General features: G+C 40.5%; 1 protein-coding gene and 2 pseudogenes across 3 annotated transcripts; 2 read left to right on the forward strand and 1 right to left on the reverse strand.

The window, feature by feature from the left end:
• The first annotated feature begins 20,287 nt into the window (after positions 1 to 20,287).
• On the forward strand, positions 20,288 to 22,798 carry LOC147440126 (uncharacterized; annotated as a pseudogene).
• Positions 22,799 to 29,197: 6,399 nt separating this feature from the next.
• LOC147440127 (uncharacterized) lies at positions 29,198 to 30,280 on the reverse strand (annotated as a pseudogene).
• A 7,634-nt stretch (positions 30,281 to 37,914) lies between these two features.
• Positions 37,915 to 46,389, forward strand: LOC147440128 (uncharacterized). 3 transcript variants are annotated; one of them, XM_086483892.1, is made up of 4 exons: positions 37,915 to 38,091; positions 45,103 to 45,571; positions 45,650 to 45,704; positions 45,808 to 46,389. In XM_086483892.1, exons 2-4 carry the CDS (start codon positions 45,154 to 45,156, stop codon positions 46,256 to 46,258), a joined length of 924 nt encoding a protein of 307 aa, XP_086340018.1. In that variant the 5' UTR covers positions 37,915 to 38,091; positions 45,103 to 45,153; the 3' UTR covers positions 46,259 to 46,389. The 3 variants fall into 3 exon arrangements, with proteins under 3 accessions (XP_086340018.1, XP_086340017.1, XP_086340016.1); XM_086483891.1 differs by having other exon boundaries at positions 45,120 to 45,571; XM_086483890.1 differs by having other exon boundaries at positions 37,917 to 38,091; positions 45,126 to 45,571.
• Positions 46,390 to 72,089: the final 25,700 nt, after the last annotated feature.

Genomic DNA, 72,089 nt, shown 5'->3' on the forward strand with positions numbered 1-72,089 from the left:
AAGCGGTAATGTATTGTTGATTTTGAGAAGTGACAGTAAAAGGGTTGTGGCAAGCTTCAGTTCAAGTCAAGACTTCTCGTCTCGCTTTAGTTCCTTAGTAGCTTGTGTAGCATTGGCTTCTAGGCTGCCTCTTAATTTGTTGAGACCTCCTAATTGAAAATTTAATTAAGGATAAAATAAAGCTTAATGAGTTGCCTTGTCGGGACCTCCAAAACGTTGTTTTATCTGATTATTTTGCTTCTAGAACCACTTTCCTTGAGGACAATTTCTTGCCTAATGAATCTACTATTTGCTGGTTTTGCTATTTCTTGGAGATCCGTTCTTCAAGACTGTACATCCATTTCTACCACAGAGGCAGAGTATGTTGCATTGAGTGAGGCATGCAAAGAAGCTATATGGCTTGCTCGCCTAGTGAAAGATCTTGGATTGGAGCAGTGTACACCAGTTCTATATTGGGACAGTCAGAGTGCTATTGGCTTGGCTAACAATCCAGTGTTTCATTCCATAATGAAACACATTGATGTGTGTTATCACTTCAATCGTGAATGTCTGGCAAACAAGAGCCTTAGTTTAGTGAAGATTCCTACATCAGAGAACACAGCGGATGCACTCATTAAAAGTCTCTCCAACCATCAGTTTCAAGACTGTCTGAGTTGATGGGCATTGGGTCAAGAGTGGTTCTCTTCTATTCTTATGGTCTCCGACATTGGCCATCGAGTGAGAGAATGTTAGGTTTAATGGCCATGTGGTGGACTGCCCATCACTAACTCCTACCAACCCTAAGTGTATAGCTGTACCCTTGTGTGAGCCACTAACAATAAGTACAATGTGTGTTGTGCCTTAGTACAGAAGATAGAGAAGAAAGAAAGGGGTCACATAGTGTGTGATAGCTCTCCCCCTCAACCTGTGTGTGTGGCTATGATGGTGTGTGTGTGTGTGCGTGTGTGTGTGTGTGTGTGTGTGTGTGTGTGTGTGTGTGTGTGTGTGTGTGTGTGTGTGTGTGTGTGTGTGTATTCTTCTTTCACTTTTGCTATGCTCCCGGCTCCTCTCCTTCAATTGGATACCAGTTGAAGCTATTGATCTTAAGTTCCACCAAGGTCAAGTTCTATAGAATTGTGTTTGTCCTTGTACCTATAGTTGTGCTAGTACTATGACTCAATGAGGATCTTTTATTTGTTTTGGTTGAGCCATTTGATGAGAAAATGTTTCTTATGTTGAGGAAAAGTATAGTTCGTACCAGTAAAGTCCTTGGGAAGACTAAGATAAGCTTGGTAATCATGGAGGAGAGATATGACCACAAACTAGTGGCATCTTGGTGTTCTCATCTAGAAAAGAGTGGAACAATGAATAAGCTTTGAGCTCATTTTAGTAGAGGCAATGAGAACACACCTTTCCATTCGTAATCACTTTTGTTAGTGTCCTTGAGACATGTACTCACTCACATCTAGTGGATGAGGACTAAATGAATCTTGAGCTTGGCCAAAGGGAGAAGATATTTATGATCTCCCATCCCCTTCTTTTATTGCTCTCATGTGGTGCCAAGAGAATGGAAGATTTGGCACTTTCCAAAATTTCACCTTTAGTCTTATGGAGGCCCACACAAAATGTAATAAATACTTTTTGTGTTGCTAACAAGTGGCAAAGCACGATGGATTTATGGGTTATGCTATCGATAGCTAGTTTATGGATGTTTGATTAGTGGAGAGCTCGTAATGAGAAATGGTCATTTTTTTGTCCACGCTAATAATTTTCATCATTTTGAGCATTGATTGAAATCTATAAGTAAATACATGCAACAAGAGGGGGAAAATCACTCTTGCACGGGAGGAGATTGTAACCAGTGCCTTGTGCACCTCTTCTTCTCCACACTCTCCTCTGCCCATGTGCATGAGTAGAACTCTAGTTTAGGAGGTGTGCATGTGCATTATCTCTATATCTCTCCTTCACTCTCTACCTTATGCTTTGCCAAGGTTGATAGGTACATGCAATTTGTATTGCATATATGTTTCATGTGTTGTTCATGACTACTATGTTCTTGATTGTTGCAATGGTTTCACTCTCAACTTTATGCTTTTCCATGGATATTATGCCAAGGTTGATTGGTAAGTGCAATTTGCATTTTGTTTATGTTTTATGTGTTTTTTTAGGGTCACTACACTCTCGACTGTTGTAGTGGTATCAGAGTGCAATTTGAAATGGGATTTGATTAGGATGCATTAATAGTTAATTATTACACATGACAGGTGGCAAAGCAATGCATTAATAGTTAGTTATTGTACTTGATAGGTGGCATTGTTGATTTATGGGCTATGCAAGTAATAGCCAGTTATAAATATTTTATCAGTGGAGAGCTCTTTATGAGCAATGGTCATTTTATGTCCACATGGACAATTGTAATCTTTTTTAGCATTGACAAAAACCTATAAATAAATATGTGTAGGAACGAAATGCTCACTCTTGCTTGGCAAAAGATTGCACCTAGTGCCTTGTGTCTTCTCTCTTCTCCTCTCTTCCCCTCTCTTTGTTTCCCTTCCTTTCTCTCTCACATGATGTGTAGCACTACAAACTTGAAGGTGTGTATATGCATGCTCTCTCTGTATCTCCTTCACTCTCTACCTTATGCCTTGCTATGGATGATATGCCAAGGTTGATGGGTGTGTGCAATTTGTTTTCCATATATGTTTTATGTGATTTTTTACAGCTGCACTATTGCATTCATACTATTAGACTCATGCTCGACATATTTGGCAGTGACTTCATTCCAAGAGACGTATCTCTGATAGGAAGCTCATCAAGAACTTTTCTTCTTTGACGGGTATTACAACTGATATACATGTCCCCATTTTTTTTCAAGCTTTCTTGCAAGAAATATTTTTATCAATTTTCTAACCATGTCAATGTCTTGCCTAATACTACCGTGCTTTCCACTTGGGCATTTCCCCAAATTACAAAATAGGTAACTTCTCTCAATAGATAAACTTTATTTTGGATGTTCTTTTTTTAAAGGCTTTATGCATATGATTGAACAAGTCCACTTCCATATACCAAATAACACAAGACTAAGTTTTTTTCCCTATATAGTTATAAAGCTTTTCCATCAATCTAATCGACTCAAGATATTGCAGGGACTAAGAAAAGTGGTATTTGCACACCCTCCTTCCGTTGTGATGGTTATGCTTAGGATTTTATTAAGTATTTACATGGATTCAAATTATATGGCTTGCTTATGAGTTTTTCTACTACCTAGATTATTATAGAACCTTAAAGTATTCAATTTATCAATGACTTTTGCTCTTCTTAGGTGCACTCTAAGAAGAGCATTTTAAACTATATTGAAGAGTTCAATTTATATATGTATACGCCCAATACGCCAAACATAATGTATCATCTTTTCCTTTATCTTACAATCATCATGAACCATCTTTAAATCATTGGCTTGTACCAAAATCTAGTAGTTTGATAATGCTCGCCTCTTCTACTTTCTTTTGAGTAATTTTCTTTGCAAATGAAGCTAATTAGATAGGCTCACATAGTTTAAGACAAGGGAGAATATCGTTGTACAATTTTAGATGGAGAAGATCCTTCAGGTAAGTGCACCTATAAAGCATTTATTTTTTCATTTTTTCCTTATTTACATCATCTCATTAGCTCTGACAAAAACCATCTTATAAGATCTTAAATGGAATTACTATTAAGGTGATTCGCCCTTAAGTTATAATGCTAATCACATGAGATAAGGTGCTCTGGAATAATTTTCAACAGTCTCATTAGTGTTTCATTTCTCAAACCTACTCCAATTTTGTGTCAAACAAGCGGTAAATGTATTATTTATACCTTCCCTAGTCCATTAGTCACATGTACACATGTTTGTTGGTTTTGGTAGTACACTTATCATCCTTGTGTAGATCCACCGGTGTAGGCAACACAAGTTCTTTTTTAGTGTAGATCTGTCGGTTTAGGTAGCATGTAGATTTTCTAGTGTAGGCAAGATGAAAACAAATGTAGATTCAATAGTTTTAAGAATTAAAAGTGCAAATCCATCGGCTTAAGTAGTACAAGTGCAAATTCGCCGATTTCGGGATCACAACCATAAATGCAAATCCACCAATTTAGATAGCATAAGTGCAAAATCATTGGTTTAAACAACACACCCAATTGGTGTTGATTCATCGGTTTAGGCAACATCGACTACAAAATCATGCTGCAATGGTCGGCCACCACTACCCCTAGTGTGATTTTGTTAACCATGGTATATGAAAAAAATGAATAGGATTATATCAATTTAGATTTGGTTTCTTATGATATGATGTTGACCTCATGTTGATAGTGTTTATAGATTTGGACTTGGAATTGATGGAACTTGGATATTACGTAATGATTGTGACCAATGGTATCCTAATACGTTAAGATATGACACATACAGCTTATTCCAATGGTTTGGGACATTAAAATATGCAGTATGTGGATGAAGGTAGGCATAAGTAGTATGTAGAAGATGGATGGCATACTCTGTTTAAGTTGTGAGCTTTTATTTGATACATTATGTTCTTGATATATAATTTAACCACTAGTTTGGATAAGTTTATGATTGGAAGGATAATATTATAGCAATTGAGGACAATTTCTTCTTAATAGAGAGGTACGATTGGCATGATAATATTATAGCAATTGAGGGCAATTTCTTTCTTAACGGAGAGGTATGTTATGATATTTGGTTATGTGCATTAATAAATGTTTTTTGTGTGGCTGATAGGTCACAAAGCACGATGGATTTATGGGCTATGAAATCAATAGCTAGTTGATGAATATTCTAGTAGTGGAGAGCTCTTTATGAGAAATGGCATTTTTTTTCAATGTCCAGGCAGATAGTTGTAATCATTTTGAGAACTGATTGAAATCTATGAATAAATACATAAAAGAGGGAAATGCTCACTCTTGCATAGGAAGGTATTGTACCTAGTGCTTTATGTATCTCTTCTTCTCCCTTCTTTCCACTTTCCACGTGCTTGCGTAGCACTCTTCTCTAAGAAGTGCACACATGTGTGTCGGGGTTAAAGGTGGATGTGCCCTTGCCTCAGGCTGGACGTCCGGTGCTCGCCATCCACTGACTACACTAGCCTACCTTATTCTTTTATATACAAAGAATAAGAAGATAGAGAGAGTTTCTCTATCATCCATCCACATAGTGTCTCTCCTCTTCCCCTTCTTGTACCATGTGCACACTCAACGTGCACTCACAAGTGGTATAAGAGCCAAAGGTTGTAGTGCTACTCCTTTCCCGATTTTTCCCTCTTCCCGATGAGCTTCATATAAGCAATGGATCAAAACTTGGAGCTTCCATGGCTATGGAGGCCTTGTGAGCTTGCCTCACATGTCAAGGTGGCAAGGGGTTGAACACCACAAGCCACAAGGGGAGAGAGATTGAGCTTTCTTTAAGCTCAAAGAGAGAGAGAAACAGATTGCTCAATTTAGGACACATTGACAGCACGTCACTATTTTGCTCATAACTTGAGCTAGAAAACTCAGATTCAAAAACCCTATTTTATCAAAACAAAAATATCTTCAAGCTCTACGACTTTGTAGAAGCAATCATTAGCTAGTTCGGACTGCATTTACGTCTACAATAAAAAACATAGAGGCTATTTTCTTTGAATAGATTGTGCATTTGAGTTGACTAAGAGAGGAGAGAGAGTGTAGAGAGAGAAACACATAGCATCATCTCAACTTTAACATTGAAGGCCTTGAGAACATACACACAATGGAGCTTTATGGTTCCCTTTGTAGTAGATTTTGTGTGCTCACGTATGGCGAGCTCTCTTTGCGTTTTGAGAGGAGATTTGCATTGCCATATGCATTTTTGTTCGTGATGTATGACATCTATGGTTTGACTTGCTCTAGCTTAGTTGGCTATTTTAGGTCTTGACAATTTACAGATTTGCACAAATAGATATTTGGCAGATTATGGCGCAACACTTCACAGGCATGAGAAGTTTATGCATATGGCATTGAGAAGTGCGGTTTGATCTCCATTGAGAGCATGTATCACCACAAGTACTATTTGCATCACATGGTGCCAATTTGAGTACATGTCTTTATATGCTTAGTAGCGAGTTTTTTTCGGGTATGTACCTTATATGCGGTTCCTACCATTGTACGCTTCTATGGAGCCATTGTTAGCATTTATGATTGTCTTGCCTATATTGAGAAAATTACAATTTTTAGTCAGCTTGTGGTGGTCAAGATCATCCCTTTGGCATCTTAGATGCAGGTTTTTATGGTTAAAATTTTTCTCATTTTGCAGGGGAGACTCTATCCAATTTTTCCTAGATTCTCGCAATACATTTTCACGTATCTGCAATCTTATATGATGGTATAGTGGTCTATTTACTCCCACTTTGATAGCGATCCAATATTTACTCTCACTTTGACAGCTCTTTTTTGTCAGCTTGGACACAGATTTAGTGTTCTTGTATCCAATCTTGTAGGAGTGATATTAATGGTATGCTCATAGTGGCTACATGTAGATTTGGTATGCACTATTTTTTATTGATGAGCATTGTGATCGTGTTGCATACAATTTATAGGTAATCAGTGGTTACAGTTTCTACATGCTTATAGGTGCAGATTTATGCGGTTGTTGGATTTGTAGCACTATTTGTGGGATGCGCCTTTGAGCACAATGTTTGCTCATGACTTGTGTGTATGGTTATGAGCTTTATGCTTAGTTGAGAGTTGTTTATCCTAGTCTTGAGTTGCTGATATTCTTTGTGCTTGCGTTATCACTTTGCACTTGATTATGTGTGGATTCTGCTTGGTTTAGAACAAACATTGGACACATTCGAGTTATGGATTGCATATGCAAGCATTGGATTATTGCAATTTCATGCTTGATTAGCGTGGTGGTCAAGTGATCTTCCACTTTGTGCATATGTGTTTTTCTTGACTGTTATGACATCCATTATGTGTTACAGATTAGAGTCAACAGTGATGATTCTTGGAGAGAGTGATCTCTATCTTGCCGATACATGCATGTTGGCATTGTGGTCACACATGGCACATTAGACGTCTTTGTTTCAGATGTATGAGGTAGCACCAGAGATGTATGCACGACGTAGAGATGGTTTTGACACAAACTAGAGAGGTGGTTTTGTATGCCAGTGATCATGATTTCATGTTTACCTCTAGTGTTCTTCTTGCTTTCATGTCTGATAAAGATGACACTTTCTCTTGATGGCTGCTAGATCAGTATGCAACATTCCACATCACATCATGTTGGGAGTGGTTTAGCACTTTTGCTATTGGGAGTCTTGGTCATGTGCATCTAGCTGATGGATCGCCATATGGCATAGAGAGTGCAGGAGATGTATGCTTGTCATTGCCTAGTGGTGAAAAATATGCCATGACATGTGCATTATGTTCTTGAGATTGCACAAAGCTTGGTCTCACTGAGATTCTTGAGAGAAATGGTTGTCAAGTACTGCTTTGAGAGCATTCTTTACAAATGCAATTGGGTTGCCTAGTCATCACACTAGGAGCTAGATTCTACATCATCTACCCATTGTAGGTTTCTCAGGTGCAAGACGGCATAGTCTTAGTGACGACACTAATGTGTGAGGAGCAAGAGACGAGGTGTGTCTCATTCACGGATGAGCTCCAGTATGCTTTAGAGACAAAGCATGTAGTTGTGCAGGACATGTCAATGGACTTTGTGAAGGCAGAGATGGGGCGAAATTGCTCCAATCAGACACAGCAAGTGTTGTCAAAGTAAGTGTAGATAGATGTAGAGTAGGTATACTCCCTAAAGACACATGCAGAGATGGCATGCATGGAGTTCTTTGATATGCTCATGCTAGAGGCTGATGAGTTGATGCCACAACACATAGGCATCGAGTCCCTATGGATGAGTAGGAGGTGGTCCTCCAAGAGTCGACACATCCATGCGTAGTCTTGATGGTGCAACATAGCAATGATAAGGCTAGCATAGTCAAGTTTGCCATATTTCATCAACATTCAAGTGTCTCATGTTTGACTTGTTAGTCTCAAGGCCCAACTTAGTAGCTGTAGTGGGAATATTTTCTGCAATGCGCATGCACGCATCGTGCAATCACAATGTGTAATCTCTCTATCTCTCCTTCACTCTTTACCTTATGCTTTGCCATGGATGCTATGAGAAGGTTGTAGGTACGTGAAATTTATATTTTGTCTATGCTTTTTTTTCCAAGACTGTTACGCTCCCACCTGTTTGCAGATAGATAATGAATTTCTTGCTCCATGGACTTATTCTCGCTTCAATGTTAATAGATCAACATAGGAATTTTTTGTTGAGGTATAGACCATTCCTAAGAATAGTAGGTGCACTATACAGATTGGAGTGTGAATCAGATTATCAAAAGATTGTGACAGATGAGGAGAAAGGAGCTATATTAAGAGAAGATCAGTGAAGAAGCATGAGGACATTTCTGTGGAGAAATTGAGAAGCATATTGCTGATTTTAAGGTTGATTTGAAAGCCTCTTTTTAAATGTCTGATTTGGGGCTTTTGCATCATTATTTTGGCATATAGTTTAAGCACATTGATGGAAGCATTACTTTGTGCCAAACAAAGTATATTGAGACACTATTGTGTAGATTCGCCTTGAGGATTCCAAGCCTATTCGTTCTCCATAAGGAGATATTTTTGAAGCTTAATCTTCATGATGCTAGATATTACTTTGATATCACACTCTATCAGTATGTTGTTGGTTGCCTCATCTATATATGCATTACAAGGCTAGATGTCCAATATGTAGCCTCACAGGTGATGATATTTATGCATAGCGCAGGGTCTACCCATTGGAAGGTAGTTACAAGGATCTTTTGCTACTTGATTTCCACTATACATCTTGGGTTGTTTTATTCCAAGGGGGGACCATTGCCTCTAGATTTACAAGCTTTTCTAAACTCGGGTTGGGTTGGTTGCTACGACACACGAGTGGCCACTAGCTCATACATATCTAGATTGAGCAAGAAGTAGCCTATAGTGGACACTTCAAATTGTGAGGCTGAGTACAAGGTAGCTTTCACAACTAGGCTTGAGTGTGTTTGGCTTAAACACCTTTTTATTGACTTGGGTGTGCCACCACGATCTACATTGATAGTTAAGAGTGCTTTGGTAGTTGTAAGGAACCCACTGTTGCATGCTTGCATGAATCACATTGAGGTACATTATCATTATGTTAGGAAGACACTCTCAATAGGAGAGTTCAGCTTGGCTTATGTGCCTATGCACCCTGCTGATCTTTTCAAAAAGGCTTTGCTTTGTGAGAAGTTCAAAGCTTTTCACAAAGCTTTGGGCTTCCTCCCTTTTGTGGACTGATCACATAGGGTCGGTCACTTCCCAATACATCAGTGCCAACTCATGTTCACCACACTCCCAGGGGGATTTTCACCATACTATGGTGGTGATGTGTGTAAACACCCTTAGGACCGCTGAAACACTTTTTTTCCTCTTTAAGAGGTTTTTCGTCCCCGGCTTGTATTCGTCATGTCTGTAGGGGAACTTTTACCTTTGTTTCGGCACACTCATACTACTACTCCTTGTGTTGTGTGCTCTTGAGCTTCTCCTTCATCTTCTCCATCTTTGCATGCTGATTACTTTTAGGACAAAGGGCATGCGCTACACACCCATTACTTCTTTTTCAGAAAAGAAAACACGTTTTCAGCTACTGTTGGTAACCTATTGGCTAGATGGACCCTATCGACTGTGCTGGCAGGAGTTCAACCCCTAATCAAGCTTGGGCACGATGTCGTGATTGTCCATATTATTGCATGTTGCCAATTTTGTGCCAAATCATCTTACGTTGGTTGGCTTCCATGTCGGCATTCCCACCAAGCTTGGGGAGGTTGTGTGAAAGAGGGCTCTGCTATAAACCCTTTAAAGGTCCTTTTATTTGGAGGGTCCTCTGTCTCTTCAAGGACCCTCCAAAATAAATGGTGGGTGCCCCATACACCCAAAGTTTCAAATTGCTATTGGATGACTCACCAAAAAGCCTCTACCTATTTTCTAAAAATGAAAAATCCAAGAAATGGCCACTTGATGACGCTCAAAATGGAACTACCTTTTAGCTATGGGGTTGTTTAGCCCCCCCCCCCCAATTTAAAAAAAGGCACTAAAAGGTAGGAGTTACCTCCACTTAAACAAGATGGGGTGCCCATGCCTCTTTTGGGACTATGGGGCTTTGCGTGAAAAAACAAGGTCGCCTACAGTAGACAAGGGCACTACCTCTGATTAAAAATTGGACTTACTGGTTAAAAATATTATTGAACTATTATTGATATTCAAAATAACTAAAAGAATATCCTAAGCTCTATCTGGGTCTTACTTCAATGTTGTGGATGGATATCTCTAAGGATTATGGTTCATAAGAGATTTGACCATCAAGGCTGTTTTTTTATGGGCACCCTTGCCCTTTAAATTTGGGGCTATATCATAGTATTCTTTATAGAGGCTCACATTTTTACCTGTAAAAAGTAGAAACTAGAAAAATTTAAAAATCAACCTTGGTGCAATGACAAAAGTTGGGTTTTGAAGTCACTTAAATAGTATGGCAATAAGTTGCCAAAACATTTGTTGAAAGAATGTAGGGCCCACTATGCTAATAGGAATTGGATGATAGTGTGAAGCAAATGGTTTTATGTTGAACCATTACTTTTCCCCCACCCTTGGCTATCAAGAGACATAGCAGACGATGGGAGTCTTGTGAATTGACCCTTCTCGTTTGCTTGCCTTTTGTCTCCTAGTGTCCACCTTATATGCACTTGAAAAAATCTTTTTTTCTTGTTTACTATAGGTGTCTACTTCATATGCACTTGAGATTTGACTGGAGTGCCTACTTTATTTGTGCTCGAGAAGTTTTTTTAAATTTAATTTGCGCTTGGGAACATTTTACCTTAAGGCCATAAAGGATTCGATCAATAAGACAAGGTTGAATTTATAAAGAATCTAAAAGATAGAAAAGAAGATTCCCATGAGCTTGCAAGCTTGTGCTAGAACTAGATTGAAGAAAAGTCATGCACCATGTGGTTTAATATAATATGGTTGCATAACCTTTTAGGCTTTTCAAGTAAATGGTGTTGTCCAATCGAGGTTGTAGCCTCCCCCAGGCCCAAAAAGTTAGCCCATATTATATTATAGCCCATGTTGCTTCACTTTTTAACATAAGCATAGAGACCCAAGTTCTATCCAAGCCCTAATCATTGTTGATTGTTTACAGTCTGACAACATGCTAAATTGAACATAAGCCTCAACTCAACATCAAAATAAATGCCAATTGTGTCATAGCCTAGCAATAGCATGTCAGTGTAGGTGCTTCAAGACACATAGACCAATCAGGGCAGGTAATTCCCATCAATATCCATTCCACCACTATGTCCTAAGAAGACATGCATTGCAAATACTTTAGATAGATACTTAAATCATATCACATACACCCACATGCAAAAAATGAAGCATCAAGCCCACCTAAATGATGCTTAGATCGCAACTATGAGGCACAAGATCCAATACCAAATCTGTTGTAGTAAAGTGCAATCTCAATGGCACTGCCTCTACATATTCATTGACCAATATATACCTATGATATATACTAACCAACTTCGAATAGCTACACTCATGTGAGCCACCAACCACTAAAAAGAGTGGCTCAGTGGGGGTGTTAGGGGTGCCATAGATATCCCAAAAAGCAGCAATAAATTTGGCTATAAGGCCTTGGCATGACCGAGGCTCTACCGTAGTTAGTGTCCCATCCCCGGACATATCAAGCCAAACCCAGATAATCCAGTTCGCACTAGTTACCTCCAAGTGATTAAGATCTAAACCCCATGTCCTTTTTCTTTGAGAAATTGCACAAAGGTGCATTCCTAAATCAATGTAGACTCATGTTTTACTCCAAGAAGCTAGTCACCCTTAAGGACCTAAAAAAGAAGCAATCCTGCTACCTCAATCAATAGCTCGAAGTGCCCGAGATATCCAGTTCAAGCCCCCCCCCCCCCCCCCCCCCCCCCCCCCCCCCCCCTCCCCTTCCTTCTTTCCAAATCTCAAAGTCTCTGGAGTTCGAGCGAGGCATGCTACCATGGGACACTGCATTCTTTCACAACTTATGTGGGCAACATGACTCGACTCTCTAAAGGAGTGGATTGTGGCTGGCACCTCAAACTTGGAGCCATCGAAAGAAGTTCATTTCTTGAGTTTAGGATTGTAATCGGCTTCCATTGCCGAATTTCATCAACCGCGCTCAGCATTACTGGGCGGTGGCATGGAGACACACACACACACACACACACACACACACACACACACACACACACACACACACAGAGCACCAACAATAGTTGAACTAGCCTTTCACAAAAAGAACACCTTTGGTTTTGGGATGCTTAGCAAAAACAATGCAGAAACCACAACACAAAAACGTACTTTCCAGTTTTCACGCCCAAAAGACACAACAATATCTGCATGCATGTCCTCCATCTAAAAAATACACCCTCCCACAAAAAATCTTCATTGGCCAAAGCCCCTATGGCCATGCTAGCAAAATTCATCCCCATTGACCTTGCCTTAAAGACAGTGCCCCCTAGTAGCACCATTATTGGGTCTAAGGGGAGCCCTCAACGCTGCAGCGGCTGGGTTCAAACGAACCTGACGGCAATCTTCCATGATTGTTGGCTCCTCCCTTGCTCTGTTCACACAAGCCGGTGAAACAAAACACTTTTAATTTAGCGAGAAGGTTGGACAGAAATCAGTGTTACTTCAGCGGTAATGTGTGCATCTCTTGAGCAAGCCAGTTGTGGTTCAAGTTGCATCGCTCGCATTTTGCGTTGAAAAGCACCCGAAAGTGCTACTCTTCCAGAGCGAGGGGGGGGGGGGGGGCTCTAGACTATGTGGCACACGCAGCCTTTTAACTGAGGCGAGGGCATCCACGGCAAGGAACTTGTTGAGGAGCGTGATTGAAATCTGGGCCATCAGATGGATGAAGGGCTTTATGTTTGTAAACGTGGCCACTTTTGTAAACTAGGTCGGGATCGGGCGTGTCTAAAGAAGGCTGTCCATCTCGTGTGAAAGGCGACAGGCAAGCGAGAGGACTTGAATGGGGATTGAGGGGATTGACTATACATTGGTTTGCATGCATGCAAATGTGCTAATGTTGTGTGCATAGAGGTTGCTTCATCTTGCTTGGTGGATGTTGGTTTGGGTTTGGGCTAGTTTGCAACACCTACACAAAGCCTCTCTCATTGAAGTGCTGCCCACACAACCTCTTATGTATGGAGTGTTGGAATTAGGGTTGCAGGAAAACGCACACAGGCTGGAGAAGACGAAGGAGGCTCAAGGAACACAACCGAGAGTCTATTACTTAGTGTGCAATGGAAAGATTGATAGCCCTAGAATGATGGACGCATATACAATGCACGGCCTTGAATACAAGTGATGAAGAGGGTTTACATATAGTAGACACCATGAGCACTCAATTGGCCTCCATAGTTTTCTAAAAGAAATTATGTCATTGTAGAAAGGGTGGGTTGTTGAATTCAAAAGCTAAGTTCACAAAGATTATCCATGAAAGCGGGGGGTGATGCTTGCCACTAGAAAAAAGATCAACTCTAATGAGTGGAATGTGTGGTAATTAGGGTTTCAAGAAAACACACACAACTTGGAGAAGACGAAGGAAGCTCAAGGCACACAACAAAAAGTGTATTACTTAGTGTGCAATGGAAAGATAGATAGCCCTAGAGTGATGGGCGTTCATACAATGCATCAGGGAAAAACCTCCTAGTGAGGTAAAAAAGGCCCTGATGGTCCTAAGTGTATTCACACACATCACTACCACATGTATATGGTGACAAATCCCCCTTGGGAGTGATGCAGTGAACGAGAGCTGGCACATAGAGTATAGGGAAGTGCCATGCCTTGTGAGGACATGATCAATCCACAAAGGGGAGTAAGCCCTATGGAAAGCTTTGAACTTCTCACAAGACAATGCCTTTGTGAAAAGATCTGCAAGTTTGTCTTGTTTGGCACATAAGCCAAGCTGATCTCTCCTATTGAGAGCCTCTCCCTGACATAGTGGTAATGCACCTCAATGTGCTTTGTAAGAGCATGAAAAATTGGGTTCCTCAAAATGGCCAATGCACTCTGACTGTTAGCATAAATAGTGTTGGCAGTGTCCTATCCAACACCCAAATCATCCATAAGGCATCTGAGCCATACACACTCAACCATATCTGTGAAGACAGCCCTGCACTCAACCTCACAATTGGAAGTGGCCGCAGTAGGTTGCTTCTTGCTCAACCATGATCTGCATGAGCTACCAAGCATGAAACAAAAATCACTTGTGAAACAACCAGCCCAATCTGAGTTCGAAAAGGCATTTAAGTTTGGTGGCAATGATCCCCCCTTGGGATAAAACAAGCCAAGATGTAAAGTGCCACTCAAGTAGCAGAAACTCCTCTTGATAACCTGTCAATGCTTAGACCCTGGGCTATGCATAAATGTGCTGACCTATGAGACTGCAAACTGAATATCTGGCCTCGTTTTGCATACATAAATGAGGCATCCAACAGTAGTTTGGTAAAGAGTGACATCTCCAGGATCAACAGCATCATGAAGACTCAATTTCAAACCTATTTACATGGTAATGGCAATAGGTTTGCAATCCTCAAGTGTCCAAACTTACATAGCAATGTCTCTAAGTAACTTTTCTGACACAAATCAATACACCGTCACACTGCTTAACCTATATACCCAAGTAATGATGCAACAGCTCCAAATCTTTCATCTTGAAAGTAGCATTCGAATCACAGCCTTAAATTCATCGGTATGTCTCTCATTTGGTCTTGTGATTAGCAAATCATCTATATAAAGATCCACAATAAGAAGTACATCACCCTCATGCTTTATATACAATGTGCTTCTGTTGGACTATTATGAAAGCCTTGTTTGACCAAATGAGTGTCAGCTTTCTCATACCCAAGCACCAGGAGATTTCTTCAACCCATACAAAATCTTCTTACATCTGCACACTTTGTCCTCTTGTCCTTTCTTGACAAAACCGCGAGGCTACATTACATAAACTTCCTCAAATATGTCACCATTCAAGAAAGCAGTAACAATGTCCGATTGATGTACATCCAATCAAAATGAGCTACCAATGCACATAGAAAATTCACAGTAGTCATACGACAAGTGGGAGCAAAAGTCTCTTCATAGTCTATGCCTTTTGTTATGCATAACCCTTTGCAACAAGTCAAGCCTTATGGCAATCAATCTCACCATCCGGCTTGCGTTTCAACTTGTAAACCCACTTTGTACCAATGGCCTTTTTGCCAGGAGGCAAATCACATAAAGTCCATGTGTCATTTTCTATAAGTGCATCATATTTTTGATTGCATGGCAGCCATCCAATTTTTTGAATTCTATGATTCATCAAAAGATAGAGGTTCCTCAACATCATGAAAGCTAGACACAACCAAATCATAACAATCTGATGCATAACATGCATGGTGAGAGCGTGAACGAGTGGGACTAGACAAAGGTGCATCCAATTTACTATCATGCAATGTATGCACTAGCCATTTTGGCATACCTCTAGTCTGCTCATTTTCAGCCCTTTCCTCATCAAGTACATCATGTATATTTGCATGAGTAATAGGATGATCTATAAAATTTTCAGAAAACCCCCTAGGCTGTACATTTTCCTCATTGGAATTTACATTCGAACTTCCACTACTGAAAAGAGGCAACAAAGTGTCATAAATCTCATGTGAGCTGACATTACTGTCTCTAATACATGACAGCAAGGGTTGAACAGAATCTTCCACAACTACAACATCTCGTGGGCATCTCGTGAGACCAAGGTATGCTTTGTTTGTGGATGATACAACCTGTAACCTTTTCTTTCAGCAATATAACCAACAAAAATACATTTGACAGCCTTATCATCCAGTTTTTTGCGTTGTGTTTGTGCCACCAAAGCATATGCCAAACAACCAAAAACACGCATGTGCTCAATAGAAGGCTTTCTATCATGCCATGATTCATATGGAGTAATAGATTGCAAATCTTTCATAGGACACCTGTGAAGTACATAAGTGGCACACGTGATGGCCTCAAGCCAAAACAAATGCGGCAAAGCTTGACTTTTGACCATACATCGTGCCATTTCCATAAGTGACCTGTTTTTCCTCTCCCCAACACCATTTTTTTGAGGCGTATAAGGCACTGTACATTGGTGTTTTATCCCACGACTAGCCAAAAATTCATTAAATTCATGAGACATATACTCCCCCCCTCGATCGGAACGGAGGGTGTCCATAGTACATTTCGAGACATTTTCAGCCATAGCTAGAAATTGTTTGAAGCACATAAAAACTTTGGACTTTGCTTTAAGCAGATACACCCATGCATGCCTGGAGTAAACGTTAATGGAAGTCACGAAATAAAGGTAATTGCCCAAGGATGGAGTTTGCATGGACCCACAAACATCACTATGCACAAGCTTCAACCTGCATATGGTCCTAACTGAACCATCCTTTGGAAACTTTGAACGCTTCATCTTACCCAAAATATATCCTTCACAAACATGTTTGATAGGTGCTTCAAGAGGTGGCAAAGAAGAAATCAACAATAGCTTCATTTGTAGTGGAACCAACATTTGCAGTGGAACCACCCTCTTTTTTCTTTGCCTCTTTGGCCTTCAACTTAGAAAACTGCTTGATCAAGTGATCATTAGCTTTACAATAATGGCAACGCATCTTCTTTTTTCCCTTATCACCAGAATTTTAGATGAATTGCAGCCAGCAAAAGCATTAAGAACAAGTCATTTTCCACTCGCAGAAGAACCATGAGAAGTGGCTGCATTACTGTTACCACCTTTTTTTGAGCAGCAATAAAGGCGTGTTCAACTGCACGCTGTCTAGTCCTGTTTTTTCTGGAAAGCGACTCTTACAGAATAGCAATGTGCATAATGCATCAAACTTGACAACTTCAGGATTTCCTTGGGTCATAAGTCTCCAAGTACTAGCAAAAGTCTAATAAGAATCTGGCAAGGCATCAAGAACAGGTTGCACAAGGGAACTGCCTGAAATGACTTCACCTGCAAAAATAAGTTGCTCATTGATATCCTTGACAGCAGCAAGGAAAGTGTCCATATCATATTCCTCATGCATAATCTTAGATTCCAGCTCTTTATGTAGCAGCAATGCAATTTTAGCCTCATTGCGACTTGCATAAAGACCAGCCAGAATATCCCAATCTTGGTTTAGGGTGTGCATCTTTTACATCCCAACGAGCTTGCTCAGCTATAGGCAAAACAACTCTAACAATAGCAATCCTTGTAGCAAGACCTGCAACATCCTAAATATTGCCTACATCCTTAGAACCACGACGTACATAAAATGCCCTGCACAATATTCTAGACACCCTTTGACACAAGAACATGTTGCATGATGCATCATACAAGCCCACATAGGGTAATTGTCCCCATCCAATTTGTCCTCAGTAGCAGCAACAAACATCTTGAACGCATCTGTGTTGTTGTCAGCCATGGTAAATGATGCATTTGATGTGAAAACTGTCCAAAAAGAGGAGAAACAAAGTGGGAACAACAAGTGCTATATAGCACAAACTATAAAAGACTGTAAGGAACCTATAATGCAGATGTTGCTTCTTCATGGTTTAATGTGCAACATATTTATGAGGCTTGGCAAGAAGAATGCAACATCACAGCTCGCAACATTTCCATTTGCGGAAGTTGTGGCATTTGCAACCTATCAAAAAAAGATACCCACAACGATGGTCTTAATACCACACGCACGAAGCTAGCAAGTGCAACCTTATTGCAAACAACTGCAATGCATAATCTCAACGTGAATTGGACTTGCTGTTCTGCTTGCCTGAAAAGTTCATGAGCAAGCAGTGTTGTCATCTTGCAACCCGACTACATACAAGCCATCCTAAACACAAATCAACTAATTGTGCAACTCCTTAGCGTTATCGATGTTACAATCAGCGTCACAAAAACAACAACTGCGGTTGCAAAAGGCTTGCTTGATAGAAGATCGCTACTCGACAATCCACTGATCTGCTGGTCGACAAAGCAAAACATGTCTCGTCCAACTTCGTTACTTGCAAACACGCCACTAGCAGCATTGCTAGCATACAACATAAAGAATAATCCAATTCTCAAGAAGTACCGGTGTATCGCTGAGCAGCCAAACAAAAGGACATCTATTCGTATTCTATTAGCATCGGCTATACAGAATATCGTAAGGGACCACTCAGAGAACAATCCATTTGAACTGATGCAACAAGCAGAAGCACAATGTGAAATTAGCATATTGCAAAATTTGTTCAGCACCACAAAGAGAACTGCATTTACTGCTAAAGACAAACACGAGTTTGGTTCCATACAAATACGTGATACCGCTTATCTAAGCAAGCGGACAGTTAGTTTTCAATACAATGGACTTCCGTCTCATGAATCTGAAGTGCATGATATTACATTAGAATCAGGGATATTCCCTTTCCTCTTTCCCACAGGAAAAGGAAACTACCAAGGAGAATTCGACTTCAGTGAATACATTAGAATGAGAATCGGAACTTCCTTCTCTCTGTATACACATTGTACAAGCCATATTTGCTCATGATGTACCAATTGAAACAAGCTATTATGATTGCAAACTCCACAAACAGTACATATTTACAAAGGGATATTGATAACTACAAACGAGCACACACTGCGACATCTACACATGATGCAGTGAAGCATATTATTCGATACAATCTCCCAGCCACAATGCCAGGTACTCCACCATGGCATCGACGAAACTTGAGAGACCTCATAACAATGGTGGACACATGGGGACTACCACATCTGTTCTTGACATTCACTGCTGATGAGGTTTCCCAAACAAGATGGCAAGAAGTCATCACAATTGAAAAACTTGCTCAAGGCTACAACCAAGACTTCAAGTGGAACGATTGCCCCGTAGAGTGTGCAACACTGTTTCACCTTCGCTTGCACGCTTTCCTGAATAGACACATCATCAATGGAAGCAGCATACTTGGCCATGTACACCATCACATGGTGCGCTACGAAGTGCAAAATCGAGGCTCACTGCATGCACATGTCATACTGTGGATCTCTAACGAAGATTTGTGCCGAGTTACAAATGAGATTGCTGCATACATACCAGCAGAATCACAAGACACCTTCACCACTGAGCTGCGAACCCTCGTTACCACGAAACAGATACACAGATGTAGAGACTCTTGCAGAGTCATGGGATCAGCTAGAGTGTGCAAATACGGATTTTCGTTTGAACCACAATACAACACGACTTCAATTATGGATGCCTGTACTGCTAGATGGCTTTACTACCGCCCTGGGTATGACCATCGAAATGTTGTCCCGTACCATCCCACAACCTTGCTCCTATGGAAGGCACACATGAATATTCAAAGAGTCACAAATTCATCTATATCGCATTACCTTATCAAATATGCAATGAAACCAGAACCCCTTGGAAAACTGAACCTCTCCACAGACGATGCAGCAAGGCTTGGACTTCATGGCTTGGACAAAGTAAAGCTTCAACTAATTGCAGCCTCTATATTATCAAAGCCAACATCTGCGACAGAGGCAGCAATCAACTGTTTGAAGATTCCAATCATCACAAGGAGTGAACGGGTTGAATACATCGACTCCTCTCCACCATCACTACGGCAAAGGTTGCTATCTCGTAGCGAGACTATAGTCATGCATCCAATTGATTTATATTGTGCAAGGCCCCTTCATTTTGAAAAGATGACATTCTATGACTACCACAGAAGGTACAAAATTCTGAAGCCACACGAACATACTCCTGTACTGAGTTTTTGTGATGCGTACAACATCAGCATTATAGAGAAACGCCTCGTCAGATTTACAGAGTACGATCCTGGCCATCAAACAGAGGGATTCTTTTTCAATGTCTTGTTGTAAAAACTTCCCTTTAGGAACGAGATGGAGCTTCTATCACCAACTAACACACTCTCTTCTTACTTCCTGGAGTGCAAAATCCGTCGGATCATTCTTGATGATGAAGATTTGGAGATGTACATAAATGAGCACACCCAACGCAATATGCTCGTCTCTGAAAATACAGGACACACTTTAAACCTCATAAAACAAAAGTTCATCCTCAATCATGAAGATCCACTCACTTGTACAGTGAACGACACAATTGAACCAGGAGTATCTCAAAGTCGTGCTACAATGCTGAAGCTACTGCAAGAGTTCTCTAAGACCAACAATGCAGCTCTGACCTCTCAACAGTAAGAAATCTTCGACCGTATATCAGGCCTGAGTAATGGCCTCCATGTCATTACAGGTGTTCCAGGATGTGGAAAAACATTCCTCATAAAATTCTTCACCTCAAGCTTCATAAAAAATAATAAGACTGTTATCCTGACCACATCAACTGGAGCAGTGGCCGCTCACCTTAGCAGCCTTGCAACCACAATCCACTATCAATTCAGGATCCCTTGTTCTAAGAAACATTTCCCACAAGCAATTCATCCCACATATGAAATATTTGTTGCTATACATGGTGCCAACGTCATTATCATAGACGAGATATCAATGCTAACGAGTACAATCTTCAATATGGTCGTTCGCCAGATAGTTAACATCACCAACGGAACACTCCTTGACCCATTCAGTCAGAAGCTCATATTGCTTTTTGGGGATTTGGTGCAGCTTCCTCCAGTCTACCATCACCAGGAGCCATTATGCCATGTTTGCAGTATACAAAACTCAGCTTACATCGCTGCAGCCACTACCCACAACATGACCTTCTCAGTTTGCCATGCTGCAGACCCCACTTACGTCCAATTCTTGGATACGATCCGTGTCAAGCAACCAACAGAACAACAAATAGCAGAAACGCTTCACAGTGTGTAATCAATGAAACTTAACTCCTGCAAGTAATCGATGACGCTACTACACTGATATGTACTCATAGGGAAGACATATATAAGTACAACAACTTGATTCTGCAAAAGTCTTTCTCAGCATCTGATATTGTTGCCATTCCACTGAAGACCAATGCTCTTGACGAACCATTGTTGCAGGAATGGCTCCAAGACAAGGCATTCCATGAGATGGACAATACTACAATTGGGGCTAGATGTATGATTACAGAAAACATTAACTTGTCTATGGGTGCTGCGAATGGATCCACCTGCCGTATACTTTCCTATTCATACGACTGTACCGGTCAAATTTCTGCTATAGAAGTAATGCTACTTTCCACTGATACCACCATGACAATACGAAGGACTAAACATGCTACAAGAGCAATCAACTGCAAATGGTTCCACAAAAGCACATTCCCTTTGTCACTCGCGTACGCAATCACTGGACACAAATCTCAAGGAGCTACGATATCAAAGAAAGCCATCCTCATTTAAAACAAGCTTTCGCCCCAGGATTGGCATACGTCATGTTCTCTCGAGTGACAGAAAGACGCCATCTCAAAATATTGAACATCCCAACCCCAAGGATGTTCTGGCCGGCCAGTAGAACACTCCCCCAATGGTTAGACATTTCCTCGCTTGTCTTTAGACATTGCGTCGCTTATTTTTAAACATTTTCTCGCTTTTTTTTCACAAACAAGTCCTCTAGCTCTTTCGGTCTTTCATCTCGTAAGGTGCATGGACTACACAAACAATTATTTGATGACAATTTTCTTGACTGCAGATTTTCTTCATAGCAAGTAACAACCTCCAGCATCTCCTCATGGACACCGATCAGGTAACCATTCCTCAAATTAATCTATTTTGTAGCTAGATTTTATGCCATTCAATATGTACAAAACTCAACCATCATATTTCTCTTTCTCTATCATTCAGATATTCGATAAATTCATCAACATCGCAGCTACCTCAAAACCAAAAAACAATTATTCTGCATACCCATCTTCAAATCAAATGCGCCTAGCAAATATGGATGGCGAGGCTCCAAGTGCATTCATCGAAGGGTTCCGCACGACTCAACTCCTCCACTCATACATCAATAAATGCAGCAATCGAAACAAAGAATATAGAAATAACGAGCTAAAGCTGGCAACAGGTACTTCGAGCTCTTCATATTCTTGTATTGCAAACACTAATAGTTAACAAATTTGGTTGCTTCTACAACATCTATCCTTCTTTTTCTACAGGGCTACAAAAAGAGATACTGCTATCGTTGGGCATTGACTTTGATGAGTCAAACAAACTACTGCTAGACACAGAAGCCCAAGAAATACTGAACACAAAGACTGTTGGTATCACCACCTATGCAGTCGAGATGCTACACTACAGTTACAAAATTGCCCTCGACAAATTGGTCGTTCTCGACAAGAATACAGCAAGCCAGCCACTTTCCAACATGGTCAAAGAGTTTGAGAATGAATTCAAAGGGAACGAGAGAGCAATCTTAACTGATGAGAAATTCACATGGCATTTTAATAGAGACCTTTTTCATGCCCGTTTCGGTCAGACAACTGATCCATTTCGAAAGCTTGAACCACTACATGGTAACCATATGCACCCCTTATAGAATATAATTGTCTGATTATTATCTAATTACATACTAAGTCATCACATCACTTCAGTGCAGGACATCGACAACCAAACCAACAAGGAGATCCCCAACAACATAACAACTTCACAAGAGGAAGCAGCACGTTCCGACGTTGTTCCAGCTCCCAAAAGACAACGACAAATGAAGAGAGCTACATAGTTTACTCTATGAGGTGCAAAATCAATAACCGTGTTTACATAGGCATGACATCCGATTTTGAAGCTAGGAAAAGAGCACACATGACAAATCCACCAAAACGGATGAAACATGTTGTGTCGTCCTTTCCCCCATTTTGTCAAAACTTTGAGTTTCATGTACTGCACAATACACACGATAGGAGAACTGCTATTGCATTGGAAGCACAAGAGATAATTACTCAAGATGCAACGTCCACGAAAGGATACAATAATTTGAAGGGACATCCTCCAAACTGCAAGAAATACTATTATTTAAAACACCATAGAAAAATATAGCGTGTAATGAAACTTAATTTTTGTTCTGAGGTAGCAACTCCCATTCAATTTTCTCTTCTGTATTCAATCACTTCTCAAGAGTCTTTTCCTCTAGTATCTGCCATAATTTTTATGTTATGCTTCTCTATTATCTGTGAGACTTTCTTTATGCTGTGTTCTATTCAGGTTATGTTCTGCAATTTTTTTCTCGATATCATATTATGTTTACCTTATGTTCTTGCTTTCCTCTACATGAACATCATTCAGCTTTCAAATTTTAGGATTCAAGTGTTATCTAGATGTCTTGCAATAACATCAAGAGAAACAGACAATCCATTCCAGCAACCCCATGTCTAATACTTCTACAAAAAATTATCAGCTAATAAGAGACAAATCATGTAGCAACAACTTATATATTTTACAAAAAAATATAAATGTACATATGCTGCACCTTGTCTTCAACATATTAAACAACACAAAACAACATATTAAACAACAAATGCATTAGGTTATAACACTGTTCTGGACATCCACCAAGGTTAAGAATATATGATTTTTTGAAAACAATAAGAAAATATAGTTGGGAACTTATGCCATCTTTATTTAATTGCTTTGTTCAGTGTCTTTGTCATATAAAATTAATCATTGGCTACAACAATGTCTTTTTTTTTCCATTCAGACTATGACAGACTTGACTACTTATCAGCTCCCTTGATTTGAATGCTTTTTCTTTTTTTAGTTTACAATGGGTAGGCCGATCCCAGCTGATCTGATTGAGCAACATCCAGAATTTGAGACTGCAATGTATAAGTTGCAATACTGTCTTTACCCACATTTGCAAGAGCGGGTGCTCAGACACTACATGCATAAATGGATTGAGTTCATTCCATGGCCAGTTCAACCACCTACCCCATGGCATCCACATTATATCACTTGGAACACACTCGGTCGAGAAATCACCATCGACATCACCATGCTGTCTGGTTGCTCCACAAAACACCATTGTATGTTGTTTGTGAAGATTGCGGACGTGCTCGGCCTACTCGAGACTATAGAATTGAATTATTCTAACGTGGTCCCCAACCACCTTCAGTCAGCTAAACAATTCGTTTCGCGTTATTTTCTTGTCAACCAGTTAGTCACACGCGCAACTTTGAAGATCATCTTACCGATATAGCCCTTACTTCGTGCATCAAAATCTCCCACTAATATGTGTTGTTACCTAGTCCTCCTCCTCTTCTCCACACAAGTTCTATCCGTTTCATTGTAAAGAAGTCATTGCATGCTACATTCAAAGTCTTACCAACTCTCGTTCGGTTAGTTCCGTTCTTGATTCATCAACTTTTTACCATACTATTTCCAGTGACTTACACTCACTTAGCGTAACAAGATTTGAGCAAAACAAATAATAATCTCTCCCTGTCTCTCTCTTTTTTTTAAAAAAAATGCCTGCCTCTCTCTCTCTCTCTCTCAAAACAAAACAGTACATAAATTCCTGTATATATGAGTGACTTCTGCTAACTAACGCTGACAAGATTTGTCGACATTAAAATAAGTACGTGCTTCTTTCACACACTCCCTCCCTCCCTCTCTCTCTCTCAGCTTTTACTTCTATTTTCTTTTTACTAATGTATACTCTTCTTCAATGCTTCGATGCGAAAAAAATAGTATTTACAATGGTGCCCTTGCTCTCCATTCATTTCCATACACATCTAGGTACCAAATCCATAAACATCCAAGCACCAAAGGGAAGCTCTCTCTAATTGCAATAGTATTCCTTCAAACACTCTCCAACTTCATGCCTTCTCCTCCAAAGCTTGGCAATCAAGGCATACTAGTTGAGGAGAGTGGTTGAAATCTGGGTTGTCAGATGGATGAAGGGCTTTACATAAAGCCATGTTTGGCCATGTTTGTGAACATGGCCACTTTTGTAAACTAGGCCGGGATCGCGTGTGTCTAAAGAAGATTGTTCGGCTCTTGTGAAAGGTGATAGGCAAGCGGGAGGATTTCAATGGGGATCAAGGGGATTGAATGTGGCTCATTAGAACGGATGGCAGTAGGGATCGCAAGACTACCAGCTTTTCTCAGGCACAAAGGGTGCTGTTATAAGTAGGTCTTTCAACATAGAGGTATCTTACTTTTTGCTTACTTTCTTATGTACATCCTAGAACTGTTTTGCAGGAAGATGACATGCAAGTTTTTTTAAGAGATACAAGTTGACTGGACAACTCATAGAGAAACCAAAACATGGGGTTTGGCGAGTTCTCAGCAGATGAAGCATTTGATGCTTCCTTATCTAGTGAGGATACAAGCTTCAATGACCTCTTCACAGAAGAACTCATGCATATTCAAGAAGACCATACAAATGTTGAAGATAAGCATGATCAACAAGTACAACCTAATGAACAGCAAGTGCAAGGCGATAGTCAAAGCTTCCATGTCTTGGATCCATATGTGTATGTATCATATCGCTATTTTTCGTTTGATAGAGAAACATTTAAATTGACCTTCAAGGGAGCTTGACCTTCAAGGGAGATTGGCTATCTCGATTGAAGTAATTAAAGCTCATGATGCTCGAGGGCTACTTAATTTGAGGAGGTGAAGACAAATAAAAGATTATCTTTGCTTATTACCTTATACTCTTAATGCGTCCTCAGCAGTACAACATGATGTAAGACTAAAGTCTAAACCTCATTTGATAATTCCATGCATAGAGGATTGGGAAAGTATTTTGTGTGAAACTCACTTCTCAGAGACATGTTGTCATTTGAGCATTCTAGATACTATAAATGCGATCAAGTTACGATGGTGTACTGATGTAAGAAGGCATGGCATTCCCCTAGCATATATCAAGCATTGGATCTCAAATTGTGCATGTACGCTTCGTCAAGTGCAAAACAACAAAATCCGCAATTTACCATTAACAGAAAATAAAACAATTCAAAAGTCGACATCTTCCAAGATGATCATAGATAGAGATCAAGTAAAAGAATGCCTAGCTTTGATAATGATAGAGCATAAGGTTCGACTTGTCATGAAGCGGTCTACAAAGAATCGAGCTCCTTCAAAGTTTGTAAAGGAGTACATTTTTTATCGTGGTGGGAAAGTGATTCAAAAGGGTTCAAATGTGCAAAGAATTCGAAGATCAAGAAAAGTGGGCTACCCTTTTCAGGTGGTTGTAGAATATTTAGATAACGATGTTGTTGTCTCTATCACCTTACACATTTATGTATAGGTACTTTATGTTCAGCCATACAACCCGTAGAGGAAGAAATGAGTCCATTTGTCATTACCATACAAGATCATTGGAAGCTATAAGTTGCTATCTGCTTTTCATACCAAAGTGCATGGGATGTTGATAGCACATTCAAAACAAATGTGTATGGACTTCCATTGTATGTAGTTGTTGTCCCAAATCAAGTGGGTGTTGGCATTCCAGTGTGGTTGATGATGTGCTCAAGTGATGTCGGTACAAACCAAGAAAGCATGGCTTTGGAGTCGACATTTAAAAAGGTGTTCCAAAGGATGGGCTACATTCAACCGACTGCCATTGTGATTGACAAGAATCCGCAAGAGCTTCACTCCATCCTTAAGGTCATTCACCGTTGTTGGACACACGAGTCAAAGTGCATGCCATGTGTACTATATTGGTTCCATGTCAGAAAGGCATGGGTAGAGAATTAGCTACCTCAGGTAAGTAAAAAGATGCTATCATTCAATAACTTGCTCAAAGAGAGGTTGATGCCGTTGTTGATGGGTATTTGTGCTAACTTGATGCAGTTGCCAAGAAGCATGAGAGATCATGTGTACAACTCACTTTCAAACCTGGTGTACACCTTCTCTAAGGAGGCTTTTGATGAGAACTTCCACGCCTTAGTCAAATATTTTCATGAGTACCCTAAAGTCCAGCATTATATTGTCAATGGTTGGTGTGGAGACACATGTGAATGGCAAGAATGGTGGCCAAAATTTATTTCCACACGAAAATGTTGATACCACAAATCTAGTGGAGCGATTATGGCAATATGTAAAATATACTCTCCTTAATGCAAAGATCAATCACCCTATACTTTCTCTTCTTCATGCGCTTATGGGAGATCCCACCAGGGGAACCCACATGGGAGGTACCCTCATAGAATTCTTTAAGAAAAAAACAAGAAATAGATGAGTATTATGTAATTTTTCTTGCAAGGAAATCATGTACATCTTTTACTTTTTGATTGTGTTGTGTTGTCTCCAAGTAAAATGTGGTTGGTTTTGTATATCTGATTCTGGGAAATATAGCATAGCAGGATCTAGTAAGTCTCATACTGCAAGACTCTCAAGTGGGGAGAATATCTTCAGAAGGCATATGGCTGATCCCTCAACCCTTGAAGTGATTGACGAGGCAACATTAATGTTCAAGATGCAAAGCACATCGAGGCCAACATCTTGGTATCATTGAATATGTAGTCTTCTTATTGTGATTCTCCAGATTGGACATCTAATTGCAAACACCTTTATGGGTTGCGGGTGATAATCCAAGAGTATTTTCCTCATTTGAAACTTGTTCTTCTTATTATTGATAATGCACATGCTTTGGGAATCACATCAGATGACACTCCAGTTTGTGTGGAGGATCATGAACTAGATCCAAAGCCAACAGACAACGGTCAGCCTTTGGTATCTGATATCGATGGGAGGATAAAAAATTGTATATCTTATATCCAAACAGTGATTGAGGATATCGATAGAAAATTGGCAAGCTACACAGATAAATAGAAGGAGGAAATCTTAAGGGACTTGATGGGATGCACCCTTGTTGTTCCCAAAAAGATCATCTTACCCTTAAAAGGAAGCATCAAGCAAATACAAGCGCATGTGACAAATACTCGATTTGGTCATGGACAACCTTGTGCAATACATCCTCAAGGGCTTGATCACTCTAACTAGCCACCAAAGCATATTCAAGCCATAGGTGTGTTGCGAAAAAAACATCAACGCGGAAGAGGGCGAGTACACTTTGTAGATCGGAGGAAAACGAAATGTTTTACACAAAAATACCTATGAATCAAGTGTTCTTGTTGCGCTGACCAAAAAGCTCGTCTACAAAATGTGATAAACAGTATTGCATAAACAACGTAGAAGATATTCACATAGGTGTTAAATCTAGCGAAAAATACATGAACATGTCCACCACTCATTGCTCCAAAGTACGCATGCACCGCAGCTCACAAACATCTTGATGTCAAAACCACTCAATTGTAAGCTGCAAAATACACAACGGACTAAGCCAGAACCACTAATCCACACTATTCTCAAATTAGAGCAAGGAAAAATATAGTGATCATTGCTTTGTTCATGGGACTATCCATTGCAATTCCATAGATCGTATGCCAACAATATGCAATTACATAATACCCACAGTCATGTGTGTTTGGCTGTTGTAGCACACTCACACACTTGAAATCCACACCTAGCAGAGGTGTAGAGAGATCTGACCTCAACTGCACATCATTGCATGTCTTTGCCAAGCTTTGCAAAGCCCTGTTTCAAATAACAATTGCAATGTAGTCATTGCATGCAAGGATAAAGCATAGACAATATTTGCAATAGCACCAACACAAAGAGGAGAAGCTTCACATGTGCATAGTGGGCATGCATTCAAATGGATTGACAAGTTGCCCAAAAGGAGTATAGTAAAGTGCTCTTCTTCATATCCATCTTGTTGATCCTCTTGATCTTTGGTTTGAACCATACAAACAAAGCCTAATGTCCTCAAAAAATACTTCAATGTATAAGCCACAAGAGGCATGGACTAGGCACTACCAGGTAGAGTCAAAGATATCGCCACTCACCTCTTTATGATAGGAAAGAAGATGAACAATTTGTTTCCTGCATCAACTTCATGGAAGAGGCCATCAAGATCTCGATTGTCCTCTTTCCCCTCCATATATGAGTACCAAAGTGCATCGACAAAGTAAAAACGCTCAGTTGTTTCCTTTTGTGTCGTGTTCTCCATCCACCTACATCAGCCATCATACCTTGATGTTTATGCATTCCTTTATATAGACGTTTTCTATAAAGGTAAACACATTAGAATATGACTATTATGAAATAAAGAACACTATGTATACATTTCAAATAGATTCAAAATCTCTATGGAAGCCTCAACGTTATTGAGAATCCCTTCTATTGTCGCTTTCTCCAAGGTGGCAGACAACTTGGAGATTGTAGACCTAAACTCAAATCTACCCTTGAACGCAAGCCTAAATTTAACAACACAAATCAATCAAAGTTAGTAGTTTTTTAATTATATTAAAAGGATAAGGAAAGAGAGTTGTTGCAAGAGAAAGCAAAACATATGAAAAGGTACCGTCATTCTGCAACTCTCCTTGTCTTGCATATTCCGATCCCCTCATCATTCACATCGATAGAGCCATTATAAATTTTGAAAACCAATTCATGTGTGTGCTTCGGAAGGTTATTAGCATCGTTAATCATTATGGGATTTGTTGAAACTGATCCTTTGGTCAAATTACCTCATAAAAAAGCTAGCTTCTCTAGGCGAGGAGTTTATCAATGGCTGATATTTGGGGTTCTCCTTGACCTTCTCTTGTTGAATATTGTCACCCTCTTCCTTGATTTTTTGTATGTTACTTGATTCCACCACTTTCCCAATGAATTTTTGTATCGGGTTTGACTATCAACTTTCGAGTGTGAAAACCCATGCATGAGGAGACATTGAGAATTGTGCATACATCAAAGTGAACAAAGAAACATCCAACACAAGCCTGACAATGTTCATATAAGCAATCAAGAAAGAAGTCAAAGAGGGTTTGTAAGCAAAAATTGTTTCAAGATCTCTAACTTACTATATCCCTTCTCTAATCGTGCTTTTGCTCGCTGATGGCAAAGAGGTTTCTTTAACATCTTATGATTCCATTGTAGCTCTCACAAAACCTTCTAAAAATGCCTCTTTTGAACCTAGCTTCTCTTTCTCCTCACTCGTGAGCGTAATGTCCCACATTTTTTCTGCAGCCACTTGTTTGCAATATTCTTGTGTTGCTTTTGCAATCTGCATCTTGCAATCAAGTTCGTAAAAGCATCTGTGACATTGTTCCACATATCAATCTGCCTCCTCTTACTTTGACCTCTAATGACCTTTCTTTGGACGACCTGCTGGCAAGAAAGGCACTTGCATGTGCATGCCATGCTGTGACATAAGATACTCCTCAAATTGAGTCCTCTTGACGTAGTTCCTATGCCTTTGTGGACAAAAGACATCAACACGGCATTGTCTAGCAACCCTGCCAGTTCCACACTTCAAAGAAGTTATGATGATCAACCTACATTATAAACCAAGAGAACGGCGAATATTTTAATGTGTGTCACACTTCAAGAATTAAAATAATGAGCATAAGTGCAAAACAAGACACTCCCTCAAAATGTGTATTTATAAAACTAAGAGACATCTCGATTTATTACCTGTGTGGTTGAAGTTTGTGGGCTTTTGATGCCCGAATCTTTACACGTACATTAGGACTCTCCTCTTATTCATTTAGAAAAGTGCCCATTGCAGTCTTATCTTCTTCTCCCTCCAAGGTACCCAATGTAGTACCATCATCATTGTTTACATCAATCACATCTACTTCCCTTTGTTAGAAGCTTTTGATGCATCGGATTTGAGATGAAGGAATGTATGTTGATGTAGAAGCTCTACAACTAACTCATCACAAACTAGCAATTGGTGCCCACCCTTTGCTTTCTTTAGAGTTTTTGGCTCATTGGATATGCCCACTTGCTTGTGCTTAGGCAAGGGTGTTTGCCAAGTTTTGCATGAAGAGTAGACACAATGTTGACATGTAGTAGACATTAAACAACACAAGAGAAACAAGCGTCCAAGGCTTCCTCTAAGTTTTGACAAAATCCTCAAATCATACTACAAGGACTATTTAGTGCTGTACAATTAGCATTGGAAACCATTTTCTACAAGAAGAGAGAGTACTTTCAACATACCTGCAATATCTTGTGGTGGATGAAGAAGCGTAGTAAAGCTACTGTTTGAGAATGATAAGCTTGCAATCTACAAGTTCCATTGCTTCTTGGAGATGCTTGAAAATAAATTTAGTGGATGCTCCATGTTACCATATACATTTGGTAGTGATGTGTGTGAACACACTTAGGACCATTGGGGCATTTTCTCCCTCTTTAGGAGGTTTTTTTCTCGTGCATTGTATATACACCCATCATTCTAGGGCTATCAATCTTTCCATTGCACACTAAGTAATACACTCTCGGTTGTGTGCCTTGATCTTCCTTCATCTTCTCTAAGTTGTGCGTGTTTTCTTGTAACCCTAATTTCAAAAATTGGTATTTGAGCAGGTTGCATCCTCTCGGGCTTAGTCACCAGCAGCTCCAGCATATGCTTGTTCCTTTTCTCCAATTTCAGTGAGCTTCGACAAGCGTTCGCAGGTCTGTTTCCACTACAGGCAATATTGCACGGGCTATTTTGTCATTTTGTGCAAAATTTTTGTCAGTGCCAGAGTAGAACTTTTCGTCTACTCATAGTTTGAAAAGCGGCATATTCACGGCGCCTTTTGCGGGTAGCACGTAGCGTAGTAGCGATTGCCATTGAGAAGACCTACACTTAAATGCAACTGTGAACACAATAGATACAAGTTAGTCTGATTCAAATTAGAAGGGACTAATATAATGAAATTGGACGACGAAAAAAGAAGTAGAAGGGATGAATATAATGGAAGTAGGCAACAAATTAATGTTCAAAAAACTATTGCAAACCATAATGGAACTTTCAGCTCAATAAATAAAAAGAGCTTGGTAGTAGCGATAAATTTTCTAGGATCAATGGAAAAAAGAAATACACATTTCAGAGATGGGACACAAGCATTGTTCGGGGTGCATGTGCAAATGTTCCAGATCTTTATCTAGATCAGCGAGCGTCTTTCTTTCAGACGGATTCTCCAGAAGGTAGGCATTGTTGATTATATTCTGTATGGCTTCAACCTCTACAGCAGTACTTGTTTGCATCAAGTCAAGTTTGTAATACACACAAAATTCGTTGCAGAAAATACCAAGCTGATTGATGACCCATGCAAGTGCATATACATCGGTTGATTTGCTCCAAGGGCATGTAGATATGGTATTCAGTAGTTCGGCTGCTCGCCAAGGCCTCTTGGTATGCTCTTTTGGCTTACGAATATTTGTTGGTCTTCTCTCATACGGTGGTCGAAGGGCAAGACCCCAATCTATAATGCCTACTCTTGGTATTCCCTCTCTAGTGAAGTCTAGCATAATGTTCCAAGGGTGAAGGTCATTGTGAATGACTCCATTTTCATGTGCAAATGCTAAAGCTTTTATTAGTGCATGAATCAAAGACGAAGCATGATTGATGATAAGCCTGCATTGCTGCAACTCCAGTTCAGTTGGTTTTTTGTGTTTTTGATCACCCATCGCAAGTACAATTTCATTGATGCTTCCAAAAGGTGTAGGCACACACTCCATCAAATCGCCCAAGGAAGATCCATTGAAATAAGGAAATATAAGTATCCATGGTGATTGAATTGTATGTGCAAGAGCACGCACAATACCTCGGTGATTGAGGTCAACACTGCTCTCGATTGCGAATGATTTGAATTGTTGTTTTGATTGACCTTTGAATTCCTTACAGCAATACACATTGTTGGACGGCAGGAAAGAAATCTCATAAGTGTCTCCATATGACCTAGATCCTAGTTTCCTTTCTCGTTTTATAGCCTCAAATGGAATGCCCAAGGTGACAGAGCAAAATGAGTTCAGTACAGTTTTCTGAATGTGCAGACTAGACATCGATCCTCTGCTATCTTGAAGGGTCTCCTTCCGCAATTTCTTACTGAAGGTGTTCTGTGTGTCAATATTCCTTGCGCGAGTGGATTTTTCCTTTTCAATCTTCCAGCATTTATACTAATGTTGTAATTTCTCCATTTCTATGCCCTCTGGTAAGTCAGCTCGCAGGTCGATAGCGCATTTTGGCATGTCTCCAACAATACTAAAGAGAAGATGCTGCACGTCACTAATATCTGCGCCCCCGAAGTTTGAGCGGACCACTTCAGAGAGCAAGGCCTGCAAGCACCGCTCATCTCGCAAGGTTGTTGTTATCTCGTCTAATGTGAGGGCATCCACTACACGCACTAATTGTGTGCGTAATCTTTTTTTCAATTGCACTGCTTGATCGGGAAGCATTTTACCTACAACCATTCAAACGAAATTATGATGTATTGGCGAGAGAATTTATCACTTCACAGCTCAAAAGGGGAGCGACATTTGTTGCATCAATGACCAGTATTGTATTGAATAAATTAGTGTGTATAAATGAATTTTGTAAATGACATCAAATAGTTGATAAAGCAGTGCAATATGTTTGGGCAAGATTGATGCTCGTAGCCTAGGACGGCCCTCCACGTACAAACTAATAGGAAGTGCAATTGTTTCACATTGGATGGCGTGTTGAGGGTAACAACTAATGGGAATTGTGCTCCTGCAATGGGAACTAATAGAAAGTGGCTCGGTTAGGCGCAACGACATGTGGGGGGTCAAAATGGTAGCCAATGTTGTAGAACGGGATCGGATCTTTGTAGTCGTCAAGTTAAACAATGGAGTTCTATAACTAATTGCAACTTTACAGTTTAGAATGGGGGGTGTGTAAAAAGGACGCAATCACCACAGTGTGTTTGGATGGGAGACAACGACATTTGCAATCGAGAGGACGATTGGTGTCGAAGTAATCATGCTGTTGGTGTGCGGTAAGTTTTATAGTTGAAGACGGGGATGTACACAAATGAGGGATGCCAACATCTACAATCTATAAGATAGTTGATGTCGAAGTGATCAGGCTTTTTGAGTGTCATATAGGTCCCTATATGTACGCCAGAGCAGAACTAAGCTTAATTTTATAGTTTAAGATGGGGAGGTGCACAAATGAGATGGTGACTGTAGTGTGTGAATGGGAGAGCGCAACATTTGCAACCGAGAGGACGATTGATGTCGAAGTGATCAGGCTTTTGGAGAGTCATACAGTCCTTCACATTTACCCAACAACAGAAGTAAAATTCAGTTTTCTTCTTAATACCTTAAATTGATATGTACAAGAAAAAACCCTAAATTGATATGTACAGAAAAACGATCTCTAAACTTGGAACGATAAATTGATAGCACTAAAAAATATACTAGCAATCAATTGATCCCTGGATTTTCAGCAACAACATCATAGTATTGCGTAATAGATGAGCAACCTTGATCACTAAATCACCAACCAATGGCAGAGTGTTAAGGAAATATGGTTTTTTCTCAATAAAAAAAAGGCAATGCAGAAGGTTTGCATTAGTTGACAGCATGGAATTATTTGTTACAGTAAACCGTACAATACATCAATATGCACATGGACGTATACAAATGGGAGATGACGACATTTGCAATCAATAAGACAATTGATGTCGACGAGATCAGGCTTTTGGAGTGTCATATAGGAATGGGAGAGTACGACATTTGCAATCGAGAGGACGATTGATGTCGAAGTGATCAGGCTTTTGGAGAGTCATATAGTCGTTCACATCTACTCAAAAAACAGAAATAAAATTCAGTTTTCTTCTTAGGGCGCTAAATTGATATGCACAAAAAAAAAAAAACCACTTTTCTAATTCTTCATACCCTAAATTGATATGCACACAAAAAAAACGACCTCTAAACTTGGAACGATAAGTTGATGATAGTAAACAATATAGTAGAAATCAATTGATCCCTAGATTTTCGTCAACAACATCATAGTACTACATAGTAGATGAGCAACCTTCATCACTGAAGGAAATATGGTTTCTCAATTAAAAAGGCAATGCAGAAGTTTTACGTTAATTGACAACATGGAATTATTTGTTGTAGTAAACCATACAATTCAGCAACATGCACGTGCAAAATGCTAGTGTTTTTTGTGCAAACATCGTGCACAGAATGCTAGTGTGTTGTGGGGAAAAAAACCATACATATGTATGGTGTGGAGTTGGCACAATTCTCCACATATTTTTATAATACCGTAAGGAATGTGCCCTTCCCCCGCCACTTTTATCCCCTCCACTGTTGAAGGGGGGCTTATGCTTTTCCTCTAGTGTTAGAGGGGCTAGTTTTTTTAGTAAAATCTTTTTTTTTTTAAATGACGATAATTTGTTAGCTTTGCTTTCTTAGATTTGATTCAAGGAACAAGCATGCACGTAGTATTTTTTAAGAAAGGACTAGCATGGCCACTAACAATATCATCGTGAAGTACTTAAGAAAAGTAATTGGCAATAGTATAATCGAAAAGCCTTAGACTAACAATATGATCATGAATTACACAAGATGCACGCAGACTCCCTCTCCCTCTCTCTCTCTCTCTCTCTCTCTCTCTCTCTCTCTCTCACTTGGAGGCAGCTAGAAAATCAAAAATCCTTCGACTAACAATATCTTCGTGAATTATACTTCCAAAAAGTAATTGGCTACTGCTCAACAGTATAATCGAAAAGCCCTAGACCGACACTACCATTGTGATTTTTCCTTTTTGTCTATATTAGCATCTTGCGATTGCAGACTGCTCTCTCTCTCTCTCTCTCTCTCTCTCTCTCTCTCTCTCTCTCTAACTCTCTCGTTCGATAGCTCCTCAGCAGCTAGATGTTTAAGGTCTCTTGGGATAGTTTCTTACGACATTAACAGTCTCTTAGACTTACAATATCATCTAGATACATGTAGGTTGGAAGTTATTCTCACAGCCTCGACCACCTTGCAAGACCATTGAAATTTGTAGTTAGCAGACGTATCGAGCAAAAGATATTGCAAAACATAACGTTTAAAGATGCGTACGTAATGGGGGATGCTTGTGCCCATAAAAGAAAAAGAAAAATCATATGCATGCATGGCGTGGAGTTGGCACCATCCTCCACAAATCCAATAATCCCGTTGGGAACGTTCGCACACCAAGAAAATGTCGACCCGTGGACAAGCTCATTGCAGGTGTATGGCAGCAGGCAAGGTCGTGACAATGTGGTTGAGCCTGTGCCGGACGCCAAGTGTGACAGGTATCATTGGATGTGTATGCTAAATGTGGCTCGAAGTGGGTCGAAGGCCGTTCCAAAGCTTTGCCAGGCTGAGAGGCATCAAAGTGTTGAAGCTTGATGGAAATCGTCGCGAAGTGTTTCTGTGATATGTGCGCCAAAGCTACCTTGTGCTTGAAGACCCTTGTCAAGCAGGACCCTAATTATGGTGGCTTAGTGGTTTGGATGTTCGGTTTCCGGCCGTGCTGCCTTCTCAATGGAGGCACTGTTCGAATTGACAGGGCAATTTCTCAACAAGTGAAGGGAAATTATGTGAACTTCTTTGATCATCGGTATTGAAGCCCTGCCGTGGGTGTTGGCGGAATAAGCGGCCGTGGGTTGGCCGCGGGTTGCGTTCGCTGGGAATGGCCACTAAGTTGCATTATAATTTATTTATTTTTTAAAGATGCCATAATAAATTAAAAAACGCGATGCAGTCTGCAGTCGACTGAAGGCGAGAGCACTATTTGTTGGAGTGCCGGTACAATGCGCTCGCCAAGCCCCTAAGCTGCTAATCAACTCCCACCTCTGAGGCCTCTCTCTAATCCATGACTGGGCCATGCAAGGCTCCCTCTTGCAACCGGCTGCCCCTTACTGCACCTGGCAGGTCTCTGTCGGCTGCCCCTGGCTTTGCCTTCACGACCCCAACCTCATCCTGCAGTCCATGGCGGGCTTGCAACTAGTTGTATTCTCCACATGCGCCCCAAGTGGCCCGAGTTCAATCTGGAGAAATAGGGGAAAGGTGTGAAGCTGCTGATCTCACGCCGGCCATGTGCAGGTCACAGAGGTAAGGAGGGAAGAGGAAGCGGCCATATGTGGGGAGGGGGCCAGCTCGTGGAGCAAGGGCAGCCGAGGAGGGTGCCATCTGTGGTGGGAAGGAGCGCGGAGGTTCTGAGGAAGCAGGAGGCGGCCTTGCTGTGCAGGGGAGGCCCAGAGGTGGGCGTTGCTTGCAGGTTGGAGGTCATCAGAGGGTCGCTATGATATGGAGATGGCACTACAAGCAGGGCCATAGAGAAGGAGGAGAAGAGCAGGTGAAGTCGGCACTGAGGGATGGGCCTTGAGGATGCAGAGACGGGACTTGGAAATGCAAAGGGACGGGCCTTGGGGATGCAGACAAGGGAGCTGTACGTGACAGCTTCTCTCTCTCTCTCTCTCTCTCTCTCTCTCTCTCTCTCTCTCTCTCCGGGCTGTCCGTCTCTGGGCAGCACTTCCGTTTCTGCAGCAAGGCGCACGCCCTGCACGACTCTCTCTCTCTTTCTCTCTCCCCGAAAAGCAAGACTACAGAAAATATTAACGAATTACCTCTCCAAGCTCTGCTCTGCACTTGCTCCGCGTCAGTTGCCTTGCTTGCTCTCTCTCTCTCTCTCTCTCTCTCTCTCTCTCTCTCTCTGCGCGCTAGGGAATTGCTTGATCTCTCTCTGCTAGGTGCTATATAAATTGGGTGGCCGCGGCCATGCTTTGCTTTTCTCTCTAAAAACAAACGGCCATGCTTTTCTTTGCTCTCTAAAAACGGCACGCTTCTTTTATTAGAGAGAAGGGTGCTTTTCTCTCTAATAAAACGGCACGCTTCTCTCTATATATATATATATCTTCGTTAATGTTTCAAACAAATCAATGGATGCCAAGTGGCATGCCTCTTCTTGCTCCGTTCGAGAAATCGATTTTGGGTAATCAAGGTAACCAGTTCCTTGGGCGGGCGGCGCCCAAAGAATGGTGGGTCCGGAGAGGAGCTGCGCCTTTTTTTAATCCACGAAAGACGCAACGCCTCTTGTCCTCGCTGAATTTTTCCATCGGATTCGCACGCCCTTCTCCTGCTTCCTGCTTGAATCCATCGCGGAAAAGCTTTAGCCTACTCTAAATTTGGCAACCAACACTTAACAGATATCCATCGCGCTGCTCAAGCAAGGTCCTCTCTCTCTTCTCTCTCTCTCTCTCTCTCCCTCCCTCAAGCATATGTACATAGTTTCCAGCATGTTTTCTTTTGCGCATATGTGCGAAGCCTCTCGTTTTCTTGCTGAATCAGATATGTCTCGCTTCCTGTTGCTTCTGATTTGGCTTCAGGAATGGAGATGTATTTATTAGTCTTTCCGGGCTACTATTTTGCTTGATTCAAGCTTATTTCAAAGCTTCGGTTTGTACTCAAGCAGTCCTTCGTTTTTTTTCATAAGCCAGCAGTGTAGAGCGAGAGTTTGAAGAGAAGAACGGACAAACGAAAACATACTAGAATGCTGGTAGAGAGGGAGAACAAGTATTACAGAGAAAGTGCATGTGTGAAGTATTGTATTTTTATTACAGGGAAAAAAACTGGCCTTTGAGACAACCACGTGCACATGTTTTTGTCCTCTCAAATCCTGCCAATCCTCTCACTATTGATACACCAGACCACACATCAATTAGTTATCCAGCATCATGCATGCTTAGCTTTGGTCTTGCTTGTTTTTATCAGTGTAGAGATTGTGTTTTTACTCTGCATACCAAACTTTACTAATATCTTATGCAGATAATATGTTAGATACATGTACCTTCTTTACTTTGCACAAATCGAAAGCCTGAAACAATAATGAAGCAAACCAAAATTATGTTAAAGTCGACAATGCGGAAGCTTAGAGCTATATATATATATATATATATATATATATATATATATATATATATATATATATATATATATATATATATAGAGAGAGAGAGAGAGAGAGAGAGAGAGAGAGAGAGAGAGAGAGTCGGGTGCAGCAGAATTGAAATGATGAAGATCTAGTTTTACACTCCCACAAAATCCTTTCCTTCTTTCCTTGCGTTAGTGAGTACCTTGTGCTTCCATGAATGTTCCTTTTATGTTCCCTTGAAGAGAGGGGTTGAGAGATTGCAATAGAGATGTTTAGAGGGAGAGAAAAAGAGAGAGAAGAAGAGAGCGACACCCGATGGGGTCCCAACCAACCCTCTCAAGGGTCCCCCACACCGTTACCGATGTGGTATTTGGTTTAGATTGCTTGCGTAAATGGAATGTATACACAATGCAATACCTCAATGCAGACTCTACCGACTTGACGACGACAAATCACCACGGTAACTCCTCGGGAAGAGGCACCTCCGGGGCTTATTTGATGCACCTTGGATCCTTCTCGATGTGGGAATTGTGGATGACCACCACATAGCTTTTCCAACAAATAAATCATAAAATGATTTATTTTAAAAATAGGTCAAGGGGTCCAGATTTGGGTGCAACTGTCGCACATCCGCCCAACCGGGAATCCGATCGACGAGCGGCGTGGCACGTCAAATTCCTCTAACCTAGAACTACATGCTCGTCATGCCAGATGCCCAGCGTAGTGTAATAACATCTGTCAAAACGCGTATACAAACCATTTATGCAAGAGGGTTCCAAACTAGAAAACCTAATCTAATCAACTTGTCCGGACATGCAGGTCCTGCGAACAGGCTCACAAAATTGCCGGTACTAATCCTCCTAGGATTCTAGACATCCCTATCTAGGAAGAAGGGGAAAACTGGCCCTGGAAGTCGATGAAGTATGTCCATGTGGCACACAGAGCCATGTGCACGTGACACACACATACACACACACACAGAGCAACCAACTTGGGCAATGAATTAGTGATTATACAATGTGGGCAAGGTGGTGCTTATATACTAGCCTTGGCAAATTGCCCTACCCAGAGTTTGAAAAATAAGTAAAATAATATTCAAAGCCAAAATAAATATTGGGTTCACATTGGGCTATTCACTTGAGATGCCATAACTTTAACACGCTCTTTGCAGCCCATAGTGGACATATGTAGGAAGACCAAGTCGATGAAGAAGCTACCATGGACACCTTAACACCGGTCGGGATATTGGATACACCTTGGTTATGGGGCCACCAACTTTTACCTTAGAAGCATGCCATAACTTTAACACGCTCTTTGCAGCCCATAGTGGACATATGTAGGAAGACCAAGTCGATGAAGAAGCTACCATGGACACCTTAACACCGGTCGGGATATTGGATACACCTTGGTTATGGGGCCACCAACTTTTACCTTAGAAGCATGCCATCTTGAGCACCGTTTGCCTCATAGGAAATTGAATTTTAGACCACACTACATCTAAGAATCCCCATTCGTGAACTATGAACACATCACGTCCAAACAGTCCTAGACAATGAACTTTGAAACACATCTTATTCATAATCTGGACAACAACATGGATTGGTGCTCTCCTCCGTAGTGTTTTTATATGTCGCGTTGGTTCCTTGTCAAAGTGCCGTTTTGTTGTGTATGCTCTTTTATAGGACCGGTATGCTTTCAGAAAAGCACACGCTTGAAGTTCGGACCACTGTAACGGGACTAGCACCACATGGCAACAGAAAAGAACAGACTAACAAGTTTAAGCACTTCAAATAACATTGAACTGAAAGAGATGCACGACACACGATACGGGGAGTGTCACAAATTGATGACGTGGCTGCCCGAGAAACCCTAATTTGCAAAAACCCTAATTTTTGCCAGAAATCCTAATTTTTGTCAAAAACCCTAATCTGCAGAAGCCCTAAATGTTGCCAAAAACCCTAACCCTAATTTTGGGGCATGATACGTGGCAGCAGTACGGACGCCTGCAGATTGCGGCGGAAATTGCGGACTTTGCAGATTTGCTTTCTTGACAGTTTCTGGACACTGCTTTTTCCTACGCAAAGGATGGGAGAGAGAGAGAGAGAGAGAGAGAGAGAGAGAGAGAGAGAGAGAAGAAGCTTTTGCTTTATTTTTTACTGGCTCAAGAGAGCTTGTGAGAGAAAGAGCCTTTGCTTTATTTTTAGGCTTTTGATTTTAAGCTTTTGGAGCTTTGCTTTTGGCATCCCTTGTAAACAAATAAATAAGTGGTTTGGGCTCCCACTCTGCAGAGCATCTGGACGCAAAGTTTGAGAGTGAGACCCAACCACTCTTGTACTTAGATTAATACAAAAAGAAATACCGAAAGGGGCGTCAGTCTTTGGGGCCAATATCTCTAGGCACGGAACTCCGCCGGGCCAGTGTAAATCAATTGTGAACTGTGAACTGTGAACTGTTTTGAAGTGGTTATTTGGTGCTGTCGCGGTAGATTCTTGACTTGGGAGTGTCCAAGTCTATTACAGTGGTATCAGAGCACGGTCGATTTCTCTTCTACGGGAAATCCAATCCCCAAATTTTTTCCGCGGCACCTATGGCTTCACGCAAGGATCAGTCGACTCCCTCTGCATCCGGAGATGCGAGAAGGGATCACAATGAAGATTCTGGCAAGGAGTATGGCCCGCCTTGGCCTACTCAGGTGCAACGACGAGAGATGGAGCGCCGTCAATTGATCGGCGATGCAACAAAGATGATGCTCAATTTTGCGAAGGATCCAAAAATTACAAAATATATGAGCGAGACTTCTTTTGAGGAAGTGCACGAGCAGTGGCAGAAAACAACACCACCACCCCCGAAACCCGCTCTCAAGAAACCTTCTACTCACAAAGAAATACTCAGAGAAGGAATTAGAAGAGGTGGTTGATGCATGGATTGCTCAGCTTTTTGACGCGCAGAAGAAAGCTAAAAAGCACGGCAAAAAGCAGAAGTAAGGCACTGACTTCCCGGGTTATTTGGGTCGTCAGTCGACATTTGATAAGGCAAAGAAACAGAAGAAGCGTGTTCAATTTGAAGAAGTACCCAGTTCTTCTTCTTCTTCTTCTTCTTCTTCTTCTTCTTCTGACAGCTCTTCTAGCTCATCTGACTCGAGCAAAGAAGACTGAAAAGGCAAAAAGTGAAGCAAGAAAAACGCTTCGGAAAAGGCAAGAAAAAGGCAAAGAAGTCTAAATCTCGCTTAGTGAGTGACAGTTCTACAAAGGACTCGTCTACAGACAGTTCAAACTCTGACGACGGCAACTTTTATGCAAAGAAGAAGAATTTTTATAAAGCCAACCAATATGGCTCGCGCTTGCTCATGCTCATGCTCTATGGATGCCTTTCTTTCTGCTTCTCTTTCTACTTCTCTTTCTGCTTTTCTTTCTGCGTGTTTGCGATCCATTTCTGCCATTCTTTCTACTCTTCTTGCTTCGCGTTCTAACTTTCTGTCCATAAACATCTGCTCCAACTCCTCCATATGAGTTAGTGCAATCCTTGGCGTAGATGGGGAAGAGGGAGGGTCGGAAAAACCTCCTGGTGAGGAAAATTCTTCTTCGCCTCGCTCATGCTCATCACCTCCAAGCGAAGTATCCATTCCGCTTCGAGTGATGACCATCCACTGAAGTTGTGGGTTCTTGTGGTCTTGGGTTCTTAAGTTCATGAGGAACTTGGGTTCTTGGGGGTCTTGGTTCTTGGGGTTCTTGAGGGTCTTGAGGTTCTTGAGGTTCTTCTTTCGCTTGTAATCTGTGTTAGAGAAGGATTTTCTCTTCACCCGAGTTCTGCTCTTTTCCGCGGGCACACCCCTTGGCGGCCTTGAGCTCACACCAAGGTTGCTTTCTCCCACCTCACGTCGATTGGCCGGCCGCCTAGTGCACGGTCCACTCTCAATGAGTGAAAAGAGGCACAAGGGGAGGCTGGACAAGCCCTTCTTTCCTGGGATTCCTGTCACTCTTCAAAAACACGATTAGGAATCGACACGTCCAAGCGAACTTGGGTTCGTGCGACCTCAACAAGCAAAAAAAATTATGTGGTTCTTGTGGTTCTTTCCTTGAGTGATACAGAACACTGCCAAAGCTCTGATACCAATGTAAGGTGCAGCGGAATGAATGTTGAACTTTGCTCAATATGAGTGCTCCGAACTGTGCTCAAGGTTCCTTTTGTTCTTATGGAAGGGAGAGCCTTCCGTTCCTTTAGTGAGAGAGTGCAATGGACACAAACAAAGTGAATGGACACTGTGCGTGAAAGTGCATGAGACTGAGAGATAGAGAGAGAAGAGAATACGACACCAGAGACATTGTGAAACCCTCCTCCGAAGGCCCCACTCTCGTCGGCGAGAGTGGTCTACTATTGAGTGCACAAATCTCTACAATGCTTGGACTTGCCGACGATGTCGACGACTATGAGGACGACGACAAGACGGACTGAAATCTGAAAATGCTAATGGCTGAAATCTGCAAATCTTTATCTACTGAATTCTGACTCTATGTTGATGACGATGTCGATGACGACGCGCTGAAAACGCAGATGTTGCAATCTGCGTTTTCCGGGCTGAAACTGTAAACCTTGCGGAAACTGACCGTGCGGCGAGGAACTGTTGCGGGAAGGTGAGATCTGCGAGGTTTGGGACTTGATCTGCGGTGTCTAAGGGCTGAAAACTGGAAACGCTGATGGTTCTTGAGGTTCCGTCGCGGAGAATCTGCAAAACGTTGGGGTATAATGCAGATGCAAAAACGCTAGGGCTGAAAATCTGTTGCTGTTGCCGGTTGTTCTGCAAATGCAAAACGCTAGGCTGATCTGCTGTGTCTTGATGACACCAGGGCTAATCTGCTGTGCACAAATCGCCAAGGCTGATCTGATGCAAAAACGCTAGGTCTTCTGTGGAGAAAACGCCAGAGGAGTCGTAGGGGTTGGTCTTGCTGAGAACTTGCCTGTTGAGCAAGGTGCTCCTGCTGCCTCTTCTACCAATTAGTGCTAGTCTAGGTTTGCTTATATACAAACTTACTCAATTTGCCCTATCTACTTTCCAACAAAAGTCACTTAAAAATAATAAGTGAAAAATGTCAAAAATAGGTAAAATAGGCTAAATGCACTAGAAAATTCCCCTGAAGGATTCTGATGGATTCTAATGGGAATGCTTATGATCATGCTGTGTGCAACCAAAGGATATGCATCTACACTAAGTGACTGGGCATGCACGGTCTACGAATAGACTCACAAAAGTGCCAGATCACTTCTAATCTAGATTGACTGGACTGACTGAACCTTGATCATGCTGTAGCTTGTCCACGGACACATAGGTTTGGATGTGTGACGTGACACCCCATCTCGTGTGTCGTGCATCTCTTTCAGTTTAGTGTTATTTGAAGTGCTTAAACTTGTTCTTTTCTATTGGCACATGACAACTGCTTTTGGGTGGCAAAAAGCATAATCTATATAGTTTATCCAATCTTTGCGGTATTTGGCTTGTGCTTGCTCATTGCCTCCGACACAACTTTGTCCAAATTTGCCTACTTTCCAAGGGACAAACCCTTTTTCCTCCTCTGCAAGGCAACGACAGAACTACAACCCTCTTTTCTTCTAAAACAAAAATGAAGAAAATTGTTGGAGGCCGAAGTTGGTCTTTAGGACAAATCAGATCCATTATTGTCATTACATTCCACTTTTGGGGAATGCCAGAAGGAATCGTGAAGCAATGACCATTCTGAAAGAACCCCAATTTTTAATACTTAACCCAGCTATAAGCTCAAGTTTGAAACCTGAATTTAAACTCCAAATTTTCAAACTTTTTCAAACGTCTAATAATCATTTGAAACGAGTTTGAATGCAACTATGCTTTGGCTCATGCATATAGATAGGCAGTTAATAGCCTTAAGCTTTGGGCTTGTTTTTTCTGTTTTCCTTAGATGAGATATACTTTTCATTGTATGCTTTCTCTCCCTTCTTCCCTCCACAATGGTACGGGGTCTTGTTTCTTAAGAGCACCACTTTTAGAAAAGCAAAGCACGTTTGAGCTGTCTCTTTCCATGTCTTAGGCGGTGTTGGACGGTTTTATTAAATCTGCGTTCGACCCAGTTTTACCTGGTTGTATATAGGATAGCCACCATAATGCAATATCTAATGTGGACAATGGAACTCATCAGCGCAGAATGTGTTTCATTTCATGAAAAAGAATGGAACATTCATATGCACAATGTGTCATTGTAGCGCCTTCTTTTCACATATTTTCATGCTCGATGCAAATTGTAATAAGCGGCTAGTTCAAAGTTTTGCACGACATTTTACAGAAAGTTGGTTCTGGTAGCTGCAGATATTGCCATGCAGTGAAAAACAGATCAATGTCAGGGAACCCAGCTGCAGCTGGAATTGAGAAGGGTTTTTGGTTTGTTTCCACACCACAGCTTGATGACGAAGAATTGTCTTGGCAATTTGGATCCAGCACCTCATTTTCTTATTCTCAGTATGTAGTAGTTGATAGGCACCCTGGATTGTGCTTAAATGGTGAGGGGAGGAAGACCAAAGTGTGTGGTAGGTCTGCAAACGCAGAGCTTGGATGGGACTTGTTAGCACGTGAAGGTTCAGCAGTGCTCTCTTGTCCTGAGCAGAGGGTGGATTATTATTCAAACGCATGTCGTGATAAAGCTTTTGAAGGGGGAGCATCTTTGAAATCACAGGATGTAAAAAACCTGGGTTCTTCAACTAAATCTGTGAACTCCCAATCAAAAAGATATGGCTCGCCTTGTCCAGCTCAAAATGGTAAAGAGGACCTCAAACTATCATCGCTGATGTTTATAGAAAATCAATGGGTCTCTTCTCACAACTTTCAATTTGCAGCTCAGCCCCCGGAAGTTGATTTGCAAGACCTACCCCACAAGCTGGCCAGGGGCAGGTTAATTCTAACAGCTGCAATTCACTCTTTGATGTTTAATTTTGTTGCACAATACTGTCTTTATTGGAGTGGAATATTAATGTTGTGTTCCGCTTTTTGACAGCTTGCAACGGAGACAAGTAAGCTTTGTAAATCTTGAAGGTCCTGCTGAACAACCTGAAAAACTTGGGGAAGCATTGTGTCATTCACAAACAAGAGCCAGAAATGCAGAGAAGCTAGCTATTGACGTTCTGGTAGAGAAAGAAAACCTTTCAAAGCTTCTTTTTAGAGAAGCAAATACCTGTCGTACTTACAAAGAGCGAGCTCAACTACTGGAGCTCGAGAATACGTGGCTGAAAACACACAGGGATGAGCACGCTACAGAAGTGGTCCCAGCGTATTGCGATGTGTCTGAATTAAGTGCTCACTGTAAATTCTACCAGAAGGGGATGTCCAAGGGGGGGTGCTCCTCGTTGCTTGGGACAGTTGGGCTTGCCTTCGCTCTTGGGCTAAGTTGTGCAAGTGCTGGCTTCATGATTGGATGTTGCATGGGTATGTTTGGCTTCTCTCAATAGTTAAGCTGTAACATGGAAAGAAAATGCACTTAATGAGCTCATGTCGGGCAATTTTGATGTTGGTTTATGCCTTTTGTTAGCTTTGCACATGTCATGATTAATATGAATGGTTGCATGATGTGTTAGCCATGGCTCAGGTATACTCAACTTTTGTCTCTTTGGATTATTTGTATAAATCGAATTCTATTTATGAAGTCTGCATCCCATCTATTGGACTGTCTCACCTACTCTCCTATCTCTTCACCCCCGCTATCTTTTGTCTATTCCACTCTTCTCTCCATTGTTTCACACTCATCTCGTTCCCTCCAAAGTAAGATCGATCATCCTCTCCTCCTCTCAATCTTTGCCTAAGCCTTGCCTCTTTTTTTTCCTGCCCAAGATTCACAAAGCCACCCTTGTAGGCCGTCCCATTTGTTCCTGTAAAGGTTATGTAGTTGAGAATGTCTCCAAATGGTTTCATGTACAACTCTTCCCCATTCTCTTGGGTAAAAAACAACACCTCAAGGATTCTCATTCTCTTATTTTAGACCTAGCCTCCATCCCTTTTTCTCCTCATGTCACTCTCTTTACCTTTGACGTACAGTCCCTTTACCCTAGCATTCCTACCCGTGAAGGGCTCTACGCACTTAAGGGTTCTATCCAAGGTCTCTTGTCCTATCTTAAGGTCAACTTTATCCTATCTCTGGCTTCACTCATTCTTAACCATCATTATATCTCTTTCAAAGGTAAGTTTTGGCATCAAGTAAATCGTACCACCATGGGGTTCAACTTTGCGGTAGTATATGCATGTCTTTTTCTTTGCTCCTTGGAGGAAGGAGGTAGCCTTGTCTCTTCCCCATCTCTCTTATACTTTAAAAGGTTCATAGACGACGCCTTTGGAGTTTGGGATGGCTCTCCCTCCCAACTTAAAAAAGCTCCTTCATGTATATGGACATCCTCTCCAGGATCATATAAAGATCACTCCCTTCATCTCCTCACAGAAAGCTTTTATTTTGGGCATTCATTTTTTCAAAAACCCCTCTTTCTACTCTAGGGGTATTTTGGACATTCATTGCTACCAAAAAATTCTTAACTCCTACAACTATATCCCCTGGCAATCTTGTCGCTTTTCCCACCAGAAAATTGATTTTATCTTGTCGGAGCTCAAGAGGTATATCATTAGGGAAAGTTCGTTTGAGAGCTTCATCTCTATTCGTAACCTCTTTTTCTCCAGGCTTAGGGCTAAAGGCTATCCTTCACATTTTTTGAGGGCTTGCTTTCTTTACGCTACCTATACCTCTACGCCCTCTCTCCTTCTAGAGGTTAATCACAAGAAAGCACCACCATCCATTGTCAAAATCCTTTTTTCACCTTTTTTTCGCACAGTCAACTTAGCGCGTGCCATAAACCAACCTCTTTCTAACGTTTTAAAGAGTAACTCCAAATCCCCCCTCATTTCCAAACCGGTCATCTGTTGGCTTAATGCACCCAATCTTAGCAAAGTCCTCTCCAAGAAACCCGCATCACCTTGCCTCCCTCTCTTTTCTTAAACCCCCCTCCTCCCCCTTTCCTTAAATAAACAACTTTACCCTCATCTCCCTTTTCCTTTGTCATAACCTTGGTTTGAGGCGTTCCGTTCATTTCAAAAATGCCAAGAAGAAACACACATATTGCTAGAGATTATAAACAACGGATTATTTAGGAGCGTAGTAGGTGGATACATCTCATACACATGGTCATACAATGGTGCACATTACACACTATACGACTACTTTTTATTTTTAAAATTTAGATTAGATTTTTCAAAGAACTTGAGAAACACATGTTGTCCCCATGTTTCAAGCTTGTTTCAAACATTTTGAGTGCATCGTTGCATTTTGCCCCCAATAGAATAATCACTTTTGTGAAAAGGGTGGATGCAAAGAAAAAGAGTGCTACTATTTTAAGGAGTTTTTCTAGCATCAACGACATGTCCTTGAACTGGCTATTATATCAAGTAAATATCTTGCACCAACTTACCCAACATTTAGTACACCTTTGGTCACACCTAGTTGAAACCCTTCATGATCAACTCTCTTCCATCCCCTCAAGATGTTAAGTAAGATTTTTTTATGCTATTTTTACTCAACCATGTAGAGGATGGACTATGGCCAATGCCACTTCTCTATGTGAACCTACTTCATTGTCTTTAACAAAGCAACCTTACAAAATTACAATAGTTTTATATAGAGATCTCAAATCAGTGAAATAACAGTAGTGTTTGTACAGAGATTTCAAGCTTACAAGATTACAACAGTTTTGTACAAAGATTTTTCTTAGCTTTGAGTTGTGGCAAGTTCATCTCCGAAATCTAATGGAAATTATTTTTTGGCTTGAAGGAAGGAGCTCTCTCTCTCTCTCTCTCTCTCTCTCTCTCTCTCTCTCTCTCAAACTCTAGTCTCTCTACAAGTATCTTTCTAAACATACTTCCAATCTATATGATAAACATGTAGGAATGTGTGCTTCCCTTATGCCATGTTCTAACATCCAAAAGCATTGCTATAGAACAAGGGGCAAGTTTTTCCACTTGTAACTTTGTGTTACTATGTGTGTCAGTCGTAGATACCTACCTAGCTCCTATATAAAGACTCATTATGCTCTCTCTTTCAAGGATGCAAGTATTCATTTTCTCCTTAAGTTTTGAATGGCTCACTCTTTTATCCACCCCCCATCCACCCTAATCACTTTATTTGGTATTAGATCTAATTGAGGTTAGCACCAACTAATCCCATTGATCATTTTGTTAAGCACGCAAGTTAATTAAGCTTTCAGCTAGATTCTTCCCCAATCTATGAACAACTAGTCAAGTGTGGACATGGTCATTGTTAAATCATTCAACCACTATCCTCCTAATGAAACTGACATAGAAAGCAAACAATGCATGGAGGTTTGTGCACCAAAAGTGGACGGACAATAAAACTCGATCTTTCAACAACTCTACAAATATTCAATTTCCTTAGATTGACAAGATTCACATGGAGAATTTTTTTCTTATCTTGCATGAAAACCATGAAAGATTGCTGGAATTGAAAGTTCTAAAAGGAACTGAAAAAGGAGATATAATCCTAAGTAAATCCTCCACTCTACCAAAAAATATGTGAACAGATATAATAATGGAAGTTCCTTCTTTTTTATCTTCAATTTATTTTTGCCATTGCCCTTGCTCTCATGAAGCAACAACTTAACAAAACAAGAAAGCTTATTATACAGCATGCCAAAAGATGGAAACTACTGCAATCTTAAAACAGTGATTGTGACCTCTAGCAAATAGCTATCATGAATTGATGGATAAAATGACCAAAATAACAAAATTCTTGAAATGTAAAATTGAAACAATAAAAATCGTAGTCATCAGATGTTCTTGAAACGTCGAATTTTTCAAGTCCAAGAAAAGACAAGTGCATGTGGAAGATTTTGGAGAAACTTGAAGGGCAAGCGAGGTGAAAGTTTTAGTAACTTGAGTCTTATGGATATGTACACGCATTGTATGTTTAAGCAACCAAATGCTAGAAAGATGTCATTTTATGGTTCACTCCAATGTTTGCTCTCTTTTTTAGTATTGAGGATGTATGTCACTCTTGATGTTCTCGTGGAGCAAAGTTGGTTGAAAGGCAAGCAATTGTATTGTTGCTTTGTGGACTGCAAGAAAGCTTTTGATATGATTCCAAATAATAATTTGTGGAGAAATATGGAAGAAATCCAAGGGCCAAGTGAGTTTATACTTGTGGTTTTTTTAATCTATGAGAAGGTGACATGTCAATTGCACAAGGGAAGAGGAATTTCAAAAAAATTGCAAGCACTATTGGGGTTTAACAAGGAATTCCGTTGTCACCAACTCTCTTTGGCCTATGCATTGATCAATTGGAACAAATGGTACTTGACTTTATGCAACAAAAATACATTGAAGAAGTTTATTTGCAGTGCGTTTATCATGCTTTTGCTGTATGTGGATAATGTAGCGCTTCTATCACACACTTTAGAGGATGCACAAAAGCTTATGGTTGTCCTTGAGAACTTTTGCTTGCATAATGGGCTGATTGTGATTGACGCCAAAACAAAAGTTATGCTTGTGAAAACCATCCATAAGGAGAAGCCATGCATTGTGTACAACAGTGAGACACTTGAAGTTGTTGAGAGCTTTAAGTACCTTGACCTTGAGGTTCCAGCCAATCACAAGTGGCATGAATGTGCTATGCATCATTTGGAAGGAGAACATACTACGCATTTGAGAACATGTGTAATGCGGAGGATGTAAAATGTTGGGTTCTCAAGAAATAACTTTTTGACACATTGGTGACACCGATTCTTTTTTATGGAGTTGAAGTATAGATCAAGAGCATCTCAAAGTCTACTTGGAAAGAATTCGAGAATGTCCAAAAGCATTTTTTAACAACTCCAAGTTAAGACACAAAAGTTATATATGCTCTTACTTCTTAAGTCGGGATCTCTTCCAATTGAGGTTATGGTCATGGAAAGGGTGTAATAAAGGTGCATCAAATCCCCTCACAACAACTTTCTAGAATTGCATAGAAAGCAAGCAAAAAAATTCAAAAGATGCATTAAACTAAGACCTTGATAACGGGATGGATGCAAAGACATAAAGTGGTTTGGGGGGAAGGTGGGGTGCATTACAGATGATACATGATGCCTCCTTTGACTCCCACGTGAATGAAGCTTTTCTACAACACCATTGTATTAAGGCTTGGGAGGAATTTGCAAAGATGCATTAGCATACAACTACATTAAATGAGAAAGTTAGTCAATTTTATGGCGCAGGAAGTTGTAACAAGAATATCCACTATAGCCAAGGAACACCAATTTTAGGAATTTTGGGAATTATTCAAGTCCCATTTTACAAAAAAGCAACTTGAATGTTAGCAATTTTTAAGCATATTGGGGTATGTTGGATTTTAATCAAGTAAAGGTCTATGCAAGCTCCTTTATTATTCATTAAAGTAAAGGTTGGTTTAGAGAATATTTATCTCTAGCTTGTGGAGAATTTCAACAAATTACATTAAATATACTGGTGAAAATTTAATTATTTACGATAAATGTTTGCATTAACATATAAGTTTTCATCCCTTTCATGACTTCATTATCAATCAAAACTTAGTCCAAATCTAGAGCTCCATCAATCTTGATCCCTAGATCAAAAAACCTGTATACCACAAATTCTTAATTCAAGCATATTCCCAATGCATGGAGCCTAAAACAAGGATCGCAATTAGTTATAAAATAATATACCACCAATTCTCACTTCAAGAATAATCACAATGCATGGAGCCTAAAACAAGGACCACAATTACCAGGACATAATCTAAGATTCCAAAAAAATAATCTTTTTGTAAAATTTACAAAAGTGAGTGATGTTATTTTAAACATATCAAAACATTACAAAACTAGACTTGCTCACAATCCAATCCAGGGCACCCATAGGACCATAGAGATACATGAGACATCATAGGGTTCAAAGAGAAGCCAATAAAGAAATCCACCCACATGACCATAGAGATACGTGAGACATCATAGGGTTCAAAGAAAAGTCAATAAAAAAAGCAACAGACTTAGATTAGCTTTAAACTAACAAAACATCATTGATGGCACAATACCATTTGTAAAGGTCTTTTCTTTTAAAAATAGATACAATCAACTCCCTGCTTTCTTGCATGATCTCCAAAAATTGACACAAGAGAGACATTTCTTGAAGACCCATCAATTCTTGGCCTTCCATACTTGTTTGACATAGAAAGATCTAACAATTTGCGTGCAAATTAGTAACAATTGTCTTTTCATCCCCACCCCTCCAAGGAGTAGGTTGTTCTTGAAGAACCCTATCTTGTAGGTCTTTTGTACGCATTTGCACATCTTCCCGGCTAGCCCACTTATAGTCGGGCAATCGTTGAAGAGGTGAACAAGGTCCTCACTAGCCATTTTGTAGCCCACCAAACATCTTTTAGCTCCAATCCCTCTAATAGAGATCTTCACGCCTGATGGCAAGGCCTATCTATAGCACTTTCCATAGAAATATCTTCATCTTCAAAGGCCACTATGTCTTCCAGATGTTATTTTTTACCTTTGACTCTGAATACATCTTTCAATGTTATTGTTATGATCATATCCAATCTATCATCAGTCTCTACTTCATCTTATGCTAAAGACTGAAATAAGTTTACAGCTTGAATTTGAATTGTATTGGCTAGCAAAACTTTAGGGATTGGTTGCATTGCGGCTTTTTTCTTTAAGATTTGAATGCTCAACTCCTCTTGAGATTCCTCATCACTTGTTGTCGTTTAAGATTGCGTTCTTTAGCTATGTACATTTTTTGCAAGAGATCATTAGTCAATGGCAAATGGTATTTTCTCAATTGACATCCACTAATCCAATTTTCCAGTATTACTCCATCTAAGGTGGCTATTTTAAATTCCCCACTTGGTGAAACACTTTCAATTACAAAAGAATCGTGTATTTTTCTCTTGAATTTAGAGTTGTGTTGTTTCAGCAAGTAGACCAATACCAAATCTCCTTGCTTGAAAATTTTTGTCCGCAAATGTGAGTCCAAGAACTGTTTTTATGTGCTCGATAGCAGCTAGTCTTTGCTCATCAAATTGTTCTAGATTCTCAAGTTGTTCCGATAGTTCATGACCTTTCCACTATAATTTTTATGCAACTATGAAGGTTGGTGACAAAACCTCCATTGGAAATATAGCATCAAGTCTCGGGGGGTCACTATATAGAGATCGTATATAGCATGTGCATTCAAGAGGTATTTACAAAACCTCCTATTCTACATTTTTTGAGGTATATAGAGACCCCTTATGTACCAATTTTCTCAATAAATAGAGCCCTTATGTACCAAAAGTTTCACTTCTTCAATTTAAAACACCTTTCTATATGTATATCTTTTGTAAGTTCATAAGAGAAACTAACCCCTTATGTTGAACTCATGTTCTATTCTACAAAAATTTAGTGAGCCCACCACGCATCAAATCCATGGACCATATTAAATGGAGTGATATTCATAGCGATTTTAAATTAAAGTTTGTAAGCCCATAAAGTTGAGTGAAGATTCATCTCCCAATATGTTCTTCCCAAGGTTACAATCTTAGTAAGCACCAAAATTAAGATCTTGTTTGTCAAAATTTTATCCACACTTGACATACAAAGTGAGCTTATACAACCCATGACATAAAAGGCTAGATGCAACAATTTCATCACCAAAACTGAGATCATGCGTTGTACATCTGTCATCCACAAATTTGACTACGAGACCAAGTCTAGCAAGTGTAGATACAGACAAAAGGTTCTTTTTGATCCCAAGTACATACAATGCATCAACAAGTGTAAAAGAACTACCATTTGCAGCAGTAAGCACAATCTTTCCAACTCCTTGAACAGGATAAGAGGCATTGTTGGCACAAGTCACTGTATTCCTATAAGTGACACACTCAATAGAGGTAAACAAATCACAATGTGAGGCAATGTGCTTTGTAGCACCACTATCAAAATACCACACATGTGAATCTGCAGCAACTGACATACATGTATCATGGACAATAGGATCATAAGTGCAATCTGCACTAAATGCCCATTCTGCATCAACATCAGTATCACAATCTCCTTTGAGAGAAGACTCTACAATCGTTGCACTTGTATTGAACCTTGTAGTGGACCCATCCTCCTTCTTCTTAGCCTCTTTTGCCTTCAATTTTGGACACTGCTTGATCAAGTGATCATTAGATTTACAATAATGGCAATGCATCTTCTTTTTGCCATTATCACCAAAATTGCCAGACAAAGTGCTGCTATTGCTGCTAGCAATAACAGCAGAAGCACTAGGAACAGAAGTTTTGCCACTCGTAGCAAAACCATAAGAAGTGGTTACATTGTTGTTCCCACCTTTTCTTTGAGCTGCAATAAAAGCCTGTTCAATTGCACGATGCCTAGTCTTGTTTTTTTTGGGAAGTGACTCTTGAAACAACAATGTGCATAATGCATCAAACTTGACAACTTCAGGATTTCCTTGGGTCATAAGTCTCCAAGTACTAGCAAAAGTCTAGTAAGAATCTGGCAAAGCATCAAGAACAGTCTGCACAAGTGAGCTATCAAAAATGACTTCTCTTGCAAAAATTAGTTGCTCATTAGCATCCTTGACACCAGCAAGGAAAGTGTCCATTTCATCTTCCTCATGCATAATCTTCGATTCCAACCCTTTACGCCAGCAAAGCAATTTTAGCCTCATTGCGCTTGCATAAAGACCTGCTAAAATATCCCAAGCCTGTTTTGTAGATTTTGTTGAACGGACGTGAGGAGTGATAGTGTGCTTCACAAACAATGCAATCAATGCATGAGCATGTGCATCTCTTACATCCCAACAAGCCTGCTCAGTCGTAGGCAAACTAGTTGTGACAGCAGCAACCTTGGTAGCAAAACATGGAGCATCCTCAACATCACCTGCATCCACAGTACCAGGACGTACATCAATGCCCTGCACAATGTTCCAAACTCCCTTTGATACAAGTACATGTTGCATCATGTAAGCCCACATAGGATAATTGTCCCCATCCAATCTGTCCTCAGGAGCAAACATCTTGAACACATCTGTGTTGTTGTCAGCCATGAAAAATGCATGCACTTGATGTAAAAACTGCCCAAAATGAGGAGAAACTGAGTAAGACCAGCACGTGGTATATAGCACAACCCGTAGTAGATTGTATGAGACCTGTTATGTAGTAATTGGCACTGATGGAAATTTTGCACAAAATGACAAAATTGCCTTTGCAGATCTGGCTATAGTGGAAATGGAGGTCGAAATGAGCCCAAACTTTGTATCAATCTGCTGACGCTTTCCAAAGCTCGTTGAAATCTGAGAAAACAAACAGGGGTGTTTTGGCGACACTGGCGACTAAGCCCGGGAGGATGTGACGTGCTCTAATACCAATTGTTGGAATTAGGGTTGCAGGGAAACACACACAGCTTGGAGACGACAAAGGAAGCTCAAGGCACACAACAAAGAGTGTATTACTTAGTGTGCAATGGAAAGATGGATAGCCCTAGAGTGAGGGGCGTATATACAATGCACGGGGGGAAAACCTCCTAAAGAGGGAAAAAATGCCCGAGCGGTCCTAGTGTGTTCACACACATCACTACCACATGTATATGGTAACACATAGATGAGCCCAATTTCTTTGATATTTTATATCTCCTCCTTTATCTTTTTAGCAAACATCTTGTTGCATGTATAGGGTCTCTATCTACTCAATTTGGCATCATCTCTCATAGGGATAATGTATTGACATATTACAAGATCTACTCAAAGACATCCTATACTCCTTCAGAGTTTTGATGAGGATTTATTTCTCTTCCTGAGACAAGTGTGTAGATATGTATGATGGCCTTGGTTCTTCCCAAGGTTCTGCTAGGTGAATCCTCTTGGCATTCTCTAGGCCCTCATATGACTTTCCTGGTTCCTTGTATTGTCTCATTGGTTGCTCTACTATGATCTGTCAATCCTGCAGAGTATACTTCCTGTCATGAGATGGAACACTAATATCCCCTTGTCTATCACTACTCGTACTCCATTTCAGTGGTCCAAACCTCCTTCAAGGTTCTCTTCCATTCTCTATACTTGGCTTTTTGCTCCATTTGTGTCATTGGAGGTTCCTTCTCTTTGGTCTCATCAAATTTTCTCGATTTTTGTCTTGTTTTGGGTCGTTGTTTCATGCTCTTTCCTTTTTTTGAGGTGGGGTATCTACGTGTGATCTTATCCCTGATACAATCTTTTGCATCTACCATCATCAAGACTTGAGTTTTGTCCCCTATCTTCCGCACATTTTGTTTTCTTTTTAGTTTGTTCTCCCATTTCCTATGATATCTCTATTGGCATCTTTGATGTTGATTTGAAAACTCAAAAAACTTTTCTTCCCCTCTCAAAAGCAGTAGTTTTTCTCTCACATGCTCTTTCTCAGAGGAGCACTATGTACTCCCATGCTTTCTTCTCAAGCTCATAGTTCCCTTGTGAATTGTCCGTTTAAAGTGTCGTATGCTTCATTGTCCTCACAGGTGAAATCTCTTGAAGACATTGTGCTTTTCTTATGATAAAGTTATGTTTTTGTTGTTGCTCGCCTACTCCTTAATCCGCAACTCAAGGTTTACTTAACAAAACTGCAATTTATGCATTGGAGGGTTGTAGGGACATCATTGCTAAGCTCTAGGGTTACCAACATGGATCCTCCCAATCTTGGTTTAGATTCTTTGTACTTTGACGGCATTGATTGAGCTATTTCCTCGACCATTTTTTGGGTTTTCTCGTCCACTTTGTTTTTGTCTTCTAAGCCCATATCAGACTCGCTTGCCTTGTTCTTCTTGGCATGTGTCATGGTAACTACCTAGACCAAAACTATGGGTTCACTGGCGTGAGAAGCTACTTGGTATGACTTGCACTACATTTATGGCCATTTTCCCTTTTTTTGCAAGATTTCTAGGACAATCATCAAGAAAATTCCCACCTTTTTTGTTGCATTGCATTCAATAAGCCTCAACTTTTCTGGCATTCTTATCTGATTATTTTTCCAATAATGGTCATTTGAACCACAATTTTGGTGATTCCCCGTTCTCGATTTTGACATTTGTTATACCATGAGTGGCCTAGCTCCCTAGTTTGCAATAAAGTAAACCGGTGCTGCCTCTAGAGGTGCCTGATAAACCGGTTCTACCATGGTAGAATTTGGTTGGGTATACCACTTATCTTCTACTACCACAGTTAACGAACTAGCTTCATTGTATGGAGTAACTAGTACTAAAGCATGCTTGTCCACTTATTTTGCATTGCATTATTTCTTGGCAAAGGTGGTTTTTGCCCTAGCACAAGCTATGGCCTCTCCAAAGCCAAGGTGGTTTTTTCATTGGCCCCATGTTAGGGGAATACCTATACATAGGTTGCCCTTGTTGTCTCCTCGATACATACTAGACATTTTTGTTGTATTTAGGCTTGTAGTAGCACTCATATGTTTCATTGTCTGTCCATTTATCCTTGATGGCACACCAATTAGAAGGTTTGGGTTGTCCCATAGGCTACCCTTGTGGTGGACCCTGTCCCGGCCCTTGCATCGATATTCTTTGCATGTTGCTCATCATACCATTCATGCATTTAAGCATGTCTTTGATAACGTTTACACGAACTTCCATAGTAGATCCTACTTGTGCTAGCATAGTGGAAGTGGTTCCCTCACTCTTGGTGTCCTTAACAATGTTTTCTTCATTGAAGATTTCATAGTTATCTCCCAAGTCTATGGCATCTAATGTGCATGCTTCCCATGTCATATGCTTCTTGCTATACAGAATGGCATGTAGCTCCTTATCAAGTAAACCTTATAGAAATAATGAGACAAGTCTTTCCTCTATTGGAGTTTCCAACTTCAAAAATTTGTCGATGTATTGCCTCATTTGACTCACACAATCTCTTATCGTCTCTCCCTATTTTTGTTTAAGCTATAGATTTGTGCTACCTTAATGTGCTTGATTCCCATTTTCAAACAAGCAGCAACAAATCTCATAGCCAATGTTGATAGATCCATGATGGATCCAAGACGTGTGGTATGAAACCAAGTTAAAGCTTTACCTTCCAAGGTCTATTATGAGCTTGTCTCTTAGTACCTTCCTGGAGCTTACTAAATGGTCATATGGATCCCTAGATCCATTGTATTTTTTGACTCATTTTTTGGGATTTAGCTGGTCTGACCCTACGAGTGTATCCAGCATCCGCTCTCCTGGATGGAGTCTCTCCAACTAAGCCTTCACACCATTTGCTTGGTAGATGTGACTTGTGTGGACCTCTTCTTCTCCTAGTGTCACCCGTTCTTCTCCAAATAATGGTGGTTATTGCATCACTTTCCCAATTCTCATCATTGAGGTGGCTACCTCGGGTTGTACTGTCCTATTGGTTGGCCATACTGCCACATTCTCTCTCGGTTTGGTCCCACGTTTTGTTCTGTTTTAGGTTGCATACCCTTGATTATTTCTCGGATCGAGTAGCCCTGGTACTTTGTTTGTTCAACCTCCTTCGGAGTCATCATATCAAAGTTGTTGTCATAACAATCCCTAAAGAGATGTACGGGAAGGTCTGTTAGGCCTCTCTTCCTTATCTTGAAAATATACATGATTTTCAAGGGTGTCAATTGCCCTAGTTTAGCATAAGATGTCCACAACAAATTTGCGACATTTTTGTCCTCCCAACAATAGATCCCAAGTCATGGGTTATCCGTAGGTATGCGTTTCAGAGGTTTGACATCAATCTGGTCATATCCTTCTAGCTCTAACACTGGTGGTCCCTCCTTGATGTGTTAAGTATGGAGCCTAATTTACCCCTTGTAATTTTCTATGTTAAAAATGCACATTTGTAAGGCCCCCATTATGAGGAAAAGCCATCGTGCGTGAAGAAAATAACTTGCCGGAAAATAAAATCACTTGCCAAAAATCAAAAATTTCACGGCCGAATATTCTTTTTCGCCAAAATATTATGGCCGGACGGCAGATGGAAAGTGGTCAAAAACGATCGGTTGGTTGGCCGGTTGGCCGATGGCCGGTGGTCGGAAGTCAATGGCCGGTGGCCGGTGGCCGAATTCAAAAGTGGACTTGTCTTCTCAAGGGAGGCCACACATGGACGGATTGAAGGGTCCGATTTGGACTTACCTACAAAAGGGCGCTTACACATGGTTGCCTCTCATGAGAGAGGGTAGCCCTTTTGGCCTATAAAAGGAGGCCATTTCTACACACATTTCATAGTGTGAAGTTGATGCAACAAGGTGGGTGTGAGGTGGTGAGAGTGAAGCAAGGCGGGAGCTCCAAAAGGGCATAATCCCTTTGTATCCTACTTCTTGTTTTGAAGTACTAAAGCCATTGAGTGGTTGCTTTCCTGTGGACATAGCCCACATTGGGTGAACCACGTATACCGTGTGTAGTCTCTCTCTCTCTCTACTCTATAATCTCTTGTGTGTGAAAATTATCTCTCTCCATTGAGTAATCTACTCAATTATCTACTTAGCTACGTCATATTTCCTAGCATGATGGTCATGTTTGGTATCAATGTGTCAGCTTACAAGCCCCATTGATCCACAATGTCACGATTCTCAACTTTGAGAAACTGCACTTTGTTTTAGTCCATGTAGAAGGTATCTTGCTTGTTAGCTCTAACCTTCTCTTCAAACTCAATTGTATGGTCATTAACTCTCACCACATACTCCTCATTGGGATCCAATTCATTTAAGCTTCATGCTTGTTGGTCTTATATAAGGTCAAAATGTGTTTGAAGCTGAGAGAGGTTCTCGTTCTTGATTGAGTAAAAAAGGAAGACATCTTGAAACTTGAGTCAAAGTAAGTGTCTCAATTATAGTCTCTTAAAAACCCCCTTGGTTTACGCTCTCCTCCATGGATAATCTACTTTCATTCTCTCTATTATAGCCTTGATTTACTAAAACATAGCCTGACTTAAGGTACATAAAGACTCAAAATACTCAATGAAATAAATACGTAGCCTTCAGCCCATTTCAATCACCATAAATCCTATCCGGCTATTTCTCAAGCTGGATCTCGATCATTCCTATACTATCAAGGGTAATGAAGTTAGTATATTGATCAACAAGCATATCAAGAACTCCTGGTCAAAAAAATTAGCTTCGATCCTATCAAAGTAGCCACGAGACCAATCTGCAACCTTCAAATCTAGAAAACTCAATTTCGAGTAACAAACAATATCCAAATGACTTTAAACTTGCTAGGCTATTTGTATGAGGTGTCTATCAACCTTGTGAACTAAAAAATGTCAAAAATGGACTCTTTGGCTAGCAAAAGATAATAAGCACGCTTATTATCTTCTAGGTCAAAAAATTATCATTTTCCACTTTTGTTGGTCCACACCGGTCAAGCATGTATTCAATAAGCCTTGAATGTGGTTTTACAATTTTTTGACAAGTTGGTCTCAATTTCCCAATAGTTTCTAAGTTTGAGAGTTTCAAATGCAAATCTAGTGGTCATGCAAGTCAAATATTGTCCAAATTTCTTGAAACTTCTTCCAAGCACTCTATTACTACCCTAGACCCAATTCCCTTTGGAAAATTTTGCAAAAGTTGGATGTTTAGGGTAGGAGATATTAAGCGCGGTTATTATCTCCGAGGTCAAAATGAAGACTTTTTTCAACTTTTCTGGTTTGTATTGAATGTTCACATGTCCTTGAACATGTCACAAGCCAAGTTTCATGGAATTTGATTCAATTTTCCAATTTCTAGACCAAATTTTGTGTCTACGTTTGGTTTCAGTGGTTTTTGGGCCTAACTGACAACTTACAATTCTAAATGCTACCAAACTTGAATTAGAGCCTCCTTACACTATATTAATGCCTGTGGACTTGAAGAATGGTCAAATTTTTCTTTTTCAAGCCTCAAGATAATAAGCATGCTAATTATCTAGGTGCCCAATTTTGTAACTTTTTCCCAGTTTTCACTATCCTCCGTTGTAACAAGGTGTTTTAAGACCTGTCAAGAAGTTTTATCAAGTTCTGTTTAGTCCCCCAAATAGAGTTACAATCTCTTAAGCTTTCACAAAAGTGTTCATATTACCTAAACAAGATGTGCGAGTGAAAAAATTTTAGTTTCAGGCCTGAGAAAAAAAAGCACTTATTATCTACTAGATAAAATTTGAACTTTTTTGGGATTTTTTGATGGCATTTAGGTCTTATCCATGCTAATGCAAGTACTTTTGCCTAGCAAAACTCACTTTTGCATGCATTTATCACTAAGGAGATAATAAGCCCATTTTTTGCCAAACTTTGAAATTTTTCTTAAAATCTGATTTTTGACTCTCGTAAGTTGCTACAACCTTTCCAAGATCAATGATGACGAGAAATGTTGTTTTGAAGCTCTAAACTCACCTTACAAGTCTTGTACTTGAAAACTTTGAATTTTTTTGCAAGCAACCTTAGTGATGACGATTCAGAGGATGAGATAAATCAAAAACCTTCCTTGATGCCTACTTACCCTACTCCTAGTCACATTAACAAAGGGTAGTGGAAAGTGTCCACATGCATTGGCTTTCTTTTTTTTACTTGAAAATTGCATCAATCCTTAGACTTTGACAAAGTATAAGCTATTAACCACTCATAAACAACCTAATCTAAGTCTAAAGGTTCTCGACAAGTATGACTACTTCCAAATCACCTCTACACACCTGAAGTAGACACACCTCGCCCATGCAGTTTCTAAAAGTTGGCTATTGTACTCTGGGTGGACATAGAGGAAGTTTTTTGGACAATACTATTGAACATTTAGGTTTTTCCCTAGTTTAGGTCACCTTATCCCTAGCAATTGCACCAAAATGTGGGGCTCTTTGAATGCCAAGCCTCGCCATCTTATTGTAGTGACAATGAGAACCATGAACATAAATGTCACAAAGTCGACTCGACTAGTGCATGGAGGCTATGAGAGGTTTTCAGTCTCTCAAAAAACACACTCAATCTCTATCTGCTTGAAGCTACACTCAATTGCATGTCAAGTAGAAAATGCTAACTTCGACATTGTAAGAAAATCTTCGGTTTACCAAGCAGACAAAGTCCAAACGAGACGAAACTTATAGGATGGATAGGCTATATCTAAAGACACATGTCCATGCCCTCAAGTCCCCCTTTTGGCCACTTTTTAAAATCGTGCTTATTATCTACATGGCAGATTCAACCTAACCATTTTCAACCCCGAATGCACCCTAGAGCTTAGCGATGATGCCCCAACACCCTCCCATGCATAGAATGTAAATTTTTTAATGTAAATCCTAAGTTATGAGCATATTGAGGAGGAGTTTAGGAGCAACAAAAACACAGTTTATCACGAGGAAAGCACAATGTTGCAAAGAGTGTTCACCTTTGAACACGATGAAGCAGATGGCACTTCAAGTGGACATTTCATGAGAAAGTTACAAGCTTGAGAAGTACTCAGAAGAGTGCACAATGCTCTATAGAGTACGCAATGCTTTGCAAAACCCTTGTAACGCTTATTCTCCATAAAATTCTCCTTAGGTTTTTACAAAAGTTGGCTTTTATACCTTAGCCAAAGGTTTTGGCTCAAAAATGAGAAATTCTCTAACTCTATTACAGCCTAGGATTTTACTGATACAATATGAAAGCATTTAGTCCCACTCTATCTAGCTCGCAATCCCTTAATTGTTTACAAATTAAGTTTAAAAATCAAAGAATTACAAGGGCTTAAGGCTATAGATGTCCAAATTCGTCAAAAAATGAGAGATTACATCATAGGTTGTATATATACTCTGATGTAACAATGACATTTCTTCCTATTGGTTGCTAGATGAGGATGCATCTTCCACGTCACACCATGTCGTGAGTAGTTTAGAACTTTCTTTTAGTGGGAATCTTGACTTTGTGCACTTGGCTAATGATTCAGTGTTTCACATTGCAGGAGCAAGAGATGTATGCTTGTCATTAACTAGTGGTGCATCTTTTATGCTATGACATGTGTGTTATGTTCTTGAGATTGTGTAGGGTTTTATTTCAATGAGATAGCTATTAGTTTGTGTCTATCATGTACTGCTTCAAGAGCAGTCTTTTCAAATGCGTTGCAGATCGCATGTGATTGCAAGAGGAGCTAGATATGGCTTCTCTTTTCCATTAGACATATCTGAGGTTTGAGATGGTTCGGTCTTGATTGCACCATTGCCATGTGGTATGCAAGAGATGAGACATGTCTCATTCATGATAATGCTTAGGAGACAGAGCATCTAGCTATGCAGGACATGTCAGTGGACTTTGCAAAGATAGAGGTGGAGCAAAATTTCTCTTGCGAGACAGACCAAGTGTTTTCAAAGTCTATGTAGATAGAGGTAGAGTGGATCTGCTCCTTAGAGACACATGAAAAGATGACAAACATGAAGTTCTTTCAAATGCTCATGTTAGAGGCTGATATTATGGATGGCAGGATCATATCTATTCCAATCTCGACAATGGCACATCCATACATGATGAGTAGTCTTGATGACGTAGTGTATGACAATAGCACTGAGGAGGCTAGTACAGCTGGGTTTGTGCAGTTTTTGTCAAGATTTGGGCATCCCATGTACGACCTACTAGTGTTGAAGCCCTACCTAGCAGTTGTTGTAGGAGAATTTGTAGCAAGGATTGTGAGTTGTACGATGACTAGCACTAGCATAATGCATTGTGGAGCTATGCATATCATATAGAGATGTTTATAGGATTTTTGAGTAGGCTCTAGCATGGATACGCATGGTCGCCTATCACTAGATGCATTGTGGACCTATGCATACCATATAGAGATGTTTATAGGATTTTTGTGTAGGCTCTAGCATGGATATGCATGGTCTCCTATCATTAGAACCAATATAGCTGCGTTTAGATCAAGTGAGCAAACCAATGGGCAAAGGGTGAGAGAATCTCTCACCTATTTCTTCTACATACTATTATTTTAGCTAGTAGGACCCACTTATAGGCACATTGGTCTTTAAGTGAGAGTATATTGGGGTAAAGGCGGCATGTGCCTTGCCTCAAGGTTGGACATCCGGTGAGACTAGCCCCTCCCACTGACTTCATTGACCACTGACCTTATTATTTCTACATAATAGAATACAGGTCTCACTCATTTTAGTAGCGAGTACTCCAACCACACACAGACTATCACTCTACACTCACCACACACACACACCCATACCACATAGCTTCCACATTGGCGTGCTCTTCTGTGTGTGTGTTGTGGGAAAGGCGGGGGGGGGGGGGCTTGCATGAGTCGCAATATGAGATTTCAAGTGTTTGCACCTTGCAACTAAATAGCCTTATTTTTTGTCCATCGTGGTGTACGATTGATGATGGAAATGAACGGTGGTACTACCCCTACTATGTATGTTGTCAAGTGGTTATGTACTTTGAGTCACGATTGGTTAAGGGCCGCACACTCTCGCGCAGGGGTGAGATGCACTCATTTTGTTAGCCTATTGAGGTTTGTTGTTGCCATGCAATGGCTAGGCCCTAGGGTTGACTAGTGGTGATAGCAGTAGTGAAGGAAAATTGGTTGGCCACCAACATTTTGCATTTTTGTGAAGAGATGGCATATGCAAAGTGACCCAGGACATGACTATGTAGTAGGTGTGGTGCTAACTCCTATTCTGTGCAGTAACATGCCATAAAGAAATTGATACAGCATGGATTCCCACAATTTTTCCTAATTAGAGGCTTGGATTGTGATAATCACTTAACAATTTGTTGATTTTGGAATGCAAGATTAGGCCTTGGAGCTTCGACGAAATCGACTTACACATTGTGTAATCGGTAGTTGAATGGTGTCATTGGATTCAAATCTTGTACTGTATGCATCGTTGTTATCAAATTGGTTATTTTGAGCTTTTGATTTTGTGTGTTTGCATGCCATCGTAATACCGAGATTGTAATGCCGAGATTTTCCTAGAATCGAATGTGCATAAATTGATGGTTTCATGTTCTAATGTGCAATGTTAATTTGCCTAATTTCTTACTTGAACGGTTAATTGCAATTGTGAGCACTAAAATCAAGTGTGTGCTCACATATGCATAAAATTAGCTTCAAAATCTGCTATCTGCAAGCACACAATCTGGGACAAACAGCTCAATTGAGCGTAAAGCTCATAACCATATACGCAAGTAGTGAGCAAACTAGCTCAAAATGCATCCCACAAGAGAAACTACCTGCAAAAATCTGCAAAAAATTTGGAAAAGTCTGTAGCCACACCAGCATATACAACTCTTGTTACCATATACATGTGGTAGTGATGTGTGTGAACACACTTAAGAGACAAAAGCATGTGCCCTAGGATTCTGGGTGCATAGTCCTGGTCGTTCTTCTTGTGCACTTTTCCGATGTATGAGGAGAGCGGCCGGGAGTGCCCTACCCGACTCCTAAAACAAAACAAAAAACACAGGTAGGACAGCCGGGGCATTTTTTCCCTCACTGGGAGGTTTTTTCCCCCGTGCATTGTATATACGTCCATCACTCTAGGGCTATCTTTATCTTTCCATTGCATACTAAATATTACACTCTCTGTTGTGTGCCTTGATCTTCCTTCGTCTTCTCCAAGCTATGTGTGTTTTCTTGCAACCCTAATTCCAACAATTGGTATCATAGCAAGTTGCGTCCTCCCGAGCTTTGGCAAGCGTCAACAAGTTGACAAATACTTTGGGCGACCTCATAGATCTTGGTCCGCTCAGATTTTTGATTCGGGCTCATTTCGGCCTCAATTTCCACTATAGGCAGTACTGCACATGCTATTTTCTCATTTTATGCAAGAATTCTATCACTTCCGTTTTTTGCATAACAAATCCCTTACAGTATTCTATGGTTTGTGCCATATAGCACGTTGATTTTTTGCTTTGTTTCTCCTCTTTTCGGGCAATTTTCACATCAGGTGCAGCATTTTTCCATGGCTGACAACAACAAAGATGTGTTCAAGATGTTTGTTGCTTGAGGATAGATTGGATGGGGACAATTACCCTATGTGGACTTATATAATGCAGCATGTCCTTGTCAAAGGGAGTTTGGAATATTATAAAGGGCATGGATGTGCGTCCTGGTTCTGAGGATGTAGGCGATGTTGAGGATGTTGCAAGTTTTGGTGGAAGGATTGCTGCTGCCAGAGCCATTTTGCCTATGGCTGAGTAAGCTCGTTGGGATGTAAAGATTCGCAGGCTCATGCATTGATTTAGTTGTTTGTAAAGTGCACTATTACTCCTCATATTCGTTCTACAAAATCTGCAAAACAAGCTTGGGATATTCTGGTCGGGCTTTATGCAAACCGCAATGAGGCTAAAATTGCATTGTTGCGTAAAGAGCTAGAGTCAAAGATTATGCATGAGGAAGATGAGATGGAAACTTTCCTTGTTGGTGTCAAGGATATGAATGAGCAACTTATTTCTACAAGTGAAGTCATTTCTAATAGTTTCCTTGTGCAGACTATTCTTGATGCATTGTCAGATTCTTACCAAATTTTTGTTAGTACTTGGAGACTTATGACCCAAGGAAATCCAGAAGTTGTCAATCTTGATGCATTATGCACATTGTTGTTGCAAGAGTCTTTTTCCAAAAAAATAGGACTAGACAGCATGCAATTGAATAGGCCTTTAATGCTGCTCAAATAAAAGGTGATAACAACAATGTAGCCACTTCTCATGGTTCTTCTGTGAGTGGAAAATCACATGTTCCTAATGCTTCTACTGGTAGCAATTTGTTTGGGACTTCTGGTGATAAGGGTAAAAATAAGAAGCGTTGCCATTATTGTAAAGCTAATGATCCCTTGATCAAGCAATGTCTGATATTGAAGGTAAAAGAGGCTAAGAAGAAAGAGGTTGGATCAACTATAGGGTCCAATACAAGTGCAGCTATTGTGGAGTCTTCTTTGGAAGGAGATTGTGATGTTCATGTAGATGTAGAGTGGGCTTTTAGTGCAGAGTGTCCTTATGATCCTGTTGTCCATGATGCATGCATGTCAACTGCTACAGATTCACATGTGTAGTATTTTGATAGTGGTTCTACAAAGCACATTACCTAACATCATGATTTTTTTACCTCTCTTGAGTCTATCCCTCATTGGAATTTAGCCACTTGTGCCAACAACGCCTCTTATCTGGTTCAGGGAGTTGGAAGGATTGTGCTTATTGGTGTAAATGGCAGTTCTTTCACACGTGTTGATGCATTGTATGTACCTGTGATCAAGAAGAATCTTTTGTCTGTATCTGCACTTGCTAGACTTGGTCTTGTAGTCAAATTTGTGGATGACAGATGTACAGTACATGATCTCAGTTTTGGTGATGAAATTGTTGCATCTTGTATTTTCATGTCGTGGGCTGCATAAGCTCACTTTGTATGACAGGTGTGGCCAAAATTTTGCAAATGTTGTTGTAGATTCAAAGGCTGTTTCAGATGCAAACCATTGGCATGCATGTTTTGGGCATCTGAATTTTGCTAGTTTGCTGTGTTTGCAAAAAACTAATATGGTTGCTTCTTTGCCACCTTTTGAAGCACATGCCAAACATGTTTGTGATGGCTGTATTTTTGGGTAAGATGTAGCATTTGAAGCTAGGGCTACATGCAAGTTGCAGCTTGTGCATAATGATGTCTGTGGGCCCATGCAAACTCCATTTTTGGGCAATTACCTTTACTTCGTGAATTTCATTGATGATTACTCCAAGCATGCATGGGTGTATCCGCTTAAAGCAAAGTTTGAAGTGTTTATGTGCTTCAAACAATTTCTGGCTATGGCTGAAAATGCTTGGAATGTACTATGGGCACCCTCCGTTCCAATTGAGGGGGGGAGTATATGTCTCACGAATTTAATGAATTTTTGGCGAGTCGTGGGATTGTACAGTTTTGTATACACCTCAACAAAATGGTGTTGCTGAGAGGAAAAATAGGTCTCTTACAAAAATGGCACAATGTATGGTCAAAAGACAAGATTTACCACATTCGTTTTGGCTTGAGGCTATTATGTGTGCCAATTATGTACTTAACAAGTGTCCTACAAAATCTTTACAGTCTCTGACTCCATATGAAGCATGGCATGATAGAAAGCCTTCTATTGAGCACATGCGTGTTTTTGGTTGTTTGGCATATACATTGGTGCCACAAATACAACGCCAAAAAATTGGACGATAAGGCTGTCAAATGTATTTTTGTTGGTTATAGTGCTGAAAGCAAAGGTTACAGGTTGTATCATCCGCAAACAAAGTGTATCTTGGTCTCACAGGATGTTGTGTATGTGGAAGATTATGTTCAGCCCTTGTTGTCGAGTACTAGAGACAGTAATGCAAGCTCACAGGACATTTATGACAGTTTGTTGCCTCTTTTCGGTGGTGGAAGTTTGAATGTAAATTCAAATGAGGCAAATGTACAGCCTATGGGGGTTTCAAAAAATGTTACAGATCAGCCTAATATTGATGCAAATGTACATGATGTACTTGATGATGAAAGGGTTGAGAACGAGTAGGCTAGAGGTATGCCAAAATGGCTGGTGCATACTTTGTGTGACAATAAATTGGATGCACCTTTGTCTAGTCGTACTTGTTCAAGTTCTTGCCAAGCATCTTATGCATCGGATTGTTATGCTTTGGTTGTGTCTAGCTTGTATGATGTAGAGGAACCTTCTCTCTTTTGATGAAGAACAAAATTCAAAAAATCGGATGGCTGCCATGCAATCAAAATACGATGCACTTATAGAAAATGACACATGGACTTGATGTGATTTTCCTCGTGGCAAAAAGGCCATTGGTACGATGTGGGTTTACAAATTGAAATGTGAACCGGATGGTGAGATTGATTGTTGTAAGGCTCGACTTAATGCAAAGGGTTATGCATAGCAAAAAGGCATACATTATGAAGAGACTCACATTGTATGTAAAGCAGGAGGGTGATGTACTTCTCATTGTGTTTCTTACGTGGATGATTTGTTGATCACTGGACCGATGAGAGACATACTGTTGAATTTAAAGTTGATTTGAATGCTACTTTCACGATGAAATATTTGGGATTGTTGCATCGTTACTTGGGTATATAGTTTAAGCAGTGTGATGGTGGTATTGCTTTGTGTAAGACAAGTGACATAGAGACATTGCTATTGAGAGACGCAATTGCAAAACATACCGTGTGGCCTCTACACCAAGACTATGCACGATGGCCTCATCATGGGAGGTACACAATAGGGGCACCACCTAGCAAGATATGCAGCTAGGACGCATACATATACACAATCAAACACGCCATGGAAAACAATTTCAAGATCCACGTCCAAGTATGAGATGGGGCGGTCGAAAAACAAGATGAGAGGAATGGTGAGTAGGTGAGAATGGGCTTGCTACTCATACATGTAGTAAGGAAGATAATGAGGTAAGGGAAACATGCAAGTATGCTCACTTCTCATACCAGAGGTGGCAAATCCGCACACCTTAAGATGCAACTAGCAAGATGATAGGAATAAGAAAGAGAGAGAGAGAGAGAGAGAGAGAGACAGAGAGAGAGAGAGTGTGTATGGTAGCGAATCTGCATACCTCAACATAAGCAAAATGGAAAGAAACAAGCAAAACCATATTCACAATGAAGTATATCCCAAATGACACAAGGTATGGCACTAAGATGGAGTGTGTTGATTGCTTGCAAAAGATGAGTACAATAGGTAGCATAGGGCAAGAAGATGAGAAGGGGACAAGATGGTAGGATGCATAATGGAGGGATGGGAGTTGATGGCGAGGAATATGATGAGTGTAGCCATCATTCTTCTCCTTCAATCCTTCATTTTTAAGTGTGTAGAGATATGATGCTCATTTTGTGCATGGTGATGGTGATGGTGTTGTGATTATGTGATTAGGGTTCATGTTACTAACATGTAGCACAAGGGTAAGGGTGTGTGTGTGTGTGTGTGTGTAGTGTGTCTCCGTTTACAAAAGAGAAGGCCTCCTTTTATAGGCCAAGAGAGTGATTAGGAAAGAGAGTATGGGCAAGAGGAGTTACTACAAAGTAACCTCAGTTAGAGGCATTCCCCCAATGAGAGAGCTCCGTGTGCCCTGCTTATTGACCAATTTCCTCCTAATCGCCTTCATCATGGCGAGCTTTGTCTCTATGCCACCTTCCATAGCTTGAGTCCAAAAGCTTCCTTATAATATTTGAGAGAATCTTGATAAATAAGAGAAAACCCAGCAATAATGGAGAGAAACCTATAAGAAACTGTGTGTCTGGAGTTGGATAATCATGACTTCTTCCCATGTGGACAAATAGGCTCCACCATTTTGACCATATCTCCCAAACCGTAGTTGCAATTTTTTTAAAAAAAATAAGGGCAGAAAGATTAGCTCAACGCCTACAACTTTGATGTTGAAATTTTTTTCTAAGTTGGAATGGAAAAAATAGAGAAAAATCCCACAAAAATATATGCCTGTCTTTTCCCTTCCAAAAGTCTTCCAGGTGGTCACCTCTTGACTCCATGTGCAAACCTTGTGTCCACAAGTAAATTATTCTTGAATTTGATAACATTTTGTTGAATCCAACTCAATAATACATAAGATTCTCCTCCCTTTCACTATTGACTCTTATTCTTCACCTATAGTGATCGTCAGGTAGAATCAGCATCCAGTGATTTTTTATTTTTTTTCATAGGGTTTGCTACTACTTCTCCTTATTTCCAAGATCCAAATGTGTCAAAACCATAGCTATGTACAAAATAAATACATATATTTTTTCTAATTTTCATGCATCAGGTCCTTCCTCCTCTTAGGGTCCTTGAAGCCTTGCCACCAAGTGTGTACCAAGAGAGAGGTGGAGAAAGATTTGAAAAGCGGCCCTCACTATGTAAGTTTGGACTTGAAGATTGCAAACCTATTTCCACTCCCATGCAAACAAGTTTGAAATTGAGTCTTCATGATGTTGGTGATCCTGTCGATGTCACTCTTTACTAAACCGTTGTAGGTTGCCTTATTTATGTATGCAACTATAAGGTCGGATATTCAGTTTGCAGTCTCACAAGTTAGCATATTTATGCATAGCCTAGGGTCTAAGCATTGCCAAGCTATCAAGAGTATCTTTCGCTACTTGAGTGGCACTTTACATCTTGGCTTATTTTATCCAAAAGGAGAATCATTGATGCCAGATTAACATGCTTTTTCAGACTCAGATTGGGCTGGTTGTTTTGACATGCAAGTGTCCACAAGTGGTTTTTGTTTTATGCTCGACAGTTCATGCATATCATGGTTGAGCAAGAAGCAACCTATTGTGGCCACTTCCAATTGTGAGGTTGAGTATAGGGTAGTCTTCATAGCTACGTTTGAATGTGCTTGCTCTCTCTCACACTCTGCCAATGTTGAATTTTTTTGTTGCAAGTTTTTCCATAGAAGCGTCTCACACATAAGCAATTCCAATGGTAGACTTGGTTGCCCAATTGTGAGCAATTCCAATGCTTAGCTCTCACAATAATAGCTTATGAGCTGTTTGATTCCCTCCCATTGTTGCACTTCCGATCTCCCACTTGGATGCTCTGCTTTGCAATCGATTTCACTTTCCCACTTCAGCTATTCAATTTCCTTCTTGATGCTCGGGTTCTCTCTTACCCAATTTTTGCAGATCCCGATTCTACTTGCTCAATCTTTTCAATGCTCTTTGATTATCCTGCTTGGACCTTGCAAACCTTGTTGCATTCCCTTGACCTGCTCTAAATTCTCAAGCTCTGTCCTAGTTTTGCAAAGCTTCCAAGGTCTCAAGCATCTGCAGACCTCGAGTGCTCCATTGTTCAACTCCCTCAAGCTTAGTCCAAAGCTCTGTGGTGCAGATTCAAAGTGCTCAAGCTTTGCAGATTGTTTTGATTCTCTGTAGATTCCCAATTTTGTGCAGAGATTCCTTGATTTGCCTCAAGATTCCCCTCTTTCTTGAGAGGGGTTGCGCACATCCGAGCTCTGATCTTGCCAATTCACTCTGATCCGGCTCTGATCCACTTCGATCTGGTTCCATCTCCAGTTCGGTTCTGCTCAAGGAATCTCCATCAAGCTTCCATAGCTACCAAGCTCAAGCCGAGCTCCGCGCTTTCGTGTCTCATGTGAAAGTCATCACGTGCGTCGATCGCCATCGCAGCTCTGATACTAGTTGAAGAGTGCATGTGAGTGAATGCGTGCGTGTGCCGTGTGGTGCATGCAAGTAGGGAGAGGGAGAGAGTAGACCGTTGTGTGGGTGGAGCAAGACTCAAATGAGCTACTCTTATTGTTGTATATATGTACAACAAATAAGGTGAGCAGTGGGCTAGCGTC

This window comes from Adiantum capillus-veneris, chromosome 16, assembly GCF_014529385.1.
Source record: "Adiantum capillus-veneris isolate H3 chromosome 16, ASM1452938v2, whole genome shotgun sequence".
Lineage (NCBI taxonomy): Eukaryota > Viridiplantae > Streptophyta > Polypodiopsida > Polypodiales > Pteridaceae > Adiantum > Adiantum capillus-veneris.

Coding starts and splice junctions, on each gene's coding strand:
- LOC147440128 (XM_086483892.1), top strand. CDS start 45,154: ATGTCAGGGAACCCAGCTGCAGCTGGAATTGAGAAGGGTTTTTGGTTT. Junction 45,572..45,649: donor GCCTTGTCCAGCTCAAAATG/GTAAAGAGGACC, acceptor TTCAATTTGCAG/CTCAGCCCCCGGAAGTTGAT. Junction 45,705..45,807: donor CACAAGCTGGCCAGGGGCAG/GTTAATTCTAAC, acceptor GCTTTTTGACAG/CTTGCAACGGAGACAAGTAA.